This window comes from Barbus barbus (genome assembly GCF_936440315.1).
Source record: "Barbus barbus genome assembly, chromosome: 17".
NCBI classification, from domain to species: domain Eukaryota; kingdom Metazoa; phylum Chordata; class Actinopteri; order Cypriniformes; family Cyprinidae; genus Barbus; species Barbus barbus.
Window position 1 is genome coordinate 10,932,076 of NC_136745.1, and position 72,089 is coordinate 11,004,164.

The 72,089-nt window shown below is 35.3% G+C and overlaps 1 protein-coding gene across 1 annotated transcript; it reads right to left on the minus strand.

The window, feature by feature from the left end:
* Nucleotides 1–2,748: 2,748 nt before the first annotated feature.
* LOC306883152 (gamma-aminobutyric acid receptor subunit alpha-4-like) lies at nt 2,749–40,179 on the minus strand (the record flags this gene model as incomplete). The annotated part of the gene is made up of 9 exons (XM_079438267.1): nt 2,749–3,279; nt 8,596–8,867; nt 20,288–20,440; nt 22,274–22,417; nt 28,028–28,110; nt 28,455–28,675; nt 34,023–34,090; nt 39,801–39,919; nt 40,094–40,179. 9 exons carry the CDS (start codon nt 40,177–40,179, stop codon nt 2,749–2,751), a joined length of 1,677 nt encoding a protein of 558 aa, XP_079294393.1.
* Between the last annotated feature and the right edge of the window lie 31,910 nt (nt 40,180–72,089).

A 72,089-nucleotide genomic window follows, 5' to 3' on the forward strand; every position in this document is an offset into this window, starting at 1 on the left:
TACAGTAAAACAATAATATTGTGAAATAATATTACAATTTAAAATAACTGTTTTCTATTTGAATATATTTTAACACGTAATTTATTTCTGTGATTCAAAGCTGAATTTTCAGCATCATTACTCCAGTCTTCAGTATCACAGGATCCTTTAAAAATCATTCTAATATGCTGATTTGCTGCTAAAGAAACATTTTATTGTATTATTATTAATGCTAAATACCGTTTTTGCTTCTTAATATACTTGTGTAACATTCTTTCAAAAACATAAAACATGTAATTATTCCAAACGTTTCTGTAGTAATGTAACATATACTGCATATTGCACTTAGAAATCAAAGAGAAAACAAGCTTTACTATTTTAAATAAAATAGGCAATATACAGTATATAATGAGCAATACGTAGTAAATATTATGCTTATTAAAATTAGTTTTTTTTTCTCCAGTAAATTTAAAATCCTTCTTATACATTTATGTTGGAGACAACATGAAAGAGGGAGAGAAAAGTTAAAGATTCATTAGATGAACTCATCTTCAATCTTTAACATGTGGAGTGATTGTAAAGATTCAAGTCTAATCGGTGAGACTGTCTGCATCTCCATATTAACTCGCACACAGAAATACCAGCACATCCAAGCACAGGTCTAATAATACACATGCACATTTGATCTAAGTAATCAAATAATTGTTTAATTAATTGTATGGATTCAATCAAATCAAACATATTTTTGCCATATATGCTATGCTTTATGTCGTATTTTAACAGAATGGTGGAATGGATCCATTGAAAAGCTGTCTGCCAAGATCACCCCAAATATCACAGATTCATTTCAGCAGAGTCCAGCACACCAATACTAAGCAGCAAAACACCTTGAGTCAAATAAATCAAACTTTAAAGGGACAGTTCACCCTAAAATGAACTCGCCTTCATGCTGTTCTAAACCCGTATGACTTACTTTCTTCTGTGGAACACCACAGGAGCCTTTTTTTCCGCTGTCTTTTTGTCATCTTTTTAGTAAAAAAAAAAAAAAGTGACCATCCTTTTTTGGGATCTAAGGTTCTATGAGGAACATTTAACATCCAAGGAACCTTTCCAATGCACCAAAGGGTCTTTATAGTGCAAAAAAAAATAGACTATTAAAAGCTTTGTCACACTAAGAAAATGTTTTGATAAACTTTCACTGGTTCTTTGGGGAAGCAAATATGGTTCTTCTGTGGCATTGATGAGGAACACCCTTTTTGGCACTTTTAGTTTTAAGGGCTGTCAAGCTCAAAAAGCACAAAAAAAAAAACACAATAAAAATAGTCCATATGACTATTTTCATACAGTATGCTCTATATCCAGTCTCCTAAAAGCATATAATAGCTTTATTGTGATAAACAAGCCAAAATTAAATTCTTTTTTGATGACTATCTTAAACGCATTCACATCTTTTAAAAAATGGCAATGCAAAAAAAGACAACAACTCACACTAAGCTATCATATGACTTTATTAAGTCATTCGGACTATTTTTATGGTGCTTTTTTCATCATTTTTGGACTTAAACATCAAACATTCTACTAAAAATGTTATTTTCCTGTTCCATGGAACCATTTTTGAGTGATCTATACCTTTAACACTGATTTTTTTTTTCTTTGTGGAAACTAACGACTTGTGGATAATGAAGACCTGAACCAATCACTGTTTATATCCAATTTACACATACAAAAACAGCCCTATGTGGATCGGTGGAGGTTTTCATCGTCCTCTGGCTCTTGTATGACAACATCAGTCTGTTTAACCCTCTTACTGTTCTAAATGACTCCAGAACCATCTGGCCCCTGTGCGGTTGCCACGGCACCAGGCTCCAGGGGGCCTGTTGGCACATGCTGAGTGCTTCGTATGGTGAAACTTTTTAAAGCAGAGAACATATCAGCTATAAGACTGCAATTACTGCAATAATGAAAACGAAACCCAAATCGAACTGAACTAAAAACAAGCCATTCAAATTCAAAAACAAAGAGAAAATCATCATTTGTGCTTTAACAACTTAATTTGTAACGACAAAACTTCTTATAGTTTCTTTAAAAAATAAAAGACATGCATATGTGTTTTTCACCGATCAGGACGCGCTCCGTTCCAACATTTTCTCTCGGCGAGAGAACACAGGATAGATGCCATTCATGCCTGATAGTTTACATACACCATGATGTGGTTTAAAATAGATTTCATCACAACTGAAAGAAATATGTCAGAAATACGTCTTCTTGGCAGACATCCGCAAGGTCAGTTAAGATCTGTCAGGTTTCTGAAAATTAATTTTCTCTGAATGAAGGATGTTTTCCTGAAGTATCTCTATATAAAAATAGACTAAACGACCCTGGTATTGGTTTTTCTATTCAGTAGCATTGTTCCTTCTTCAGTGTGTCCGGTGATAAATAGGACAGACTGGAAATATGGCTATTCAAACAGACAACAGATACATCTATGAATCATTCCTGTGAGATTGCTTGGATTGTTTTTTAATTGAATTATTGTGACTTATTATAATATATCCACATGCTTAATCTTGTGTGCGGCCCTTTTGATTACCAACAAAAAAAGTTTTAATATTATTTCACCCAGATAATCTCTTCTGTGCGCTTGTGCAGTTTTGTCTGCTGTAATATAATTTTGTTTCTTGGAATTGCTTGTTGACGTAATCCTTAAGAGGGCTCTTTATTTCATTTGAATTGTAGAAAAAAGGGTACAAACAACCAATCCTGTTCTTGTTAGCCTCCCTTTGCCTCCATGGTGTCTTTGGATAAGTACACCACCCAGTACACCATGTTGAACGCCCCAAAGGACACTGGGAATAAAATACGTGCATATTCGTCGATCTTGCTGGCTCCTCCGGTTGGAGGAGCGGCAGGTTGAGGTGCAGCCTTGACTTCCTTCTTTTTAATGTTCTCTAATTTAGGCCCGAGGAGATGGTGAAGAGGGGCGGAGCCTGTGGGCGCGCTGGGCGACGGTTTCTCGGGAACTGTTGGTGTAGAGGGCGGGGCCGGCGGTGTTGTCTTTGAGGCAGAGGATGCAGTGGCTGCATTTGATTGGCTGGCGGAACTGGGGCTGAGACGTGATTGGCTGGAGAAACTGTTGGTACCTTCTGAGGTGGAAGATGATTGGCTGGTCAAAGTCGGTTTGGATACAGCTGCCCCGCTTTTGCTAGATGTTTCGGTCCTTTGGGTTTTCTTGGAGTCTGGTTGAGACTGGATGTTGGAGTTCATGCGTTTTCGTAAGTTTCCGTTGGTGTCCGAGTTTTGCTGTTGGGTAAAAGGGAGACACATATAAGTATAATGCACAACAGATGTTCTCAGCTAATGCTGTTTAAGTAGCAAATTAAAAACAAAAAATATTGAAGAAGCATGTTTTTTTTTATTGTTTACAGTATATACAAAAGGAATAGTTCACCCAAAAAATTTCAATTTGCTGAAAATATATCAGTCCAATAATCTCAGTCCATCCAATTTGCATATGAGTTTTTTTCTTCATTGAACAGATTTGGAGAAGTGTAGCATTACATCACTTGCTCACCAATGGATCCTCTGCAGTAAATGGGTGCCGTCAGAATGAGAGTCAAAACTGTTGATAAAAACAACACAATAATCCACACCACTCCAGTCCATCAATTATTGCCTTGTGACGTGAAGAGCTGCATGTTTGTTATAAACAATTATTAATCATTAAAATTGTTTTAACTTTAAATTGACGCTTCTTTCCATAATCCATAATAATGCTTCCTCAAGTAATTAAGTCCATCCCCTGTTGTCCTCTCACATTAAAATCCAGCTATGTGTTTAGAACTGTTTTTGCTTGTAAATGGTGCATGATCTATGCATATTTCTCTCCTGATTAAGACGCAATGACTTTTTCACTGGAGAAAGCAAAATAATGGATAGTTTGAAGTTAAAAACATCTTAATGATGGATTTGTTTCTTACAAACACGCAGCTTTTCACTTCACAAGATGTTAGTGGGGACTGGAGTCGTGTGGATTACTTTTTATCAGCTGTTTAGACTCTCATTCTGACGGCACCCATTCATTGCAAAGGATCCATTGATGAACAATTGCTGTAATGCAAAATTTCTTCAAATCTGTTCTGATGAAGAAACAAACTCATATACATATTGGATGGCCTGAGGGTGAGTGCATTTTTAGGAAAAAAGTTAATTTAGTTGGGGACTATTCCTTTAAAATTAGCGCGTTTTAAAACATTAAAGCAAGCAGTGCTACAAAAAAACTTTGTCTTCTGTAATATGAAGCAATAGAAAACCCAGTTTTGGTATAATAATCTTTTCTAAATGTGTTGATGACACTATTGCATTGCCACATCTGAGCGGCCAAACTTGCGTTTTAATGAGAAGACACGTAAGTGTCTCGCAACAGCTTCTGTATCAAACCGGTCAAAGCAAATCCATAACCCATTTGAAGAAGCAATTTTATTGCAGCCAAAATAACAACACTTTTTATTTACATAAATAATATTTCTATACACAATATACATGATTGAAACCATTTTAAATAAGATATTAGGAACCGAATGAAATGCACCATGCAGCGATGTCTGTAATGTGCAACTGAACAGACATCACGCTTGCAGTAACGTTCACGGCTGTAAGGAGCTTTTATGATCAGATGGTTTGCTGTTTGTGGGTGTGTGGAGGAGGAGGAGGGTGGACCTATTCTATAAACAGCTTTTTTCATATAAACAAGGACAAGAGAGATGAGTCCACTCAGTGTGTGTGTGTGTGTGTGTGTGAGAGAGAGAGAGTGTGTGAGTGTGCGCACAAGTGTAACAGATCCCAATGATATCAAGGGAGGAGATTTTACAGCAGGGGCTGATGGGAATTCATGGTTGAAAGTTTTTTGTGTTTTTCAAAACAGCATTGACAGTTCAAACATGTGAGTAACCTTCTGTCTGTCTTTATATAGTATATATATAGTTTTGTACAATAAAGACAAACTCAAAAGTATCACAAAAATCATAACTAAATCACATAACATACAAATTATTTATTTTTATTTAAAAATAAATCATTTAATTTATTTAATTCAGTCCTAAATTAAATACTGTATATTCCACAGAATTCTACAGATTCTCACCCTAAGTCAGCAAACAAAATGTGAGTAGAAAATGCAGAGGTGAATGTGTGTTTTTCTACACTGAGTGTTGTTCTGTACACGAGATAAACACGTATACTGGGATTATAGTGAAGAGAGATCTTTCTTTTTCTCACTGGACCTGATAGCCCAGTTTCACCCTGATATTTTTCACAATTTCCTCTGAGAAATGAACAGTTGGCAAAGTGTAATTGGTGTCTCGTGGTGTGTGGAAAATATGTTAGCGCAAGCTGTGAGGAGAGACAGAGAGAGACTTAATGCACAGCTCCGAGAGACGTAAACTGTGTCCGAATTCCTGTACCTACATTCTATATATTACATTTGATGAGGACCTTCTTGTTTGTTGATATACATTCTGTAGGTATGAATGAATGCAATATAAATACAATTTAGACCCACAAGAAACAATGACACTTTTCTCAGAGCAAAATCTGTGGTGTTGTTAAATAAGAACTTCCTTTTTAACTAAACAACTTCCCTGGTATCTACAGCCATTACACTTAAAAATAACGTCCTGATTCACAATCCTCTATATTTTACAACTAGATCCTCTGCTCTGATGGCCTCATGGGATAACAGAGTGTTACAAAGTTCAAATCTCAGCAGATGTAGTACTCGGACACAGGGATTGAAAAGGATTGCTGGGATCAAACCCATAATGCTGAGTTCAAGTCATTTCCCTGATAGTTTGCATACTATACTATATAGAACATTTTCTCTTCCGTTCTTTATTCCGGAACAGAAAAACCTATTAAAGGCGGCTCATTAATCCGTGGCCGTGCTGTGGTCAGCGTGTACGTACACAGACTGAAATTGCTCCATATTGGGATTTTCTCTTAATGTTCCTTAATGGGTTCAGATCAAGCATATAAAAACCCAAGAGGGAATTTGATTAGAGTGGATTGAGCTCGCTGATAGTGCTGTTTATTTGCAAGCACCGTCATAAAAAAAATAAAACACAATCCCCCAATAAGATGCAACACATATAAATACTTCATACATTGAAAAAAACATCCATTAAAACTTCCACAACAGTTAAAATTTTGGAATATATATATTTTTTAATTATTTATATATTTTTTTTAAAGGAGGCTCTTATTCTCACCAAGGCTGTATTTCTTGGATCAAAAATAAAGTGAAAACAGTAATATTGTAAAACATTATTATAATTTAAAATAGCAGTTTTCTATTTGAATATATTTTAAAATCAAATATATTCCCCTGTTGGCAAGGCCGAATTTTCAGCAGAAAATTGGTGCTCAATTACTAATAATCGCTCTTATTATCAATAAAAATGTTCAGAACAGTTCTGCTCCATATTTTCTATGAAAACTTTAATTCCTTCTTGTCAGGATTCCTTTCATGAATAGCAAGTTCAAAAGAACAGAATTTATTTGAAATATTATTTTTTTCATATTTTAAAATGTCTTTACTGTCACATTTGAGCAATTTACTGCATACTTGCTGAATAAAAATGTTAATTAATTAATTAATTAATTGTTAATCTTACTGACCCCAGACACAACTGTTTTTAATATTATAATAATAATAAAAATAAAATGTCTTATGAGCAGCAAATCAGCATGAATGAATTTCCAGAAATTGGAGAATAATGCTTGGTGAGCATAAGAAATTATCAGACACATTTCACACTTTTAACTGTTAGTGTAGTTAATGAAACTCTAGCAGCACTGAACATTTGGGATGTGAGTACTGAAAAATGTTGTGAATTCCCAGGTTGGATTATTTGTAATGTGTATGAAGTCGAATGTACAGTAGTTCCTGCTGCGCTGTGCTCACTGACTGAGTCATACGAGCTCCGTTAACCTGCATCTGCTGAGACTTTCACCGTAAAGATCCCCATCCTTCAACTCGGCAAATAGAAATGTGTGTTATGATGAGCAGAAAACAGAGAGGGAGAAAAGGGGGAAGAGAAATAGTGGTGATTTGAAAGACTTACAGAGAGCCACCATTAGATAAGGAACATTAACATCTTTAACAGCCTGTAGAAATGAGCGGCATAAAAAAAAAACCAGACCCGCGATACATCACATCAACAGTCTGACACACTCTCACTAAGTCTCACAGCTGTCAGCATGTGCCACTTCTAATCCGCCATCTCAGTTTACGCATGATGTCCCAGCAAAAGACCAAATCCACAGCTCACATGCACACTCTCAATGTGCTGTCCCATCAGCTGTAAACTAACAAACGATTTGTGAAGTTTCCGATGCAAAACTCCAAACAAATGACTTAACTTGGTGTTATTCCTTCTTTTTTTTTTTTTTTTGCATATTGCTTTTGCACATCATACTTTGTTTAATCAATACAAATAAAGCTAACTGAATAAAAGTTAATTGCAATTATAAGATAAAACCAGAGGCCTTTTTTGGGCTGAATCTCATGAAAACCTTTTATGAACAGGTCCAGTTCAAAATTCATCCCCAAATCAGAAGAAAACATAAATATGTAATCACATTTTGCATTAAGAAAAACAAGCCTATTTAAAGACTATTAACACTGTTTGAGCTGAGACAATATTTTTTATGACATTTTTCCATAAATTAGCATTAAAGTAATGTGGAAAAAAAAATAATAATGATACATTTTTTTAAAAAGTTTGAAGTATTTATACATCATATTATATTTGATATAGTGCCTTTGATTTATGGGGATTTTTACAAAATACATTTAAATAAAATATATTTGATTTAAATAACAAATTACTATTGTGCATCACTGTAATTACTGTAAAAAGTTAAATAAGTAATAATACTGTAAAAAGTAATAATAATAAAAATATAGTTGAAATCACCACTGAAAATAATATTACTAAAAAAAGTTGCATTACATTATGCATTACGTTAATGATAATTTGGATAGAAAATTGTGCTTAATTGTCATGTCAGTAAGGCAAACAAAAACATGAATGGCTTATGAAATAGATTTCATTTTCTTTATGCAAAATGAAAAATATTGATTTTATTTTATTTATACTTATTTTAACAAATACAATTAATTTTGTGTGCTGCTGATAAAAAAATAGCGATTAGCGTGCCATAAAATGCTAAACATGTCGGCCGTAATACACTGACAGACTTGGGTGAGCAAACAACACTTCCATCAGTCTTATTTGGCAGAATAATAAAGCATCAATTACAAATCTAATACACATTTTCTTGAACCAACCCTGAAAAACCTTCCTGCTTTTGTTGGTAAGTGAAAAGATGTATTTATTTTTAAAGAAATTTGCCGAAACATCCACTTTTTCTACTGAAGTACAGGCAAGTAGGAACCTCTCAAGAGGACTTGAAGGCAGCATGAAAACTGTGCAATGTGGTGCATTCATAATTGAATTGCTGTACAACGTAACAGCTCATCGCATCAAATTTTAAAGCCAGAGCTATGTGTTTTATAATGTATATGTAGTCTCTGTAATGTGTGTAACATCATCTCACCTGTAGAACCTCCTCTGTGTCTTTAGCTTTGCCTGACGGTGTGGAGCTCTTGGCAGTGGCTGCGGCGGTAGTGGCTTTGTCCTGTTTTCTCTTGGCTCTCTCTGCCTGAACGTTTGTGAGGTAGTTCACAGCTGCAAACTCGATGAGAGCAGAGAAGACAAAAGCGAAACACACGGCGATAAACCAATCCATGGCAGTGGCGTACGAGACCTTGGGCAGAGAGTGACGAGCGCTGATGCTGAGGGTCGTCATCGTGAGAACAGTGGTGATTCCTGTGAGAAACGCACATTAAAAATAAGGACAATGATAAGTAACAACAAAGTTACTAGTGGGTGTTTACGGGTGTGTATTATAAAAAAAGTGTATGAATGTATGTATTCACATGACCTGTGAACCACTTTATTTGATGTGCTTTTGATTATTAAGTTGGTCTGTGATGAGCATACTGCTTTTTAATAGTAATTTATGATAGTACGTAATGTGTGTTTCAAAATCTTTATTGCTTATAATCAGGTAAAAATGCTTCACCTCTGAATGAAAATCATAAATGTAAACAAATTCTTTGAGTATCACTCCAATTGTCCATAATTGTTCATTAATGATTATGCTCTTATTCTCTTTATTCCCTCGGGAGTGCTTTAAACTGACTACCGAACAAGAGTGTAATTTACTGAGAGTTTAATATCAAGGAAATTTTATAAGCAAAACTATTAGCACCCCATCAGTTTACCACAAAAGTCCATAACATTAGGCTAACAGAAGCAAACGGTTACTAAGACACAATAAGGCACAATGAAACAATAATTTGAAGAAAGCCACTCTATAGAAGTGATCTTCCACTTAAAGGTAAACAATACATTAGAACAAGGTACTTTAGTTTGTTAAAATGTTCTTTACATCAATGGCGTTTCAAGTCAGCCCCGAACCCATGTGCAAAAAAACTTGTACTGGCCTTAACAAACATTATGGTTAAAGTGAGCTCCAACTCGGTTAACTTAACTAATTGTTGATTTTTCTGAGGAAAATAACGTTACATGACTATTCTCAAGCTGTTTTATTTACGGTATAAATGCTTGGAAATAACACTGAGCGTTTTCAAGTCCATTCATTATTTGTAGCAGGCCAGCCACCCAATAACTGCAATAAGCTTTGTTCTTTGCTACTTTTATTATAACACAATTTTATGATAAAATACAAACAATAAATGTGCTTTTACACTCTTTAATTTGTTGTGAGATAACTGCATTCGCATCTGTTCAAGCAGCATGTGAATCAATAATATTAATCAATAATATAACAGAATTTTATTATCGTAATTTTGACTTTATTCTAAAAATATCATGACGTTAATCTTATTAATGTATTTATTTTTTAAACGTGGCACTAAAACATGGCAGTGTTTTTACTGCATGCAAACACAATCTTGGCACAGCGGCCCCAAAACAAACAAACAAACAAACAAAACTACTCACTCATTTTATTTGCATCCTCTGGGCCTTTCTTTTGGTAAATTCATCCACAATGTCCTAGGTGTTTAAATGCAGGCTTTGCGTTTCTCAATGGAAAAAAAAAAAGGCTATAGTTTTGATAGTCTGTTCTGCGCAATGGTGGTCTGCACATACTTTTTTATTAGCTTAAGTTTTGAAAATTAGTGCTCCGCTGAAGCCACAGTAACAAAAGAGAATCAAAATGAAAGAAAGAGAATTGAAATGGTGCAGGTGTTGCTGAAGCTAGATGTGATACTGTCTTTTCCGCTAGCTGCCAACCTTTTTATTAATTATCATTATTTTATTGTTTTATTCGACAATGCAGAGCTTGCACGTAGTTAAAAAAACAAAAAAACAAAAAAAAAACAAAGACGCAGTTCTACGTCAGCAATATAATGAATGCACACAAGATTTACGGAGCCCTGCACATGACATGCAGATATTTATCCTGGCCACAAATTAAGAATTTGTTCCCTTGTTTTAATTGAAAGCTCTGCTTCTGCGAGCCCCCAATCTGCATGGGCCCATATGCACCTGCATACCCAAACGCTATGCCCCTGCTTCACATAAAGAAAAAAAAGTTTCTTCTATGACATTGCTGCGAAAATCCCCCTTTGAAACCTTTGTTAAAGAGTGAACGGATGTCTTGATTTTATCCATGCAAGAATTAATTTTTGATGTCTGTCAAAATAAGAGTTATTTCAGCAGTTATTTTGGCATTTTGCTTGGAATAATGTGCGCTGTTGCTCACAACAAAATGCAAGGGAAGCATTTTCCTCGTAATTTTAATTTTATTATTTACATTTGCAATTTTAACAGAAAAAACAGTGCTCTGTGTGCTAGTGCTCATTTTCTAGGTTTATTTGGTTTATTTAGTCATCCTGTGGGCCTGACATAAATGTTAAAGGTCAGAGGCAAAACAAGGTAGATTTCTCATGCAGTAACACTTTGAACCACCAGGGGGAGTCAGGAATTCATTCTTAACCTCAATGTCTTGAGTTGGAAGCGTTTCTCTCTCTGTGAAACTAAACCCTGCCACAGAGCAGTGAATATGCCAGACGTGAGTCACACATATACACCAACACACAAATACACACAATCACGGAGGCAGCCAGTATCCCTTCTCCTCCCACACACACACACACACACAGAATCTCTCTCGACTCACATACACCCACACGCACACGCGAATAAAACATAAGAAAACACACACAAACCTATAGTACATCAAGCCAACCCCGCACACAAGACAAACACGCTCTCCTACATATTCTCTCTGTATTCTTGAGTTTGCAAGATGTTAGAAATAAACATGGACATAAAAAGGCGCTTTCACACTATTAATTTGTTGGTTGTTGATTGGCATGACAGCTGTTTTGTGTCCACTTGAAATGAAACCTGTCAAGAATGTGTCTGGGCCAGATTTCAACTCAAAATCAAAACAAATAAAACCATGACCATTTATATTGTTTGCATTATCATTATTTTCATGACAATTAAGCACATTTGGCCGCAATTCTCATTATCGTAATGCAAACAAAATCTCATTCTCATTACTGTAATATGTAAATAAATTATACATGATGGTAATATTTGTTCTGCTGCTTTTATGCAGATTTTCATGAAAATACTGCATTACAGTACGTTTTATATTATAAAACAGTAAAAATACAACACAACAGTAGCAATGAAAATCACATGGGGGGAGGGGGTGGTCATTAGCCTACAATAATGAGAATTTGTGGGGAGAGTGTTTAATTGTCATAAAAATATTGAAATATAAAAACAACCTAATGGTCCAAAAACATCTCAGGTTATGTATGTAACCATGGTTCCCTGAAGGGAACGAGACGCTGCGTCCGGAGACGCTTTGGGAATACCTTCAGCGTGACCATGCTCTGAATATCAGGTGTGATCAGTCCGAAGGTGGCCCGCCGAATTGAATGCGATAGCCATTCTCTACCGTCTGCAGGACCCAAAGAGACACATTTGGCAGTCGCTGCCAGGCTGTCAAACGATCTACTAAGGGAATCAGTCTCTCGAGACTGACCTCTGGTGTAAGAGAAGCGGCCAGACCGCTGTCTCCATGCGGCGCACCGGAAGGAGACGCGTGATCTAGCGGCTGAGGCGAGTTTCTCGGCTCCGCTGTGCTTACATGCGGAAAGACCTGAGATGAACACTCGCTGGGACCAGCTGCGCCCTGGAACAACGGCAGGGTTGGCAGACAAGACCGGGGAGATGGTCACCGTGTACCGCGGTGTAAGCCGCTCCACCCCAGTAGGGGTCGCCCTCCACGGTCCTGGGGCTCGCCTGTCAGGACCTTTTGCGCTTCCCTGCGAGAGGAGCTGGTATGCGGAGGATGCTGCGCCCGCCCAGCAGCCCCCTGCCGCATACCCTCTGCCCACTTAAAAAAGTTGTTGTACGCAGAGGCTTAGTGGGCAGCGCAGGAGCCTTCAAAGACAATGCCGTCGATGGAGACAGATAGCTCGCAAGCGTCTGCTCGACCGGCGGCATCGCCCTGTACCCGTGCTCATTCAATTCCCTAACGCTGCCATAATAATCAGCGGAGGGAATGAATGGTCGGAACGAAAAAGGTTTCACCCACGATCTCGACACCTCGGTGTGGAGATCGGGGAAAACGGAAGGCTCCTGTGTAGAGGTGGCGGCCGCGAGCGCCGAAAACGCTTATCCAAACAGCTAGTCTGCAGCTCAGATGCTCTCTTGAGGGACCAGCTGATGTCAAGCTTGGCCACTGCCCGAGTAACCACCTTTAAAAGCTCCTCATATTGGTGAAAGAGGCAGCGAAACCTTGTTCCGTGAACGCTCGTCACATCAACCTCCTCAGGGGAAGAAAGACGCAGCGCCAAGCCCTCGTCTCGGGGGGAAGAGACCGCTTCCAAACGAGAGACGGGGCGCCAGATCTGGCAGATACGGGAGGAGATAAGGACATACCCGTCTCACTCTCACCAGCCAGATCAGCCTGCGAGCCCCACGAGTGCAGCCGCCGCTCTGCCTCGGCAGAAGCGGGACCGACACTGCGTGGAGAGCTTGTGAAGGCTCCCTCCTCGAAGAGAGCCCTCCGGGTGCGGAGTGTAAGCAGCGACAGCCGCTCGCAATGAGGGCAATCAGCTCCCTCGAGAGCCGATGCCGCATGCTCCGCACCCAGGCAGATCACGCACAGATCGTGTGTGTCCCCACTCGTAATATAGCGAGGGCAGGGACGAACACACAACCTGAAACGCGATCTGGAATCGCCCTTGCATTTGGGTATCTTTTTATTTTTTGAAAGACAGACAACACCAAATAAGACTGACACACACAGAGCGCTTTGCTGAATGACAAAAAGCTGACACTGGTTCCGCCGCACGTGCTTTTATGCTTCCTGGTCGTGACGTCACCCCGTCCGTGACGCCTCGCCCTCTTTCGGACTGATAACACCTGATATTCAGAGCATGGTCACGCTGAAGGCGTTCCCAAAGCGTCTCCGGACGCAGCTCGAAGTTCCTGGACGGGAACAGGCTTTAACTATTAAATAATTTAATATAGTATTTAATGTATTATTTAAATTAAATATATGTAAAATAAAATCCATTATAATAAATAAATAAACATTAGATTTAGTATACATATGTGGGAAAGTGTTTAATTTTCTTTTTAAAAATGTTGAAAAACTTTTTCAAATTGTATTTAAATAAACTATATATATTTAAATTAAAAAGTAAAAATAAAAATTAGTTTATATTATTAGTATATATTTTGGGGGGAATATGTTTAATTTTCATAAATATTGTGAAATAATAACAACCTAAATAGGCTTAATTTTCCTAATATTTAATATTTTAAATGATTTGATTTTTTTTCTTCAAATTTTATATAAAAAAAATAATAATTTAATCAAATTTAATTTGATTTATTATTACATTAATTTTTTAATTATTTAATTATTTATTTATTTTAAGTATTTATTTGTTTAGTTAAATTAAAGCAAAAAAAATTAAATGTAGACAGACAGACAGACAGACAGACAGACAGACAGATAGATAGATAGATAGATAGATAGATAGATAGATAGATAGATAGATAGATAGATAGATAGATAGATAGATAGATAGATAGATAGATGTCTTAAAGCTGCTCGTCTCTGCAGAAAATGCCTCTGCTAAGCAGTATTGTTCGCATCTCTTTCCTCACACCTGTGGTAGACAAACACAAGTGTTGGTCCATGTATGTTAATTTATGTTAGTAACAGCAAAAGGACAAAACCATGAATAAAACAGTGAAGTTAGCATCTCCACCTGAGTTACCTAGCTATAGCGCTCACGGTGGCCCTCAGACCTGCGGGGGCAGGCCGAGGGATTTGCATCCAACTCGGGTTCAAACCAAATCAAACCCATGGTAAAACTGCCTATAAGATGAGGTCACAGCTCTGGAGAATAATCCACACTCTCTGGAAAACTTCACACGATCACAGCACACTCACAAACACCCACGTGCAGACCAATCTGGAACGATCAATAGGTACATCACAGGCTACATTTAGACAGGGGTGCTGGATGTGTTTTGCACTGCCAAATCCACAGTACTGTGAGAGCTATGCTTTAGTGCTCTTGTGTGACTGGCGGAGAAGAATGAGAGAGGTCTGTCACCAAAATGAGCAAAGATGGATAATGGAACAAACAGAAGGGGTTACAAAGCAGGACACGACCTGCAATCAGCGGCTAATTAATAGAGAGACAAATTTAAAGTAAAAGTTTACCTTAAAAGACAATTCTGCCAATATTTACTAACCCTTATGTCAACCTGCTTTTTGTTTTTTTCTTTTTTTCTATGGTATTCTGTGAACTTTGCATGCACCATGACAGGTTTGATGTTCATGAAACCAAACGACATTGGTTCTCGGGTTTAGAAAGTGATCGCCATGTATAAATATACAAAAGCACGAATGAGATTTGAGAGCTACTGCAGATGGCAAGATTTTCAGCCCATTATCATTTAAATTTGATCTGTTCCACACAAAAAGCTCCCTTAATGACTACTTTTATAGTGTTTTTGTCATTTTATGAGACTGACAGCACCTTTTCACCATACAATAAATGTTTTCATTATATTATTAAATTTAATATGTTTTCCACAGAAGAATGAAAGTCAAATGAGTTTGGAACAACTTGAAGGTAGTAAATTATGAGTAAATAATGACAGCATTTACATTTCTAGGTGAACTCTGCCATATTATAAAAAAAATTAAATTATTTTTTTGGCAAGAAAAAAAGTTTTTTCATTGTTCGAAAAAATTGACCTTTTTTCTTCAAATTAAACGTACCACTGTAGCTTTAAGACTAAATGTACTTGCCCTCTATGACAATTATATACATTAGGTACTGTATACAAATTCTTCAGTAGTTTTGTCTTCTTTTTTCTTGTACAAATATCGAAACATTCTTAAAGCAAGATATATTTACTAGTGCTGTCACAAAATTAATCGCATACAAAATAAAAGTTTTTGTGTATATAATATGTGTGTGTGTATTGTGTATATTTATTTTGTATATATAGATACACTCACATACTGCATATATTTTGGAAATATTTACATGCATATACATTTATATATTTATATTCTTATATTTTATATTATATATACATATATTTTATATATATAAACATTACTTATTTTTCTTGAATATATACATGCATGTGTTTGTATTTACATATACATAATAAATATACACAGCAGACAAACATATATTATGCAAACAAAAACTTTTATTTTGGATGAAATTATTTGCGATTTATCGTTTGACAACACTAATATTTACTTGAGGTGCATAATGACTTAAGATATTAAAGGAATAGTTCACCCAAAAATTAAAATTATCCCAATATTTACTCACCCTCAAGCCATCCTAGTTGTATATGACTTTCTTCATTCAGAGGAATACAATCAGAATAATATTTAAAAAATGTCCCGGCTCTTCCAAGCTTTATAATGGCAGTGAATGGGTGTTAAGATTGTGAAGTCCAAACAAGTGCATCCATCCATCATAAAAAGTGCTCTACATGGCTCATGGGGGTTAATAAAGACCTTCTGAAGCCAGCTGATGCATTTGTGTACAAAAAATATCCATGTTTAGAACTTTATAAACCATAATCTCTAACTTCAGCTAACTGCCATACGCACGTTGACGAGAGAGTGCCGTTCCAGTGGATGAAGTAGGTGTAGCATAAGCTCCGGTGAGAATATGCTAGTCTCACAAGAACCAAGTTTTGTTTCAAGCAAAGGAAAACTGGGACTGGTTTATATTAAAATCTGCGTACAACAGTTTGCAGAAGCTAGAGATTACGGTTCATAAAGTTTTAAATATGGATATTTTTTGCACACAAATGCATCGATTCACTTCAGAAGGCCTTTTTAACTCCTGGAGCCACGTGGAGTACTTTTTATGATGGTTGGATGGACTTTTTTGGGCTTCAAAATCACTGCCATTAGAAAGCTTGGAAGAGCCAGGACATTGTTTAATATAACTTCAATTGTATTTGTCTTAAAGAAGAAAGTCATATACACCTATATCTTGAGGATGAGTAAATCATGAGGTATTTTTTTGGGTGAACTGTCCCTTTAGACCTTGTTTTCTTTGTTAAGCTTAAAACAAGAAAAATGGGGTAAGAAAAAATAAAAACTTAATTCAAAGGGAAAACAAGATATACTTTTCGTACCCCACTTGCTGATATTTGGTGATGTTTTAAGCATAAATACTTAATTGTTTTTTTTTTTTTTCAGAAAACATAATGTCTCAGGCAATTTACATTTCCAAGTAAACACATCTTGATTTAAGAATGTTTATATATTTGTACTGAATAACAAGACCAAAATACTGTTAGAGTTTTTTGTTTGTTTGTTTGGTTTGCAGTTTATGGTATGGATTGTTGGTCTTCATATGCTAATGTAATAACTTTGACTATTTCTGATCCTGACCCATTTTTATATCTTAGTCTGGGTAGACAAAAAAACCCCCAAAAAACAAACAAAGCAAATCCTTTTATTAAACACTCCCAAACTAATTTCAAACTACATTGTGCTGACAAAAGTAGTAAAAAAAAAATCAGTAACGGAGCCATTTGGAAGCCAGCATCCTTCCAAAATACACTAGAGCCATGTGTAGAGAAAGCAAAATATGGAAGCCATCCCAGAACAGATAAACAACAGATCATTGTGGTCTCCTGCTGTGTCCATTCTGAACATGCACCGGCCATCAAAAACCCACTCTGTCATTACCCAGAAACCCCTTCACTAAGCACACTTCCATCTAGGACATGAAAATCCGCTCCTCTGGCCTGGGTCCAAGCGCACCGCTCTGTTAGTAGCCATCTGAAGGTGGGTCATTGTTACACTTTTCCAGTGGAGAATGAGAGCGTGCTATTCTCAGCATCTCTAGTGCCCCAGGTGAAGTTTGGAAGGAAACAGGAGGTGCGTGCACGAGTGTGCACGAGCATGAACGAGTGTCTGTGGATGTAGAAGTGTTTTGTCGTGTTTGCAGCCGACAGATAAGGTCACAGCACATAAGGGCTTTCAACACTGATCAGGCACATGGTGCTACAATGTCTGACTATGGAAATGAATAGGACACACACACAAAAAAGAGAGTATTAGTGTAAAACTCCAAACATGCACCACACATGAGAATGGCCTTTTTTGTGTGTTGTGCTTTTGGCTGCTCACAAAATAAGACATTCTTGTGTGTATTGTGAATGTGACAAGCTTGTTTCTAATGAAAAAAATTAAATAAAATAGTATGCAAATTCTGTTGGATTTACATTTACAAAAATACTATGGCTGAACTAATGATTAAGCAAACAATTACTGCGAAAATAATTTTCTTATCAAGTTTATATGTGGTTATAACTCTTTAACTTTTAAGAGTATGATTATTTATAACACACAATGAACACCATATTAAATCTACTTCATTTATAATGGGCTAAATCATAGCTTGACATTGTTTATTTAAGATCTGCACAGTACCTTACTACATCTTTTGAGTGCAATGTTTATATATATAAAACTAATTGTATTAGTAGACTTAGGTAGGGTAGGTAGAATGTTCACATACTTGCAAAGTATCCTATACTCAGTTTATCTGTTGAGGAACCATCAAAATAAAGTGTTAGCATACAGTATATTCAGCAGACACACTACTAATACTTTCATGACTGCTAGTTGACATGTAGCTGCAGAGTTACTTATCAACAGCTGTCTAAAGGGTGCCATCAAAATAATCAAACTGGTATTATATTTAAAAAAAATGTTAAAAGCAAATGTCATATTACAAATTCATCTGATCTGATATCTGATTTTATGGCTGTTTGAGAAAAAACAATATTGTTATTATTATTACTTATAAGTGGACTTTGTCTGCTTTAAGTAAAGGGACATAAGTAACGTGGCAAGATATGAGACTTATAATACATTATAGCTATGAGAAATATAATCCATTGTAACTTAAGCGGATGGATCGTGTTCATTGTGTGTTATAAATCATCATACTCTTAAAAGCTATAACCACAAATAAGTAACTATTATAATACATTAAAACTGTCCTTATGAATATTCATGAGATGATAAAACTTATTATAAAGTTATTTATAAAGCATTATGCATTCATTATAATACCTTAAGAATACCCTTATAATGTATTATAAATACGGGCTTCATACCAAACATATTTTATGAAACGTGTAACTCAGTTTGAAAATATAATAGGCGTACGCTTGCTTACATTTTGTGTTCATTTGATCCTGCAACACACACACACACACACACACACACACACATGTTGGTTTTTGTGGTTTATGGGGACTCTCCATAGGCGTAATGGTTTTTATACTGAACAAACTGTGTGTGCTATTGCCCTACACCAACCCTACTAAACTTAGCCCTCACAGGAGACTTTGTGCATTTTTAGATTTTCAAAAAAAACACCATTTAGTATGTTTTTTAAGCCTTTTGAATTACGGGGACATATGCAGTGTCCTCATAAACCACCTTCATATTGTAATACCTCTGTCATACCCATGTCATTATACAAATTTGTGTCCTCATAAACCACATAAACATGCACACACACACACACAAAATAACTCTCTCTCTGGTACTAGGAATCGGCAATTACCTCATAATACGATACACATGGTGACATGTTATAATTCAGTAGCTTGTGAGGCATCACAGCATCGTAACTGGATCAGGACTAAAGTCGCAACAAACTAACACTTTAACTCAAACAGAAAATTCCTTCAGATAGATAGATAATTGGTTATCTTTATGCTAGGTTTAAAAAAAGTCTCCTATGCTCATCAAGGTTGCATTTATTTGATTAAAATACAGTAAAAACAGTAATATTGTGAAATATTATTACAAATTAAAATAACTGTTTTCCATTTGAATATTTTAAAACGTAATTTATTCATGTGATGCAAAACCGAATTTCCAGCATCATTACTCCAGTCTTCAGTGTTACATGATCCTTCAGAAATCATTCTAATATACTGATTTGCTGCTCAAGAAACATTTCTTATTATTATCACCGTTGAAAACAGTTGTGCTGTTTAATATTTTTGTGAACTATTTTTCAGGATTCTCTAATGAATAGAAAGTTCAAAAACCGTCTAACCCCAAACTTTTGAATAATAGTGCACCTATTGACTTGCGAATGTGAGCATGTAATTCTGCTCTAGTTGTCATAAGATCATACTACAGAAAAATGCAAAAAAAAGAAAAAAAAAAAAAAGAAAGCAAATATCTGAAATGTTTAGCCGCTGTGCTAAAGTGTTAAAGTTTCTGTGACTGTACAAAGTGCATGAATATTTAATGATGCCAGCTTTAAGGCAGCTCTTAGTCAACTGTCATTTGCTAAACAATTTATCGATGCACTTCACGCACCACTCAAAATATCTTTAGCATTGCAAAGATGCTAACCCACTTTCAAAAGTGGTCTTTACCCGGGGTTAAAAAGATAGTAATGCAGGGTTATACATAGCGGAATAAAACAAAAAGAAAAAAGGAAGAGAAGCATAAAGAAAGAGAAACGGATAGAAGGAGGGAGGCAGATATGACAGAAGGAAGGAGCTCTTTTCTCCGTATTTGCATGAAAATGGTGTTGGCGGCTCAGAGGGGGAAACGGTGCAGAAGATTTGAGAGTAACACGTACCAAAGACAGTTCTGGCGGGCACGGATTCCTTATTTATCCAGAAAGACACTTGAGAAAGGATTACAGTCATGATGCAGGGGATGTACGTCTGAATCATGAAGTAGCCCATTTTCCGTTTCAAGTGGAAGTAGACCGTCATTACCACATATTCACCTGAAAGAGCAGAGAAAGAGAAACAGGAAGTGCCTTATTAGCCCGAAAGCGGACGAGCAAAGGAACAAGGTCAGAATGACAGTCTGTCACAACAGCAGACTTATTTTGGCTGAACAGCAAAGATTTCTGGCTGTTAAGCTGCGCTGGCAGATTCATCTTATTTTAACAGAATGAGGCTCACAGCCATATAGGGAAACAGCGCTCCAGTAATCAACACACACACTGAATGCTCAAAATCTCTTATGTAATTTTGATCAAAAAAGATGTAATAAATAAACAAATGCCATTGTTTTTTCCCCCTTCTGTTTAACTGAGTGCTCTAAAAAATCAAGCCGATCTGCAAGCACTCACGCTGACCTTTACGTTTAAGCTGACATGAGTAAAAAGGTTTTTCTTTTAATCTAGCTTACATTGCTATCAGATATTCTCCATATGCTTTGATCAGGTGACTCGGACACAGACCAGGTGTCTCTGAACACGTGCAGACTGATGAAATGGACTTAACTGTCGCGTAGCCTAAAGAGCCAGTCGGCTTGTGGTATTTGGCAGGATATACTGTTAAGACATAAATTCTGTGGCAGTTTGATGTTTAAAATGTAATTCTTCCTTTAGAATAAACAGTATAAACAATACTAGATTTGCATTGCCAGAAAGAAACAGCAGTTCTTGAGTTTTAGGTAAATTTAGGTTTTCTGTTGTTTCACATATAATCACTGTTAAAGGGATAGTTCATCCAAAAATAAAAATGATGTCGTTCATTACTCACTCTCATGTCATTCCAAACCCGTAAGACCTTCATTCATCTTCAGAACACAAATTAAGATATTTTTAATGAAATCCTAGAGCTTTAGACCCTGCATAGACAGCAACACAACTGAAATGTTCCTAGGCCCAAAAATGCAGTATAGGGTAGGGACATTGTTAAAACAGTCCATGTGACATCAGTGGTTCAACCGTAATTTTACAAAGCTATGCATGCATCGTGGTACTCTTGATAATGGCAGAGGACAGTGACACGGAGGAGAAGAATTGCTGAATAAAGTTATTTTTGTTTTCTTTGCGCACAAAAAGTATTCTCATATCTTCGTAAAGTTATGGTTGAACCACTGATGTCACATGGACTATTTTAACAATATCCTTATTACCTTTCTGGGCCTGGGAACATTTCAGTTACATTGCTGTCTATGTAGAGTCAGAAAGCTCTTGAATTTCATCAAAAATATCTTAATTTGTGTTCTGAAGATGAACGAAGGTCTTACGGGTTTGGAACGAAATGAGGGTGAGTAATTATGACAACATTTTTTGGATGAACTATACCTTTAAGACTAACACTGTGTTCTAACCAAGTGCAACATGGTAAGTCTACAGCAACAATACATTTTGTTGTACTGAAAGTGCTACATATTGTGACAATAACAACCAGTCAGAACGTTTTTTTTAATATATATATATGATTTATGGAGAGCAGGATTTTGGACTAGTGATTTACAGTAGGATGGCCCACATACATAGAAACCAAGCAATTGATACAATGTCCTGTCAAAATGTCCTGAGGAATATTAATACACTGTAAATGATGCTGAAAATTGAGTTTTTCATTACAGGAATAAATTCCAGTTTAAAATATATTTAAATAGAAAACAGTTATTTTAAATAGTAATAATATTTCACATTAGTATTACTGTTTTTACTATATTTTTAATCAAATAAATGCAGCCTTGGAGAGCATAAGAGGCTTCTTTCAAAAACCTTACAGACCCCAAACATGTGAACAGTTGTATATATTTGCAGCAAAAATCTTGGTGTCACGGTGAGAGTGTGTTATGTCTGTACCTGTGATGGACTTTACAGTCTCGCTTGACACAGTCTGTCCGATCAGGTCATATTGTACCAGGCTGGACGACTCAGGTGGGACCTCCACAGAATGCTGCGGGCCTTTAGTCCATGTGTAGATCATCTCAGTCATTGGGTAGGCATCTGACACAAAAAACAGAGCCGTCATAACAACACCTCCCATGACATATAGAATATATGTGTGACCATATCTGTGGCATTGTGTGTATCCCAGTGGAAATGAAAAAAGACTAATGAGATTAAACAGAGAGTAAATGGACACTTCTGCTGCAGTCTCCTGATGCTCATATTTTCCTCCAGAGAAAAAAAAATTGCATATTTTGGTAGCTTTAGCAAATCTGAGCACAGTTTGAGACATCGGTGAGATTGTTGTTCTATAGTTACATGTGAGATTAGAATTTCATTTCAGTTTTACACTGCAAACATTTTTATTCTCAGTATTTTGTCTTGTTTTTCAGAACAAATCTCTAAACATTCTTAAATGATAATGCATTTACAATTAAGATAGTTTATGCTTAAAACAAGAACAATTATCTGCCATTGGGGTAAGAAATGACCTTATTGACAGATTTTTGTCTTGTTTTAAGCATAAACCTTCTTCATTTTGATGCTTTTTTCAGAAAACAAGATTTAATCCCTTTAATGTATTTGATTTAAAAATATTTAGATAGTTGTACTAAAAACAAGACAAAATATTGAGAAAGAAACAAATAAAATATAAAAAAGGTCCCATTTGTGATTTTTCTTTCCAAGAACTGATGCCATTTGGCAATCAGAGGACCAAAGTCCAACATTTATGATCTAATTATACTTCTTCCATGTCAACAACTGTCTCAATTTTTCTATTTTTATTTCACCAAAGGAAATAAAGGAGTTAATATTTCAGTTAAACATATCTGAGAACTTCATTATGTCTCCTGAGCGATGAAAGAGCAATCTTTGAGCAATAAATCCTCCTCTGGGTATGCCTACGCATGGAACTGTGCGTATTAGTCCGCGAGCTCAGGGTCGAACGGTCGCCGCTAAGACACTGATCTTTCCTCACTGCTACCCACTTCCTCCACTGTGCGTGCCAATCTCAAATCTGAGCCAAGCAGAACAATCATCCTGACACAGAAATCAGATCCGCTGAGATGTTCTCCTGCTCGGAATCAGACAGATTTCATTTATGGAGGAGAAATCCATACATCAAACGGCTCACGATCTCGGAGTAGAGACTGACTGCACATCCAGGAGTCCATCGGCACGTTCCCTGTGCTCCTGTCCTCCTTTGAGATCGTCATCATCATCATCTCTATCTTCCTTAATTCTCTTTTTTTCTCTCCTCCTCACTGTCTCTTTCTCCATTTCTGTTTCTGAACCCCCGCACACTGGGAAATAGAGCAGAGGAAGGGCTTCCAAGACACCCACCAACAACCCCATGAAAACAGAAGGAGAGCGCGCAAGAGAGAAGAGAGTGGGGACAGAGAGACTAAGCGAGTTTTGATTCAAAGTCACGCTGGGCATGACAGAATCTTTTGAGGGGAACTGAACGAACCCATGCGGGAGAGAGAGATGGATCAGTAAAACATGAGTATAATTACAAACTATTTTCTGAAGACTTAAACTTGTCAGCACAAAACTTTCTGTCACGATGCTTATGTTTGGTTTCTGGTTGCCAGGCCATTGCTTAGTGGTTTCCAGGGTTTACTAAAATAAAGCAATTTTTAATTCTTGGAATAAAATTAACATTAACTGAAATAAAATCAAATGTAAAAAACAAACAAAAAACCACTACAACTTTTATTTCAGCTAGTTGCCATGGCAACATTTCACGTTCATGTTTAGTTTAACTTAAAGTACCAAAATAACTAAAACATAACCCAATAAATCCATATAAAAAAAAGCTAATAAAAAAAAAAAAAAATACAATTCTATATAAAATATTAAATTAAGTTTAAAAAAATATAATAGTATTTTATCAATGTTAGTAAAATAATACTGGTGTTTTCTAAAATGCTCAGCAAAATTGTGCAGGCAGAATCCAGTCATTTCAAAAGGAATTTATGCAATCGGATGTTTTTTGGGGTCATTTTTCCTAATAAAAATTGTGATTGTAATTTAAATTGTTTCAGGTTTGTTGTGCTTGCTTGCAGGATTGTGCAATTTAGTAATAAATAATAATAATGTACTGTAAAAATATAATTTTTATTCAGTTTATTGTTATATTTTATTACTAAGTTAAAATATTAAACAAATAGTGAAAGTGAAAGTGACGTGACATATGGCAAAGTATGGTGACCCATACTCGGAATTCGTGCTCTGCATTTAACCCATCCAAAGTGCACACACACACACAGCAGTGAACACACACACATCGTGAACACACACCCGGAGCAGTGGGCAGCCATTTATGCTGCAGCACCCGGGGAGCAGTTGGGGGTTCGGTGCCTTGCTCAAGGGCACCTCAGTCGTGGTATTGAGGGTGGAGAGAGCGATTTACATATACTTCCCCCCCACCTACAATCCCTGCCGGCCCGAGACTCGAACTCGCAACCTTTGGATTACGAAAGTGGCCTAATAGGGCCTATTAGTATTGTAATAAATAATACATTGAGTACTTAAGAAAAATATAATAAGTAATAATAATAGTAATTACAACTGTGAAATTACAATATTTATGGCTGCCTTAATCTCATTTTCAAACATTAAACCAATGAGTTTTTGTTGCGGTGGAAAGTAAGAACGCAGAAGAAAGGAAGTAAAGAAGTGCAGTATACAGCAAAACTGTTTACACTAAAACCAGTGTGTTTATAATTGTGACAACACATTAAACTAGTACGGTAAAGACCAGTTTGCAATATCAAGCAGCATAACAAGCTGTTTAAGGCTAAAAATAACTGGAAGTGGATGACACAGAAAGCCTTGCACATTAAAGTTACAAACAGCTGCACCACTCTTCCATTAAAAATAAGGTGGATAAGTGCTTCTTATTACAAGTTTAGGAAGATGGATGGCATATAGTTGCGTTCATAAATGTACATTACGTATAAGCATGGTACAACATTCACCCGTCAAGCTACAACACTGAAAACACCTGAATATAAACTGTGCGTGTAATTGAACACAGTCCTGCGCTTCACTCTGAAACACGCAATATTTATTTTATTAAATTGCAGCCTCTGTGATTTCATAATCATTCTGCACTTTTATTTCAATTAATTGTGCAGCCTTATACAGTGCAGAATGAATTACACAGTAAGATTTAGTATCGTTCAAATCACTAACCCCCTGAGTGAGTGTGACCCAAGTAATACATGAATACAGAAGAAAGAGAATGCATGACACGAGAGAGGAGCAGAAAACTGTAAAGAGTGCAAAGGAAAGAGCGCAAAATAAAAACAAGATCTGTTATAGGTCTGCGCTGTCCCGGGGCAGGAGGGAAAGCTGTGGTGACCTTCTCGGCTCTACAGGGGACGAACAGCTCTCTTTCTAGATGCTACCCCTCCGGCCCAAAGAAAGGACAGGAAGATATATAAGACAAAGAAGAGAGAGCGAGATATCCGTCAGCACATTAGCCACCACTAAAAAAACAAAACATTGAGATCGTCCTCCATCACAATGTCACAATGCGCTGATTTTATCTCCAAATCTTCCAGCAGTCTCCATAAAAGAGCCCTACCCACCTGCCACATATTCCCATTTGAGATTACGCCTTCTTTTCAGATTTCTCTTTCTGTTCCTGACTTTTTTCACGTTTTCGTTTTCATTTTTGCTGACCGACTGACGTGAACAGTCCTGCTGATATAGAGATTCTTTGTTCAGTTTTTAGAATATGAACTAACTCTGTATTTACACACTCGGAGGAAAAAGTAATTTCTCCTTGTGGAGAAGAGCTGTTTTTCAGACCTCTAAGGTATTTGCTCTTAAATTAAACTTGTAGCTTATATACTGTGTATATATTTATATATGCATTTGTTTTTCTCTTTCTCCCAAAGAAAAGAATGAATGTCATGAGTTTACATTTGCTTGGCCAACTATGAAAAAGTAATTCTAGATGAAGGACTATTCAGTGTTTAAACTAGCAGCCAGGGCAACAATATTGTGTTATGTTTAAATAATTTTTTGTACCATGAATTACATTTACATTTATTCATTTAGCTGATGCTTTTATCCAAAGCGACTTACAATTGCTATATATGTCAGAGGTCGCACGCCTCTGGAGCAACTAGGAGTTAAGTGTCTTGCTCAGGGACACATTGGTGTCTCACAGTGGATTCGAACCCGGGTCTCTCACACCAAAGGCATGTGTCTTATCCACTGAGCCACCACCACCATATTCTCTTTGAATTCTCAAAGATCCTATGTTAAGAATGCAATACTAGCCTATTGCTTACTGCATACTACACAGTGTACATTAAATACTGCCTGCTATTTAAATTTAAATAAATACATCTATTTATTTATTTGTTTGCTTGTTAAATATTTCAAAAAATATTTTTAACTTGTAACATTCATTGAAAAGTGATCTAAAGTTAAAGTAAAGTTGAGTGCATTGCATTGTGGGATGCAATATCCCATGCAGTATGCTCTGCTGAACACTACACATTTTGGCAAATATTGTAAAAAATGTTTGCTATTCCACACATAAAATGTATATACCACTTACAGTATACACTATCGTTCAAAAGTTTGGGATCGGTAAATAAACTAATACATTTATTCAGACACATTCAATTGGCCAAGAGTGACAGTAAAGATATTTATAATGTTTCAAATAAATGCTGCTCTTTTGAACTCTTTTCAAAATTGCTAATAGTAAAAAAAAAAATGTTTCTTGAGAAAAAATTCAGCGTTGCATCACAGCAAAAATCATATTCTAAAATATATTAAAATACAAAATTGTTATTTTAAATTATAATAATTACAGTTTTACTGTATTTGGTCAAATAAATGTAGCCTTGGTGAGCATAAGAGACTTGATAGTCCCTTTTGAACTTTCTGTTGACACTAAGTAATGTTGCAACTACATGTCAACAAACTCTCATTAGAGTATTAGTAGATTGTCTGCTTCATATTCAGTAGTGTGTATGCTATGCAGCAGTAATAGTATGTGCAGTGTACTGTTCTGAATATAGCCATGTTTTGACAAACACAGTCTCAATTTAGAAGAGCATACTAGCATACTACCCTCACTATTTCAGCAATATAAAGGCATGGCAGAAAAAGTAAGTGTATTATGGTAGTATGTTATTCTGAATCAGCCACCTTTCCAATGTATGTGTTTTGTGTGTTATAAGCTGAAGTGACATTTGCATTTGATTGGAAAAAAACAAATGTAATGAAATACAAACAAGTCATTACTAGTTTTGGTCTTTTTCTGCTAGAGAAAGCATGTTAATTTTAAATTTGTATGCTAGACGTGAATTTTGTCAGCTTTTAGGAGCATACTAGCTTACAGATGAACTGCAATTCTGAATTTGTTGGGTCTCTACACATAAAAGAAACCCTTAAATAATCAATTCTGTTTCTCGTTTGAATTGTTTAGTCATCTGACAGTGAAGAAATAATTTTTTTTTAAAGAAGGGATTATTTCTGTGCTCTTCAAGAAACGCTTCATGAGTAATATTCTTCTCCTCACTCCAAGCACGTCATTTAAGCTGCCATGTTCCTTTACTCTGAAAAACAGGCTCAAATCATGCTTTAGTGTTCTGTGGGATGAAAAAATCAACATATATAAAGTGTAATCCTCACAGCTGCCGAACTTCAGAGGGCAGGAGTGGCCATCCATGGGGAAATCAACGAGTTTCATTGGACATTCTGCAATTATTGTCAACCTGTCAAAAAAACACAGATAAAATGGTTAAAATATCGAGGATATGATGTCCACCAATGTCTTCAAAGTACTTTACACCAAGTAGGACATGTTCCTGGATCAACATCCATTTCTATCAACATGCTAGTATTGTAGTGTTAACCTTAGGGCGGTGTTTTAGGCTTCAACAACATTCATATCAACCTGCCATTTTCCATTGAACACAAATGTTGTTGCAGGACCAACAAAAGATGATCCAGGAACACATCCTACTTGGCAAAACAATGGTCACCCACGAGCAAACATAGCCTGCCAAAGTCTTTTCAGCATAAATCGGACTCAGGACTGGACGGATGCGTGCTGTACCTCATAGTGTACAGGATGGTGCCGTTCTTCATGATTCGGAAGAGTCTGTTGGGTGCCGTCATGTTGTGAGCCACAGATCTTTTGCCGTTCCTGAAAAACGTGTCAGGGGTCCAGACTTTGGTCACCATAAGGTTATTTAGCCGGAGGATCTCCACCGGGCCGTCATACTTCAACCGCTTATCCACCCACGTCTGGCGGAAGAACACGTCCATGGTGTACTCCTGGAAAAAAATAAATAAATAAAATAATAAAAAAACAAAACAAAGATAGAGAGCAGTCAAAACTGCATGCAAATCAATCTGACTTACTCCTGACAGAACGCTTCATTAGAGTGGTTCTGTAATAACCAACTTCTCAAATCAAAAAAAAATAAAAATAAAAAAAATCCACCATAATTTTGCAAAAAAAATCTGTCTAGGCATTTAAACAAACACTTCTTCTCATGCTGACAAACTGTGCCCCTGCCAAATTCCCCTGTAACCCTTAAAAACAACATAAAATCAAAATGAACCCTATTTACTTTTGTATCTTGATATGAATTTATGGATTTCTCATCAAATTCTTCCAAAAAAGAAATCCTATGTAACCCTTAACTCCTTAAAAACAACATAAATGAACCCTATTTGCTTAACAAAAAAAAAAAAAAAAACTTAAACTTAAACTGTCTTAAACTGCAGATTCACCAAAAAAACCAAAGTATGCATCTCACGAACTCTAGCATTTTCCATCAAATTCCTCCCAAGAAGAATTTCCTTGTATAAAAATCCCCTGTAACTCTTACACTGAAAACCCTAATAAGTTTACTGAACTAAATTGATTGAGTAAACTCGTTGCCTCAATTCAATTGAGTAATGGAGTCTCCCAAAACTTGCATATTAAAGTTTATTTAACTTGGCGGTTTTGTAGACTATACTTAAATTGTTCAGTTCACCAAATTTGGTGCTTATTTAATGTACTTACACGATTACGTTCACTTAACTTGGTATTAATTTTAAGTGTACTTATACATTTAAGTTAACTCAACATGGAAATGTAACAAACTGTTGAATGATGTTCTTATTTTTTACTGCAAGCTCTGTGCACACCGAATTTAAATAAAACAAATGAACAGCATATTTAATCTTTGACTTTTTATTGACAAAATGTCACAATATTAAAGTACAGTAAACACTATACTGTAATGGATATGGGTCATAGCTACACTGTAAAGGTTGTAACAAAATTAACTAGTGCAGTACATCAATTGTACAACTCTACGCATATATACTTCACTCAAGTATCACAATTATGTTAATGTAAACATAGCTATTACTTTTGACTGTTTGAGCTTTGTGCAAACATGGCGAACTAAAAACATACTCAGTGTCTCTCACCAAAATTTCACAGTATTACAATACAAACTATACTGTAGTTGAAATTTACTGGGTCACAACCACACTGTAAAAGTGGTAACAACAGTAAAAATGTCCAACATAAGTGCACTTACATCAATTGCACAACTCTGTGCACTTAATAATTACACTTTTTACTCCTCACAATTGTTAATGTACTAAACATGTATGCTAAGTATAATAATTACTTTCTTACTACATTTCAATGTTTAAGCTTTGTGCAAAGACTGCAAACTAAAATAAAACATACTGAACATGTTCAGTGCCTTTGGCCCAAATGTCACAATATCACAGTCCAAACTATACTGTAATGAAAATATTACTGGGTCACAACCACACTACAGAGGTGTAACAATGGTAACAAGTAACTACTGTAACGAGTTACCCAAAGTAACTACTGCACATCAGTTGTAGAACTCTGCATTTAACAATTTAAACATACTTTTTATTCTTCATAAATGGATAATGGAGATAACTGGATAATTAGATTAATGGATAACTTTGTTTAAAACCCCAAACAAAGAGTGGTGTTAAAGTATCTGTGGCGTTTCTTAAGCAAATAGCTGGTTTGCCAGAGACTGCACTCTAGGCTTGAGAGCATTCTGTCCCATTGACATTAGTACACGCTGGATGAAATCAAACGTGTTGGCCAGTGATTTTGGGTAATTCAGGTCTAGTGCGTAAATCAGACCAAAGAGAAGACAGATTGCCTGTGGGAGGTCCTGCATTTTGTCCATCACCACTTGGCCTTCAAGAATTATTCCAATCGAAGAAGTCAAATGCAAGGAGTTGGGGGGCTGAAGATCAGTGTCCTCGAATAAGATCCCCACTGGCACATCAAGGATAGTGTTGCGATTATCAGTCACCAAGTGAAAAAACAGGTATAAACATAGTATTGTGATCAGGAATCAAAGGTTTATCATCAATGCATGTTTATCAGAATGTGCATTAAGTTTCAAATCACTAACCCTAATCCAACATTATACTGACATGTATACACTTGAATTTATGCAAATGTAGATGCTTCCTGCAAAGAATTTGGTATACACTTTTTAAAGTATGCATTATAAATGATATTTAATAAAAAAAAAAGTTGGCCACATTTGTATATTAAAGGAATACTTCACCCAAAATTAAAATATACTCACACTCAGGCCTTTCAATAAAGTAAAATATCCAGCTTCCGGTGGACCATATTCAATTTACAATAAAAGTGCAAGTAATGTGATGTATGATGTAGGATGTACCTTAAGTGTTTTGAACTACGAGAGGTGTTACTGTTACAGTTTCACTTTATATAGTTTTAAATATGGATATTTTCTTACACAAACACATTGATTCATTTCACAACGCATTTATTAACCCCCTGAAGCCATGTGGAGCGGTTTTATGATGGATGGATGGAATTTTTTGAGCTTCAAAATCTCATCCCCCATTCACTCCCATTATAAAGCTTGGAACAGCCAGGATATATTTTATTATAACTCTGATTGGGTGGCTTGAGGGTCAGTAAACCATGGTGTAATCATTTGTGGGTGAACTATTCCTTTTAAGAACATATGTACTTACTAAACATGACTTGAAGAAAGAAGAGTCATCATCTCCAAGCATGATAGGCAGTCCTCGAAGAACAAGGGTTTGGACCTCAGTTGGCTGTGCTGACTTTAGAGGAAAACATGAAATTCTATTAATGCCAGAAAAACTCACTATCAATCTATTTTAGGCATTGTAATGAGAATATATGATTTAAATTAAATATTGGATTATCTATTATACATAACAGATTACTGATATGAAAATAAGAAATAAATTACATGTTGACAAAATTTAAAACGTTGTCGTTTCAATACAATTTTAAAATCACAAAATCATTAAGAAAATGTCGTTAACTAATGGCAAGGTTGGAAAATTTGAACGGGGGGAACAACGTTAATTTATCTCAGAAGTGGCTGCCAAGTTCTTTCCCACAGAAATACACGTTTACACTACGATTAAGTGTATAACTAATATGGTTCAGTATTACAAATCAAATAAACAACAATCTGATATCTCAGTTATCATACCATCACAGATCCATATCGTTACTTGATGGCTACTCTGGCAAAGTTTGACCGGGAAATATTGTAATTATGGCTGCGTTGTCTTTTATTATAGAAACATACCACAAGGATTTAAACAAGCATATTTCACTTAAAATAACTATATCTATATAATTTTACTTACCGAACATAGAAGAAAACTTCGTCTTGAAACGTGGTGTCAAAAAGGGCAAAAGGACCAATTTTGAAATCCACCAATCATTGCATTAGTTCTCTTGTTGCTAGGCAGAACTCATTGCATGGCCAATCACAAGGAAGAATAGCGTAAGCATGATATGTGAGCGTCAGAACGTAAGCGCGGGCGCTTATGTAGACAACATCAGAAGAAGAAGAAGAAGAAAAAAAGCACTTCTGCTAATACTAGTTGTATTGTGATTCCGTAGTTTTGCGTTTACTGTGTAGATTTTACTGGCTAGTTTACTATAGGGACCACAGAAAGACTGTTTAGTGTAGTAATTTTGGATACATTGTGTAGTTGTTTGGAGTTGTCAGTGTGACCATCAAATATACTGTTTTTACTGTTTTTAAAGAACTTCTTTCTCCTTATATATGCACACACACAAACACACAATTGAAATATCAAAATGCAGTTTATTTAGATTTTTTTTTTTGTCCCCCATTGAAAATGATACGGTTTAGTAATGCTATGTAAATAATCGTCAATTTGTCACTTTTTCAAAACTGATTGAACAAATGGAAAACATTCTGAATAGGGGTGTCAAACAATTAATTGCATCCAAAATAAATAGTTAAATTTTATATATCAGTGTCACAAAAACACTTGTATATATACTGAAGTTCATTTGTCAACTTTTTTCCTAAATAAAAATAAATAGTCTAAATGTATTCCCATTATGGTCAATAATTGTAATTGAAGCCATTTGTTTTCTGATAAAAAATAGAAAAGACCTTGCACTTAAAGGATACACACGGTATTAGAATTGTACAGTCAAGAAAACTACATTTGTGAAAATGACAATGACCTATTAATCGTGATTTTGAGCTCACAATACTTGAAATCTTAAGTTTATGCATTTTGAAGGTAAATAAGTTAAATTAACTCATATTTTTAAGCAACAGGTTCAAAATTCAAAATTTTAAGTAATGTTTAGTCAACATTACTTGATTGTTTAAGTAAAGACAATATTAGGGTTTACAGTGTAAAACATAAAATCAAAATGAAGTATACTTACTTTTTAAAGACATCCTTGTATTACCTTGTAAAACATTCCCCTGTAACTCTAAAAAAAAGATTGTAAAACCATTTTTTTTTTCCTATTGACTTTTTAAACAAATTTCCGTTACAGTATTCTACACCATTAACAATTATTTTCATAATCTTGCAGCAAAGATTGAACTTTCTACACATCTGAAACAACCTTTTCTTTTCTTCTAATGTAATCAAGGTTGTGTGGGCAGGGAAAAATGACAGTAACCAATAATATATATATTTTTTTTCTTCAAGAGCCAATCAAATCTGCGGGAAAAAAACAAAATTCTAAGTCATAAATAAGACAAAGTTTGCTGGAGTACGTTTTACAAGAAAATACATTGAATTTTTTCTACTTCAAAACTTCACATTTAATTAAATATTTTACTCACCGTTTCTTTGTAATTATTTGTAACAATGTCTGAGTTTAAAAGTGTTTCTACACAGCTGAATATTCAGCTTCACACCTGGAAATATATGAATTCATGGAAGTTCAATGCATTAAGAATGCCATTTTGTGATTATTTTTACTACAGCCTGGACCAATCTGAGCTAAACACTGTAAATTTGGTCATATTTAGTGCTGTTGTACTCTTGTGCGAAGTGCTGAACCTCATATTGTTCTCTGGGGAAAATACCTGCTGAAATTGTTGACTCAATCACTTTTTTCTTACTTGATTCACACTGACTGAGCAGATAACTGCACCATGCATTGATCTAAATGGCAAGCTGGCTGAATTATTTATTTTAATCTTATCTCCGAGGACGGAATATGACACCTTATATAACAGCTGCTCGTGAACACATACATGTACACACACAAATCCAACCTGTTCACACATAATCATAAACATCTCAGATCGCTCACCATCTCTACGTCGGAAACTGGGCCAAAACTTGTGACATAAATATCGGTCTTCACTTCCGTCACTGGACCTGGTCAGACACAGGAATCAGAATCACATTAAAACCTCTTATGACTTGAAATAGATCTGAAATAAATGCACAGAACTGATGTGACCTAAGAATGTGACTCAAACCAGGTATTATGAATGAAATAAATGGATTAACACACGATTGCTTTTTTTTTTTTTTTTTGGCTGTCAAAGTCAACATGAATCCACATTCTTGACTCATTCGACTTCCATATAAAAAATATTGGACAGGATTCAATTTGATCAATCAGGAATTTATTTCAGGAATCCGTGAGTCACAGTGGAGTGGAAAATTTGTAATTATTTGCTAATATTGTGTAACCTTTATGAGAATTTTACGCAGCATTAGATAACTACTCTTAAGATTTTAGAAAGGCTGCATGACCTACAGTATTAAAGTAAGTCTAAAACAATACATAAACAGCTATTCGGCTGTTGGTTAAAATCAAAGGAAAAGTTCACCCAAAAATGTTGAAATTTCACCATCAGGCCACCCAAAATGTAGATATGTTTGTTTCTTCAGAACAGATTTGGAGAAATGTTGCATTACATCACTTGCTCACCAATGGATCCTCTGCAGTGAATGGGTGCCGTCAGAATGAGAGTCCAAACAGCTAACAAAAACATCACAGTAATCATTATCACATGTACAATTAATGTTGTATCACTGTTTACAAAATTGTAACATCACATCACAGTAACGTCACATCACAGTAAAACACCACAGTAATCATTATCACATGTAATATTAATGTTGTATCACTGTTTACAAAATTGTAACATCACATCACAGTAAAACACCACAGTAATCATTATCACATGTAATATTAATGTTGTATCACTGTTTACAAAATTGTAAACAGTGCTTGATCTGTGCATCTTTCTCTTTAGATTCAGACAAGATGACTTTTTCACTGGATGAAGCTATTTTATGGATAGAGGACTCGTATTTTACCCACAAGCTAACATTGTAATGATGGGTTTGTTTCCTACAAACATGCAGCTTTTCACTTTCACTTGATGGACTCATCGTGTAGATTACTTGTGGATTATTACAATATTTTTATTAGCTGTATGGACTCTCATTCTGACGGCACCCATTCACTGCAGAGCATCCATTGGCGAGCAAGCGATATAATGGTAAATTTCTCCAAATGTGTTCTGATGAAGACTCTATCTACATCTTGGATGTGATGTCAGCCAAAAGGAATTATGCAGATTTTTTCTTAAAAACATACGCTGTCAAATACTGCACAATATGACCATGATTATGTATTAGGAAAGACAATGGGCACAATTTGGATTTCGCTTTTCTCTGACTGAAGCCATTTATCATTTATTTATCTACTTTTACCAAATTCTTGTGGAGGGAAAAATGAAAACACAAAAACAAATAAAGACCAAACGTGTAACTGAAAACAGACTCGGGCACTCAAAGCTCTAAATCACATGATTAATCACTGATCCATTTCATATTATTCATTTATTTATTTAGTCATCTAGCAGACGCTTCTATCCAAAGCGACTTACAAATGAGGACATTAGAAGCAATCAAAACCAACAAAAGAGCAACAACATGCAAGTGCTATTACAAGTCTTGATTAGCCTAACGCAGTACACAACACACTTTTTTTTTTTAAGAAAACAAGTAGATAGAATATAGAAAAAAGAAACCTAGTGTTTTTTTTGTTTTTTTTTTATAAGAAACAAGTAGATAGAATAGAAAACAATAAAGCTAAGGTTAATTTAACAAGAAAAGCTAGCAGTTAGACAATAAATATGCAATTGATAGAAGGTCAAATGTGTGTTTTTTGTTTTAAATAAAAAGAAGACAGATGGATAAAATAAAATTAGAATAGAGAGTGCTAGATTTAGAGGGTCAAATAAAGATGGAAGAGATGAGGTTTTAGCTGTTTCTTGAAGATGGGTAAAGATTTAGCTGCTCGGATTGAGTTGGGCAGGTCATTCCACCAAATGGGAATAGTTAATGAAAAAGTCCATGAAAGTGTTTTTGTGTGTCTTTGGTATGGCACAATAATGCATCGTTCACTTGCAGAACGCAAGCTTCTAGAGGGCAAATAAGTCTGAAGTAATGAATTTAGGTAAAGGGGTGCAGAGCCAGTGGTGGTTCTGTAGGCAAACATTAATGCCTTGAATTTAATGCGAGCAGTTATTGGTAGCCAGTGCAAATTGATGAACAGAGGCAAGACGTGCGTTCTTTTCGGCTCACTAAAGATTAATCTTGCAGCTGCATTTTGGATTAATTGTAGAGGTTTGATGGAATTTGCTGGAAGACCTGCCAAGAGAGCATTGCAATAGTCAAGTCTGGACAGAACAAGAGCCTGAACAAGGAGTTGCGTTGCATGTTCTGAGAGAAAGGGCCTGATCTTCTTAATATTGTATAATGCAAATCTGCAGGACAGTAGAAAATAGTACAAATCGGCAGTTTTAGCAATGTGGTCTGAGAAAGTCAGCTTATCATCAATCAGAACCCCTTGGTTTCTGGCTGTTTTTGAAGGAGTTATGGTTGATGAACCTAACTGGAAGGTTAAACTGTGATGAAGTGATGGGTTAGCTGAAACTACAAGCAGTTCTGTCTTAGCTAGGTTGAGTTGAAGGTGATGGTCCTTCATCCAGCAAGAAATGTCTTTTAGACATGCTGAGATGTGAGCAGCTATCGTTGGATCATCAGGATGGAATGAGAGGTACAGTTGAGTGTCATCAGCATAGCAGTGATATGAAAAGCCATGTTTCTGAATGACAGAACCTAGTGATGCCATGTAGACAGAAAAGAGAAGTGGTCCAAGAACTGAGCCCTGAGGCACCCCAGTAGCTAGATGTTGCGACTTGGATCTGTGAGCTAAGACTCAAACCACTGGAGTGCGGTTCCTGAGATGCCCTTTCTCAATAGGGTTGACAAGAGGATCTGGTGGTTGACCGTATCAAAAGCAGCAGACAAATCTAGCAAGATGAGTAATGAAGACTTGGAAGCCGCTCTTGCAAGTCTTAGGGCTTCAACAACAGAGAGCAAGGCAGTTTTGGTCGAATGTCCACTTCTGAAGCCAGATTGGTTACTGTCCAGGAGGTTGTTCTATGTGAGAAAGGCAGAGACTTGGTTGAACACAACTCATTCAAGTGTTTTTGCAATGAAAGGTAGAAGGGAACGCGGTCAATAGTTCCCTAAAAGAGTTGGGCGAAGAGTGGGTTTTTGTTTTTTTCATGGGTTGAACTTGTGAGCGTTGAACTCCTAATGTTCTAGAGGCTCTCTGATAGATGCTTGAGTAAATCACTTGAGAGAGAAGTGCCTTTAGTCAAACACAAGAAAATGGATTATCTGCCATTAAACAGACACTCTGAGCATCTCTCACAGTTGACAACCATGAATCCTACAGAAATATGAAAGACAGGAACAATCTCACAAACTCAGTCCACTGCACACAAAAAATCTAAAGAGATCTTTTTAATATCTCAAATCTTTCTTCTATACAAATTAGATTAAACCGAGAATAAATGGAGGTTTCTCAGGTCTCCTGCTTTCAGATGCATCTCCTCTAGAGATTCAAAAGATATCTCAACAGTGCCTCAAACTCCACAGATTTGCCAAAGTATGCAATGAAAGTCAAAGGTCTCAATTTGAACTCAAACATTTCTCATCAAATTCTTTGAATACCAAGCTGCTGTTCACATTCACTTTATAGCTCTATACTCTTACTGCATGACAATTATCTCATTTGTTTCTATTGTTATTTATTTAGATTTAAAATTTAAATAAAAAATAACAGAGAACTTCAGAGAGCAATTTTTCTTTTCTCAAAAATGTCATTCCAAAGCAAGCATTTTTTCTTCAGTTCACAGAGCTTTTTCTATATAAAAACAGTTCATGCAGTGTATTTTTTTTCAAAGTTGTAAACAAAACAACGATTATTGGAGCACATTTTGCAGAAATTACAATGTCAGTCTTTCTACGTACAACATTCACATTTGATTCTGTGTTACCTGCTGTTTCTTTGTTTTTTTTTTTTGCAAAAATTACTAGCTATTCTTGAAAATTGTGAGAATCATTTGTGAGAAAATAGTTTCAAAGTAAATCCTACTTCATTATTTCAGTAGAGTCATTAGTCAAGCTCTAGAAAGTGCCAAAAAACCCTTTTAAGTATCATAAAATGACTCATGCTCTATATGTTCCAAGCCATCTGAAGCCATAATACAGCTTGTATGAGAAACAGAAACTCAAAATTTAGCTCGTCATTTAAAAAAAAAAAAAAAAAAAAAATTCTCTTGAGCCACTGATTTCAGAAAACTTATAGTGGACAATTTGTATGGACTACTTTTATGGTGCTTTTTTGTCACATGCATCATTAATCAAATTTGCAATTTTTATGTGCCACAGAAAGAATAACAGATTCAAAACATCATTAGAGTGAATTTTCATTTTTGGGTGAACAATTACATAATACACCGCATTTTAAAAAGTGCATTTCTTCAAATCCAAGTCCTCATGGCACAACAATCAGATGACGACAACAAGAAGGCCAGTGATAAGAGACGCGCCCGAGCCCTGATATCTATCATCTCTGAAGCACTGCATTCTTTGGCAGGGGCAACTCATGCGATCCTACTAGAACTGTGAACCCACACCATCTAGATGAGAGCTGATCAAGCCCCTCCAGCCTGATCCAGCTCCGCTCGAGAGCTCTTGTCATGTGAAGGTGGGTGTGCTGCTCTGTTTGGAGAGATGTGCTCTCTGCCTCTTCACTAAAGTTACATAAAAAAACCAGAGCTTCATTCCCTGAGCTCCAATCACATCCTGGCATTACGCATAGAGATCCACAAGCTTTGATTTGATTATTTATTTCTTGACTTAAAAAAATTAAATGAGGAAAAGGGGAGAGAGGAAACTGTGACGTGTGCAGCAATTCTTGATGTTTTTCGTTATATAGTAACTTTCATCAATAGGCTAAGCCATTAATCAATATTATATAATGATTAATACATCACTAGCTCGTGTGTATAAGCTGAACATATTTAATTCCATTTCTAACAATTTGCATGCAGACTAACTAATGATCTCTGAAGCAAATTCTTTTAATGACGATATAAATAGCTAGATTTTAATAAATACACACGCGAAGTTTAATATCTATTTTTAAATCTTTCAAGCACACTCCAAGGGGTTACTTCTGAAGTTTCAAGCACTATGAGCACAGTTAAATTGTTCGTGCTATTGTACTCAAAACTAGTGCTACAATAAAATTAGTCGCTGCTGACCAACAATTATACAGCAGCAAACCATTAGGCGTCGCAAAACAGGTTAAAACGCTGATGTGCGCTGTTAAAAGACAAAAGAGCGTGGGGAATGTGAGCGGTTTACGCACACAAAGCGAACATCTGTACTCTTCCTACTTAAAATATGCATTAAGCGGCTTTCTCGGCGCGATTACAACAAAACTCGCTTAAACAACCAAACGGCACCAATAACAGATACACCGAGAGCAGAGAAAGAAAGTGGGCAGCAAAAGGACATTTGTAGCTGGCATACACCTCCATCTCCCCTCAGAGGACACCAACCCTCACCAAACAAACAACACTTGGTAAATAGCATGCGACCTACGTAAAAACACTACATTTGGAGAGCTCGCTTTGCGCGAGAAGCTTTAAAAGCAACGTGCTCTTTATTTTTGGCCAAATGTTGGGATGATTTTGACACGTACCCCCAAATCCAGGCCGGAGTCTGTTATCGTATCCATCCAGAAGTCGGTCCAGAATGCGCGTGAAATTTTCCGGGTATAATTTCTCATCCTTTCTGATCTGTCCAGATATTCTCTTTATGCTAAAAACAACACAGAGCAAACTGAAGCATTTTAACATTGCGCACACATGAAATAAACGCCTATTTTTCGTATCAATCAACTGCACAAACAGTTCAAAAACGCCCGGGTTTGTCGTTTGTAACCTCGAGGCGTAAAGATGCCATGCGTAACGCTCAAATCCAGTTGGAACTCACCAAGCCGCCACACACAGAAAGTAGAGGAGAGTGGAAATAGAAGTGGGGTACATCGCAGTCACCATCTCCTTCTTGGCAGAAACCATGTTTACATGCCATTCTTTAAGCCTTCTTCACATTTCCCTTCGCCAAACGTCCCGAGGAAAGATCGAGGAAACGTGCGGCAGCGCGCAAGACGCGCTTCACCATCACCCGCAAAGCCGTGCCAGCGAAGCATCCAAATCCAGAACTCGCTCTGTGCCCAATGGATCGCCTACATCCAAACCCCAAACTCAGTGGTTAAGAGAAGCATATGGTGAAGCATCCTGTGGAATCGTGCGTCTCGCTGTGAGGAGGTTAGAGGAGAGAGAGGAGGACGCGCTGGGTTCCTACACACTCACCTCAGTGCCAAAACTGGGACGTGCGTCCGACGTGCAACACACTCACGAGCGCACTTAAGAGAAGTCTGCCTGCGAACGTTTGTGCGAGATCACTTTGGTGATGTATAGTGGCGGCATTGCGCATGAACTCACTTTACGCAGCAATTCTCATGTCTGATCTTGCCCGTGGTAAACTTTGACTTTGGGGGCCGGGTGTTAATTGATCTTGGCAACTAAAAGGTGCAAATTTGAATTCTGCCATTCTTGGATTATAATTAAACCCGCTTGCATTGCAAGATTAACAGCTCCCGCTCTCTCGGAAAAGATCAAACTTATCCGGGCTTGTTAATATTACAGCACATTGAAATAGGTCAGTTGTTTGTCGCAACGTTACACACATGCTCGCGCACAAGGTACAGTCACACTGTACAGGAAGTAGGACAAATCACACGCAGCTCCTGTACACCTGGGACGGGACAAAGTCTTCGATGTAGTATGTGTGCGTGTGCGCGTGCGTGCGTGCGTGCTGTCCTGCGAAGAACATGCTTGGTTTCCCTCCTGGTCCCACACTCGACGGTAACCGTGCAAAGAAAAACTAATTAACTCTTGTCCAATTGTTCTTGATAGCAATCATACCCAGCGATCCTTATCAGCACAAGCTGACACACACTGCACATGCATAATAATTCCAGTCTGTCACTGTCACAGCTGATCTAGGATCAGCTGCTGTGTTGTATTTAGTTGGCTATAAAAAACAAAACCTTATCCTCAATCAGCACTCTCGCTCTGCTTTATAGCGTATGATCTGTGGGCAGCTGGGTGGCGTATTCACCGGCCTCATTCACAGGTTGTTCGCATGCGAGAAAAGCTTATAATAAACATAATGAGCTAGAGGAGGTGGCACTCTAGTGTAACATCACATTATGAATATGTGGTAAAATAATGAGGAACAAATAATTATATTAGCCCTCCATGTGCTTCTGAGTGAAGAAACCAGCTTGGAGTTTGCAATGTTGTCATCTTTATTATTAATTAGAGAGAAAAGTTTAAATGCGCTACATTTTATAGTTTCATGTCATAATGCTTTTTTTTTTTTATCCTATAGTGATTATAATTTGAAGAGGATGAGGCTTTGGAGGCTTGTCCTAATTTTGATTTAAAATAAGGCAGCACAACCTATTCTATTCACTTTAGCATGAAGCAAAGAGACTGTGCACAACAGAAAATCAAATAGTGAATCAGCCAAATAACTTCTGTCTAGGTAATGCATTGTTCATCAGTACACATTGTTCTGAAAGTATTATAAATGTTTTTGTAAACCTTCATTAAAATATTGCTTTCTCCACTTTTAAAATAATTTCTGTTCTGCTGATGTAACCAAGGGTGCATGTGTAGGGAAAAATAATAACAATTAATAAAATCCAATGAAAACTGAAGGAAATCATGTCCTAATTTCCCACATCATGAAACTGAAATTACAATGAATAATATTTAAATGTGAAAAAGGTCAACAAATGACAAAGAGGGGGAGTGTTCAGGAAACCTGTTTCTGTTTCACAAAAAGGTTCTTTGTGGCGAAAGAAGGTTCTTCAGATTATAAAAAGGTAAGGAAGAGATGGTTCTTTAAAGAACCTTTGACTGAATGGTTCTTTGTGGAACCAAAAATGGTTCTTCTATGGCATCTCTGTGAAGAACCATTTAACCACCTTTACTTTTAAGAATGTAGTGGTGTAATGAAAAAAAGAAACTGTATTAAGGATGTTTATGTCACAGAGTTGTGCAAACATTTTTTTTAGTGAACAAGCACTCATAAAGCACTGATTTTAGTGACTCAGTTCATTTGTTTAGATGGTTAATTAAGATTAACAGGTCACATACGATTCACAGTTTCATTTGTTCTTGATTTGTTAGCAGATTAATTTTACGTCTTTTTTGGGCTTGATACTGTGTTGAGATTCACTCACCGGCCACTTTATTATGTGCACCTGTTCAATTGCTTGGTAACACAAATTGCTAATCAGCCAATCACATGGCAGCAACTCAATGCATTTAGGCATATAGATGTGGTGAAGATGACTTGCTGAAGTTCAAACCGAGCATCAGAATGAGGAAGAAAGGGGACTTTGAATGTGGAAAGGTTGTCGGTGCCAGACGGGCTGGTCTGAATATTTCAAAAACTGCTGATCTACTGGGATTTTCATGCACAACCATCTCTAGGGTTTACAAAGAATGGTCTGAAAAAGAGAAAATATTCAGTGAGCGGCAGTTGTGTAGATGAAAATGCCTTGTGGATGTCAGAGGTCAGAGGAGAATGGGCAGACTGGTTAGAGATGACAGAAAGGCAACAGTAACTCAAATAACCACTCGTTACAACCAAGGTATGCAGAATACAATCTCTGAACGCACAACACGTCGAAACCTGAAGCAGATGGGCTACAGCAGCAGAAGAACACACCGGGTGCCGCTCCTGTCAGCTAAGAACAGGAAACGGAGGCTACAATTCACCCAGGCTCACCAAAATTGGACAACAGAAGATTGGAAAAAACGTTGCTTGGTCTGATGAGTCTTGATTTCTGCTGCGACATTCAGATGGTAGGGTCAGAATTTGGCGTAAAGAACATGAAAGCATGGATCCATCCTGCCTTGTCTCAATGGTTCGTGCTGGTGGTGGTGGTGTAATGGTGTGGAGGATATTTTCTTGGCACACATTGGGCCCCTTAGTACCAATTGAGCATCGTTTAAACGCCACAGCCTACCTGAGTATTGTTGCTGACCATGTCCATCCCTTTATGACTACAGTGTACCCATCTTCTGATGGCTACTTCCAGCAGGATAATGCACCATGTCACAAAGCTCAAATAATGTCAGACTGGTTTCTTGAACATGACAATGAGTTCACTTTACTCAAATGGCCTCCACAGTCACCAGATCTCAATCCAATAGAGCACCTTTGGGATGTGGTGGAACGGGAGATTCGCATCATGGATGTGCAGCTGACAAATCTGCAGCAACTGCGTGATGTTATCATGTTAATATGGACCAAAATCTCTGAGGAATGTTTCCAACAGCCTTGTTGAATCTATGCCACAAAGAATTAAGGCAGTTCTGAAGGCAAAAGGGGGTCCAACCCAATACTAGCAAGGTGTACCTAATAAAGTGGCCAGTGAGTGTATATACAGTATATATATATATATATATATATATATATATATATTGTGTCAAGTGGTTTGATTTGCTTCAATTTTAGCAAGCAGATAGCAGATACACTGTTAACCGATGTGCATTAACACTCAGGAACATGTAGGAACACTGGGGGAACATTTAGGGAATAGCGCGTAGAGTTGTTAGCGAGTGTGAGAGCGTAGAGAACGCCAGAGAGAGCGAGGATAGAGGGGAGAGAGAAACGAGAGCAGGAAAAAAGAGACGGAGGCCGAGAGAGGAGAGGGCCCTTTTACTGCATGTTTTCAGAGCTCTTATGGAAGGACTGGCAAATGAAACTAATGACTCAGAACTGTGACTCAAACTGTCTGGTAATCAAATCCTATCCACAGAAAAGCACTTGACATGAGCAAACATACGCATACAGACGCACACACACACACAAAACATGCCACATTTTCTTGTGATCACCATTGCCCCTGACAAATCCCTGTATTATTGCGCTGAAAAAAGCCCATCCGCTGCCCACAATCGTTCTCCCACACTACACAATCTCTTAACAGCCACACTCCAGCGTTTCACAGCTTCGCAGCTGTCCTGCTCGCGTTTCAGATATCCTATCGCAACCTCCCTTCTCATAGCATGGCATCCATCACCGTGTTATCGGTTTGTCCAGCTCGTTTTGTAAGATCCTCTGGCTGTTGGCAGATGCTTTCTATAGCCACTTTGTGTTTTAACGTGTTTTATTGCAGAGGTTCTCAACTGGTGGGTTGTGACCCAAAAACAGGCCACTGGTCTGTTATGATAAAGTCATTTAGAACAGGAAAAAAACTATGCAAAAGGCAAATCATAAAATGCAACCACATAACACAACCCTGTACCTTGATACTGCCGATTTGAAAAAAAAAAAAAGAAAAAGTACGTAATTTGATGATGGTGAGTTTAAAAATAGGAATAAAACTTTCAATCACTTAGATTTTTTGCAAAATATGAATGTGGATTTTTCAAATGACAGTATGTATGTGACCCTGGACCACAAAACCAGTGATAAGTAGCACTGGTATATTTGTAGCAATAGCCAAAAATATATTGAATGGCTCAAAATTATTAATTTTTCTTTTATGCCAAAAATCATTAGGATCTTAAGTCAAGATCATGTTCCATGAAGATATTTTGTAAATTTCCTACCATAAATATATCTTAATATTTGATTAGTAATATGCATAGCTAAGAACTTAATTTGGACAAATTTAAATGCGATTTTCTCAATGTTTAGATTTTTTTTGCACCCTCAGATTCCAGATTTTCATAGTTATATCCAAATATTGTCCTATTTTTTCAGCTTTCATATGATGTACAGAGGGCCAAATAAGTATTTGATACACTGCCGATTTTTTCAAGTTTTCCCACTTACAAAGAATGGAGAGCTCTGCAATTTTCATCATAGGTACACCTCAACTGTGAGAGACAGAATATAAACAAAAAAAAAAAATCCAGAAAATCCCATTGTATGATTTTTAAATAATTAACTTCCATTTTATTGCATGAAATAAGTATTTGATCACCTACCAACCAGCAAGAATTCTGGCTCTCACAGACCTGTTAGTTTGTCTTTAAGAAGCCCTCCTATCCTCCACTCATTACCTGTATTAAACTGCATCTGTTTGAACTTGTTACCTGTATAAAAGACACCTGTTCACACTGAATCAATCAGACTCCAAACTCTCCACTATGGGCAAGACTAAAGAGCTGTCTAAGGACAAAATTGTAGACCTGCACAAGGCTGGGATGGCTACAGGACAATAGGCAAACAGCTTGGTAAGAAGGCAACAACTGTTGGCGCAATTATTAGAAAATGGAAGAAATTCAAGATGACTGTCAATCTCCCTCGGACTGGGGCTCCATGCAAGATCTCGCCTCGTGGACTATCAATGATCCTGAGAAAGGTGAGAGATCAGTCTAGAACTACACGGGAGGACCTGGTCAATAACCTGAAGAGAGCTGGGACCACAGTCTCAACTGCTACCATTAGTAACACACTAAACCGTCATGGATTAAAATCCTGCAGCGTGCGCAAGGTCCCCCTGCTCAAGCCAGCACATGTCCAGGCCTGTCTGAAGTTTTCCAAAGACCATCTGGATGATCCAGAGGAGGCATGGGAGAAGGTCATGTGGTCAGATGAGACCAAAATAGAACCTTTTGGTATAAACTCCACTCGCCGTGTTTTGAGGAAGAAGGATGAGTACAATCCCAAGAACACCATCCCAACCGTGAAGCATGGGGGTGGAAACATCGTGCTTTTCTGCAAAGGGGACAGGACGACTGCACCGTATTGAGGGGGAGGATAGATGGGGCCATATATCGCGAGATATTGGGCAACAACCTCCTTCCCTCAGTAAGAGCATTGCAGATGGGTCGTGGCTGGGTCTTCCAGCATGACAATAACCCCAAACACACAGCAAGGGCAACTAAGGAGTGGCTCCGTAAGAAGCATTTCAATTCCTGGAGTGGCCTAGCCAGTCTCCAGACCTGAACCCAATAGAAAATCTATGGAGGGAGCTGAAACTCCGTGTTGCCCAGCGACAGCCCCAAAACCTGAAAGATCTGGAGAAGACCTGTATGGAGGAGTGGGCCAAAATCCCTGCTGCAGTGTGTGCAAACCTGGTCAAGAACTACAGGAAACATCTGACCTCTGTAATTGTAAACAAAGGTACCAATATTCTGTACCAAATATTAAGTTCTATTTTTATATTGTATCAGATACTTATTTCATGCAATAAAATGGAAGTTAATTATTCAAAAATGTGATTTTCTGGATATTTTTTTTTATATTCTGTCTCTCACAGTTGAGGTGTACCTACGAAGAAAATTACAGATCTCGTAAGTGGGAAAACTTGAAAAATCGGCAGTGTATCAAATACTTATTTGCCCCACTGTATAAATATCAAACAACTGACCCTTTTGACTGGTTTTGTGGTCCAGGGTCACACATGTGTATCAGAATCAGAAGAAGAATCAGAAAGAGCTTTATTGCCAAGTGTGTTTGCACACACAAGGAATTTGTCTTGGTGTTAGGAGCTTCCAGTACAGAAAGTACAAACATAGTGCAGACAACATATAATTAAGGTGATAAAGAACACTAATGAAGAGAATATACAATGATTAAGGATAACAATAGTAATAAAAATAAAAATATACAGAAAAGAGACATGACCATAGACAGAACTCTGAATGTGCATGTGTCCTATGTACAGATGAAGGTTTGATGAGTTATTTACAGATGTACAGTACCGGGGTGTGTTATGTATTGTTCAGGTGGGATACGGCCTGGGGGAAAAAACTGTTCTTGTGTCTGGCTGTTCTGGTGCTCAGTGATCTGTAGCGCCGGCCAGAGGGCAACAGATGCATGTAAAAGGGCAAGCTTTAATCAGCTTTACAGCTTTAATGCATGTAAAAGGGCAAAAATTCATCATTTAACTTACAATGTGGAAATCAGAATTGGGCATGTGTTCAGAATCATTCAAACGTGAAAATTGGCTGGGAATTAAACAAATAGTTGTAACCTAGGAAGATAGAAATCATGTCTTTGTGTCAGTTTTTCTGTTGATTAAGGGATAATACAATGGTAACAAATGGCTGTCGCATCAAAAGCATCATATTTCATGAGAAAGTGTGACATGCTCAAGGAAAACAGGCACTATTTTTGGAATGAGCAGCCCAAAATTAGTATGAATCAAGCACTGGATTTAATTCAGCAAATATGATGCAGAATGGTGTAACTGTGCATCTTAAATGCAGTGAGTTAAGTGCATTTAACAGTGAGTGAGTGAAGTGACATTCAGCCAAGTATGGTGACCCATACTCGGAATTCGTGCTCTGCATTTAACCCATCCAACGTGCACACACACAGCAGTGAACACACACACACACCGTGAACATACACCCGGAGCAGTGGGCAGCCATTTATGCTGCGGCGCCCGGGGAGCAGTTGGGGGTTCGGTGCCTTGCTCAAGGGCACCTCAGTCGTGGTATTGAGGGTGGACATTCACTCCCCCCACCTACAATTCCTGCCGGCCGGGGACTCGAACCCGCAACCTTTCAATTACAAGTCCAACTCTCTAACCATTAGGCCACGACTTCCCCATCCAGATAGCTGGATAAAGCTGTCCATGAGCAACACATTTATCTCAATGAAGTTGGAAATGCATGGCATCTTTGTTCATGGGTCTTCAGTTCACCAGTTTTTTTTTTTTTTTTTTTTTTTTTTTTTTTTTTTTTTGTTCAGCTATCAGCTGGAGCATAAACATGATTATTCAATCTGGAGACAACATGGATTGACTGATGGTACCATAAGAACACCAAGATCTTAACAGGAAACTCTTCTATGCTGTCAAAAACAGCAGTCAGTGAGAAATCTAAATCCTCCAAAAACAATTTAGGATCTGGTGAAGCATCTACTATAATCTATAATCAAACATTCGTCACTTGGAAGAGAATACATGGGTATTTGAATGACCATCAATGGAAAATGATGATCTTGCCAGATGGTACAGTTATGGTATCTGACAGCAGGGGCTAGCAAGGCCATGCTAACCAGTCTACTCTTATAAAAAGCCAGCCTATCAAGTTTTCAAGTTTGCCTATCAAGACAGGAGAATATTCTTCCCATATGTTTTGTTGTTGACATCAACGGCTGCACATCCAATCAAACTCTACAGTATTTTTGGCACAGATTGATCTGAGAGTTAGAAGCAGCCAAACTAGACATATGCCAACATGGATAGGTTGCATGACATGCCCTTACCCTTGAGAATCATAACTTCACAAGGTACAAAAATACAACTCAGACCGTATTAAAAATAGATTGCAGCAAGGATAAACATGGTTGTGTTGAGCACAACCTATTTTGTGTGGTGAATTACTGGCTGCCAAGCACATGAAACCATTAAAATTCAAGACACATTTAGGAACCAAAATCATCAATTGTCAATCGACTTTAAGGGTATTTGTGTCTACTTTTTTGGGGCTGTGTTGGTCTCCACATCTGGGTCCTGAAGCGAAACCTACTGAGAGCCACTGTTGTATTATGAATTTCTCCATAACATCTCAAAGGTGAGATTGTGGACACACTGCATCAACAATCTGTGATCTGGCCTCAGGCAAAGATAGAGCAGCAGGACAATATGCTCAGCTGAAACCTGTAAAACAATTCTCAGAGACCATCAAAAAAAAAAAACAAACAAACGTAGACATTGTCCTGTATGTTGTTTCGAGGGGTTTTCTGATGGGTGATGTTGCTCCATCGGGTTCAGCACCATTTTCTCGGCTCAGCAAAAGCCCCAGAAAAGTGCTGGGGCTACATCTGCTGCTGTTGGCGGGGGGTGGTGTCGCCACAGCGAACGCTGAGGAAGTGATGCTGGAGCCAACAGAGAAAAATTTTCCATGAGGATGAAGGAATGGAAAAAAGTATTTTTTCATTTCTAAAAAGGGAGGGAAATAGATGGCCACACAGGGAACAATTAAGGAAGAGACATATCCACACACTGAAGGGCATCGAAAACACCGCCCACCTGAAATAAAGCATGATATATATTAGTAACCTTCAGAGAGAGACAGACTCAAAACACAAAAGTCTTACCAACTTCTGCCTATATAACAATTAGGGCTGTTAATAGAGTAAAATAACTAATCAAAGGAATATGATTTAGTTAATTTTTACTCATTTCACATTTTAAACGGAGATGATTATTTCCACATTTAAATACTGATGTTTTAACATCTGCCACTTTTTAGAGCATAATTTGAGGACAGTATTTTTGAAGATAATATAAAAGTCAAATTAAAGCTGTCTTGGGAGCTTTTTACCATTTCATTTAATACATTTCTTTTTATTTTTCATTTTATTTTTATTGTTTTATGGTTGTTTCAGACTTCCAGTTTTAAAACATAAAATTAGTGCAAAATTAAATAGTTTATTGCAAAATTAAAATAGTTTACATTCATTGTATGAAAAATGTTAAAAAAAATAAGAACCTACTGTACGTATATGTTACGTATATATATATTATACGTAAATATATATTGTACGTATATATACTGTACACACACACACACACAATGTAAGTGAAGAAATTAAATTTTTAATGTTTGAACTTTATATTTATCAAGGAACTAATAGAAAACATTGATAATAAGAAATGTTTCTTGAGCAGCAAATCAATATTTGATTTTTGAAGGATCATGTGACACTGAAGTATGTAGTAAAGATGCTTAAAATTCAGCTTTGCTTCACAGGAATAAATTATATCTTAAAATATATTTATTTAAAAGAGTTATGTAATGCTGTAATAATATTTCACAATATTACATTTTCACTTTATTTTTGATGCAGCCTAAAGCATGAAAAAAAAAATCTTACTGACCCCAAACGTTTGAACGATAGCGTATAAATATGTATATTTAAAAGGCATTAAATAATCTAATTAAATCATGCATTACCTTCAGCAGTCCTAATAACAATCAAAAAATAAAATAAAATAAAAAATAAAAATAAAGACCCATCTTTCCGTGCCTACTTATACATACTTGCCTAAGTTTACATTTTCTCCTATACAGTGTCTCATGCCCAGTGTGTGTAATTTCACAGATTAGATGGTTCTGTGCGTGCTTGAAGTGGTTTCAGACCCAGATAGATCTTAGACGGTGAACCCTGGGGATCTAAGTGGTCTATATGCTTGTAAAAGCAACCCTACAGCATCAATTACAGTGATGAAACTCATTAGGGGTGTTGATTCTCCTCACAGGAACCTTAGGAAAAGAGCGCAGCACGTTTTTTGAGGGGTAGCGAGAGAAAAACGGCATGGAAGACATGGATATAAAACTGGGGGGAGGGGTGCTTAAATATGTCACCTAATTAAAAAGAGTTGCTCGGAAATCAAGCCGTAGAGCTGCGGTATTGTGCTGCTGGAGTGTATGGAGATTACTGGATGATTTACAACAGAACTGCAAAGCCTGCAAGACTAAATATTTAATTCTGTTTAAAAAAAGAAGAGGAGAGCATGTCAAACAAAAAGTCAAAGAGGACGAATTCTGGTCTAGAGTTGCGTTGCTTCGTTTTGTACAGTTTAAACAATTAACTCTGATCAACTGCCTCAGGACAAGGCTAGAAATGGACCCTCTTGGCACCTGTACGTCCCTGCGGACGCATTAAAGCGGTAGTGATGAAGCTACTGTCAAACAGCAGAACTTAACTCAATAACCCCAAATCAACAGGAGGCTGCTTCCCGCTATCTTCTGCTGCAATACTCAGACTCTGTTTATGAATAAACAAAAGCAGAGGGAGATAGACTGATGAAAACAAGAGAAAACAAAAAAGACAGAAAGAATCCCTACTGTACACAAGCGTAAACCCCAGACTTATATCTCTTGCCCTTTCATCCAGCAGCATCACCTCAGCCTTGTGTTCTTCCACCTCCCCATCTCTCTTTCGCTGGCCTGAGGCGAGAGAGTGTTCACGGTGTGTAAATGGCCAGTGTTCGTCGAGGCCTCTATGTTAAAGCAATAAATACCTGCCACCTACACAGCCCCTGCAACATACGCAAGATCACTCGCTGCGTTGAGCTCCCTGTGCACATCAGTCAGTCTAAATCCAGAGTAACAGCTCAACTCTGACCAGATCCAGAGACTTCACTGCACTGGGATTATATCCATCTTATTTCCCCCCTCTTACTCTACGTCCCGAAATTCAGCTGTCTGTAGAATTAGCTCTGTCCTGATGCTCGGGGTAGACAGAGAAGAGCAAAAAGAATGTGTGATTTGTGTTATGAGCAAAAATAAATAAATACATAACAGGAGATTCTCTGCTGAGTATGTGGTGTCAGACCAGACTGTAACAGACTTTGTGATATTATTGTATTACAATCAATGTTCAATCAATATTAAATGAATGCTCTGGATTAATATCACCTAATATTGAAACAGTATTCGCGACCCATTTTATATCCGAAATGTATGGAAGCCCGTTCCCGCCACCTTAAGAAAAAATATAATTCTGTAAGTCTGATAAAGAGCTGATATTGTAAAAAATGTAAAAACTGTAACTTGAATACAATGTAAGTCGCTTTGGATAAAAGCGTCTGCTAAATGCATAAATGTAAATGTAAATGTAAGTCATATTAATGAGATACTTTCTCGTAATAATGACTTAGTTTCTCGTTATATCGAGAACATTTCTCGTAATAATGAGATACTTTCTCATAATAATGAGTTAGTTTCTCGTAATAATGACTTAGTTTCTCGTAATAATGACTTACTCCTAAAAAAAAAAAAAAAAAGACTTACTCCACGCATGCGCAATGCATGAGTGGCGGCACGCTAGTAACATCTGCTGGTCAAAGACATGCAGGAACACCGCAAACATTGCTTGTTCTGTAATCTAAAACTGTATAATCTATCATCAAATAACGATTTCAGATAAATTATCTGCATGTAGTCTTGTTAATTTGTAGCACGTACCAGCAAGTTACTCTGTAGATAGTTACGGCTTCAAACATTTCAGACTAATATTTCAGTTAAGAAATACAGGCATTTTATGAAGAAATAAAGCCATTATGCATATAAACTTAATTTATAGATGTCTTTGATCTATTAGTTTTATTAGCTGGCCCTTTCATGCATCACATGCTTCATACAGTAAGCCATCTCATTTCAAAAGCACAAAGCATCATTGTTCGTTACCATGGCAACCGATTGGTCTTCAACATCCCACACCGCTTCTTGCAGGACAAACGCTTAACCTGAAAAATGCTTAACGTGGCTTGAAGTACAAAGACAGATTGAACCAAATTCAGTACATAACTTAATGATCATGCATACTGTATATGCAGGCATTCAGGTGGACCCAAAACTTGAATGCAACGCAAAACAGCAACTCTTATGCAGCATTTTCTATAGATTCAAGATTCAAGAGTTTTTATTTGTCACATACACAATTATACAGAGTATAACCAGCAGTGAAATGTAGGTAAAACTATAATGGTTTTCTAAAGGAAAACACTTAACATGCAACTTTGGGTGTTGTGTTCAAATTCTGGGTTCTTATGCTTGCCTATGCATGATCAATAACACTGTATCCTGAATTAGTCATTGTACTTTAAGCCACGTTAATTATTTTTCACGTTCACATGTCCTGCAAGAAGCGGTGTGGGATGCTGAAGACCAAGCGGTTGCCATGGTAACGAAAAATTATGCTTTGTGCTAGCGAGAGGAAATTGGTCTACTGTATAATTGGTCATTGTGGGCTTATGCATGTGATGCATGAAAGTGACAGCTAATAAAAACTAACAAATCATCGAAATGAACATCTATTTGTTAAGTTTATATGTGCAATGGCTTTCATTTCTTCATAAAATGCGTGTGATTTTTGTTGGAATATATTCCTCTATCGCTGAAGCCATGAACTTCATTGTCTGGCAGAGTAACAAAGGACTACATGCAGATAATTTATCTGAAATCGTTATTTAATGGTAGATTATACAGTTTTAGATTACAGAACAAGCAATGTTTGCGGTGTTCCTGCATTGCTTTGACCAGCAGATGTCGCTAGCGTGCCGCCACTCAAGTCTTTTTTTTTAAGTCATTATAACGAGAAAGTATCTCATTATTACGAGAAACTAAGTCATTATTATGAGAAAGTATCTCATTATTACGAGAAGTTTTCTCATTATTATAAGAAACTAAGTCATTATTATGAGAAAGTATCTCATTATTACGAGAAAATTTCTCATTATTATGAAAAACTAAGTCATTATTATGTGAAAGTATCTCATTATTATGAGAAACTAAGTCATTATTACGAGAAAGTTTCTCATTATTACGTGAAACTAAGTCGTTATTACGAGAAACTAAGTCATTATTACGAGAAAGTATCTCATTATTATCTCATTATTATGAAATTTTCTCATTATTACGAGAAAGTTTCTCATTATTACGAGAAATTTTCTCATTATTATGAGAAAGTATCTCATTATTACGAAAAAGTATCTCATTATTATGAGAAACTAAGTCATTATTATGAGAAATTTTCTCATTATCACGAGAAACTAAGTCATTATTATGAGAAAGTATCTCATTATTACGAGAAAGTTTCTCATTATTACGAGAAATTTTCTCATTATTACGAGAAACTAAGTCATTATTACGAGAAACTAAGTAATTATTATGAGAAAGTATCTCATTATTACGAGAAATTTTCTCATAATTACGAGAAACTAAGTCATTATTGTGAGAAAGTATCTCATTATTACGAGAAATCTTCTCATTATTATGAGAAACTAAGTCATTATTATGAGAAAGTATCTCATTATTACGAGAAATTTTCTCATTATTTCGAGAAACTAAGTCATTATTGTGAGAAAGTATCTCATTATTACGAGAAATCTTCTCATTATTATGAGAAACTAAGTCATTATTATGAGAAAGTTTCTCATTATTACGAGAAATTTTCTCATTATTACAAGAAAGTTTCTCATTATTACGAGAAATTTTCTCATTATTACGAGAAACTAAGTCATTATTACGAGAAACTAAGTCATTATTATGAGAAAGTATCTCATTATTACGAGACATTTTCTCATTATTACGAGAAACTAAGTCATTATTGTGAGAAAGTATCTCATTATTACGAGAAATCTTCTCATTATTATGAGAAACTAAGTCATTATTATGAGAAAGTATCTCATTATTACGAGAAATTTTCTCATTATTACGAGAAACTAAGTCATTATTGTGAGAAAGTATCTCATTATTACGAGAAATCTTCTCATTATTATGAGAAACTAAGTCATTATTATGAGAAAGTATCTCATTATTACGAGAAATTTTCTCATTATTACGAGAAACTAAGTCATTATTGTGAGAAAGTATCTCATTATTACGAGAAATCTTCTCATTATTATGAGAAACTAAGTCATTATTATGAGAAAGTTTCTCATTATTACGAGAAATTTTCTCATTATTACAAGAAAGTTTCTCATTATTACGAGAAATTTTCTCATTATTACGAGAAACTAAGTCATTATTACGAGAAACTAAGTCATTATTATGAGAAAGTATCTCATTATTACGAGACATTTTCTCATTATTACGAGAAACTAAGTCATTATTGTGAGAAAGTAAGTCATTATTACGAGAAAGTTTCTCATTATTATGAGAAATTTTCTCATTATTACAAGAAAGTTTCTCATTATTACGAGAAACTAAGTGATTATTGTGAGAAAGTATCTCATTATTACGAGAAATTTTCTCATTATTATTAGAAACTAAGTCATTATTACGAGAAATGTTCTCATTATTATGAGAAAGTTTCTCATTATTATGAGAAAGTTTCTCATTATTATGAGAAATTTTCTCATTATTACCAGAAACTAAGTCATTATTACGAGAAATTTTCTCATTATTATGAGAAACTAAGTCATTATTACGAGAAAGTTTCTCATTATTACAAGAAATTTTCTCATTATTACAAGAAAGATTCTCATTATTACGAGAAATTTTCTCATTATTTCGAGAAAGTTTCTCATTATTATGAGAAACTAAGTCATTATTACGAGAAAGTATCTCATTATTACCGAGAAATTTTCTCATTATTATGAGAAAGTTTCTCATTATTACGAGAAATTTTCTCATTATTAGCAGAAACTAAGTCATTATTACGAGAAACTAAGTCATTATTACGAGAAAGTTTCTCATTATTATGAGAAATTTTCTCATTATTACGAGAAATTTTCTCATTATTACGAGAAATTTTCTCATTATTACGAGAAACTAAGTCATTATTGTGAGAAAGTATCTCATTATTACGAGAAATCTTCTCATTATTATGAGAAACTAAGTCATTATTACGAGAAAATTTCTCATTATTATGAGAAATTATCTCATTATTACGAGAAACTAAGTGATTATTGTGAGAAAGTATCTCATTATTACGAGAAATTTTCTCATTATTATGAGAAACTAAGTCATTATTACGAGAAATTTTCTCATTATTATGAGAAAGTATCTCATTATTACGAGAAACTAAGTCATTATTACGAGAAACTAAGTCATTATTACGAGAAAGTTTCTCATTATTATGAGAAATTTTCTCATTATTACAAGAAAGTTTATCATTATTACGAGAAACTAAGTGATTATTGTGAGAAAGTATCTCATTATTACGAGAAATTTTCTCATTATTATGAGAAACTAAGTCATTATTACGATAAATTTTCTCATTATTATGAAAAAGTTTCTCATTATTACGAGAAATTTTCTCATTATTATGAGAAACTAAGTCATTATTACGAGAAAGTTTCTCATTATTACAAGAAATTTTCTCATTATTACAAGAAAGTTTCTCATTATTACGAGAAATTTTCTCATTATTTCGAGAAAGTTTCTCATTATTATGAGAAAGTTTCTCATTATTACGAGAAACTAAGTCATTATTGTGAGAAAGTATCTCATTATTACGAGAAATCTTCTCATTATTATGAGAAACTAAGTCATTATTATGAGAAAGTATCTCATTATTATGAGAAATTTTCTCATTATTACCAGAAACTAAGTCATTATTACGAGCAATTTTCTCATTATTATGAGAAACTAAGTCATTATTACGAGAAAGTTTCTCATTATTACAAGAAATTTTCTCATTATTACAAGAAAGATTCTCATTATTACGAGAAATTTTCTCATTATTTCGAGAAAGTTTCTCATTATTATGAGAAACTAAGTCATTATTACGAGAAAGTATCTCATTATTACCGAGAAATTTTCTCATTATTATGAGAAAGTTTCTCATTATTACGAGAAATTTTCTCATTATTTCGAGAAAGTTTCTCATTATTATGAGAAAGTTTCTCATTATTACGAGAAACTAAGTCATTATTGTGAGAAAGTATCTCATTATTACGAGAAATCTTCTCATTATTATGAGAAACTAAGTCATTATTATGAGAAAGTATCTCATTATTATGAGAAATTTTCTCATTATTACCAGAAACTAAGTCATTATTACGAGCAATTTTCTCATTATTATGAGAAACTAAGTCATTATTACGAGAAAGTTTCTCATTATTACAAGAAATTTTCTCATTATTACAAGAAAGATTCTCATTATTACGAGAAATTTTCTCATTATTTCGAGAAAGTTTCTCATTATTATGAGAAACTAAGTCATTATTACGAGAAAGTATCTCATTATTACCGAGAAATTTTCTCATTATTATGAGAAAGTTTCTCATTATTACGAGAAATTTTCTCATTATTAGCAGAAACTAAGTCATTATTACGAGAAACTAAGTCATTATTACGAGAAAGTTTCTCATTATTACGAGAAATTTTCTCATTATTACGAGAAATTTTCTCATTATTACGAGAAATTTTCTCATTATTACGAGAAACTAAGGCATTATTACGAGAAACTAAGTCAGTATTATGAGAAAGTATCTCATTATTACGAGAAACTAAGTCATTATTACGAGAAAGTTTCTCATTATTATGAGAAATTTTCTCATTATTACAAGAAAGTTTTTCATTATTACAAGAAACTAAGTGATTATTGTGAGAAAGTATCTCATTATTACAAGACATTTTCTCATTATTATGAGAAACTAAGTCATTATTACGAGAAATTTTCTCATTATTATGAGAAAGTTTCTCATTATTATGAGAAATTTTCTCATTATTACCAGAAACTAAGTCATTATTACGAGAAAGTTTCTCATTATTATGAGAAACTAAGTCATTATTACGAGAAAGTATCTCATTATTACCGAGAAATTTTCTCAATATTACGAGACATTTTCTCATTATTATGAGAAAGTATCTCATTATTACGAGAAACTAAGTCATTATTACGAGAAACTAAGTCAGTATTATGAGAAAGTCTCATTATTATGAGAAACTAAGTCATTATTGTGAGAAAGTATCTCGTTATTACGAGAAATCTTCTCATTATTATGAGAAACTAAGTCATTATAACGAGAAACTAAGTCAGTATTATGAGAAAGTATCTCATTATTACGAGAAACTAAGTCATTATTGTGAGAAAGTATCTCGTTATTACGAGAAATCTTCTCATTATTATGAGAAACTAAGTCATTATTACGAGAAATGTTCTCATTATTATGATAAATCATCTCATTATTACGAGAAACTAAGTGATTATTGTGAGAAAGTATCTCATTATTACGAGAAATTTTCTCATTATTATGAGAAACTAAGTCATTATTACGAGAAATTTTCTCATTATTATGAGAAAGTTTCTCATTATTATGAGAAATTTTCTCATTATTACCAGAAACTAAGTCATTATTACGAGAAACTAAGTCATTATTACGAGAAAGTTTCTCATTATTACGAGAAATTTTCTCATTATTACGAGAAATTTTCTCATTATTATGAGAAACTAAGTCATTATTACGAGAAACTAAGTCATTATTACGAGAAAGTTTCTCATTATTACGAGAAATTTTCTCATTATTACAAGAAAGTTTCTCATTATTATGAGAAATTTTCTCATTATTACGAGATTTAAGTCATTATTACGAGAAACTAAGTCAGTATTATGAGACAGTATCTCATTATTACGAGAAACCAAGTCATTATTACGAGAAACTAAGTCAGTATTATGAGAAAGTATCTCATTATTACGAGAAACCAAGTCATTATTACGAGAAATTTTCTCATTATTACGAGAAACTAAGTCATTATTATGAGAAACTAAGTCATTATTACGAGAAATTTTCTCATTATTATGAGAAAGTTTCTCATTATTATGAGAAATTTTCTCATTATTACCAGAAACTAAGTCATTATTACGAGAAATTTTCTCATTATTATGAGAAACTAAGTCATTATTACGAGAACGTTTCTCATTATTACAAGAAATTTTCTCATTATTACAAGAAAGTTACTCATTATTACGAGAAATTTTCTCATTATTTCGAGAAAGTTTCTCATTATTATGAGAAAGTTTCTCATTATTACGAGAAACTAAGTCATTATTGTGAGAAAGTATCTCATTATTACGAGAAATCTTCTCATTATTATGAGAAACTAAGTCATTATTATGAGAAAGTATCTCATTATTACGAGAAATCTTCTCATTATTATGAGAAACTAAGTCATTATTATGAGAAACTAAGTCATTATTACGAGAAAATTTCTCATTATTATGAGAAATTATCTAATTATTACGAGAAACTAAGTGATTATTGTGAGAAAGTATCTCATTATTACGAGAAATTTTCTCATTATTATGAGAAACTCATTATTACGAGAAATATTCTCATTATTATGAGAAAGTATCTCATTATTACGAGAAACTAAGTCATTATTACGAGAAACTAAGTCATTATTACGAGAAAGTTTCTCATTATTATGAGAAATTTTCTCATTATTACAAGAAAGTTTCTCATTATTACGAGAAACTAAGTGATTATTGTGAGAAAGTATCTCATTATTACGAGAAATTTTCTCATTATTATGAGAAACTAAGTCATTATTACGAGAAATGTTCTCATTATTATGAGAAAGTTTCTCATTATTATGAGAAATTTTCTCATTATTACCAGAAACTAAGTCATTATTACGAGAAATTTTCTCATTATTATGAGAAACTAAGTCATTATTACGAGAAAGTTTCTCATTATTACAAGAAATTTTCTCATTATTACAAGAAAGATTCTCATTATTACGAGAAATTTTCTCATTATTTCGAGAAAGTTTCTCATTATTATGAGAAACTAAGTCATTATTACGAGAAAGTATCTCATTATTACCGAGAAATTTTCTCATTATTATGAGAAAGTTTCTCATTATTATGAGAAATTTTCTCATTATTAGCAGAAACTAAGTCATTATTACGAGAAACTAAGTCATTATTACGAGAAAGTTTCTCATTATTATGAGAAATTTTCTCATTATTACGAGAAATTTTCTCATTATTACGAGAAATGTTCTCATTATTACGAGAAACTAAGGCATTATTACGAGAAACTAAGTCAGTATTATGAGAAAGTATCTCATTATTACGAGAAACTAAGTCATTATTACGAGAAAGTTTCTCATTATTACAAGAAAGTTTCTCATTATTACAAGAAACTAAGTGATTATTGTGAGAAAGTATCTCATTATTACAAGAAATTTTCTCATTATTATGAGAAACTAAGTCATTATTACGAGAAATTTTCTCATTATTATGAGAAAGTTTCTCATTATTATGAGAAATTTTCTCATTATTACCAGAAACTAAGTCATTATTACGAGAAAGTTTCTCATTATTATGAGAAACTAAGTCATTATTACGAGAAAGTATCTCATTATTACCGAGAAATTTTCTCATTATTACGAGACATTTTCTCATTATTATGAGAAATTTTCTCATTATTACGAGAAACTAAGTCATTATTACGAGAAACTAAGTCAGTATTATGAGAAAGTATCTCATTATCACGAGAAACTAAGTCATTATTACGAGAAACTAAGTCAGTATTATGAGAAAGTATCTCATTATTACGAGAAACTAAGTCATTATTACGAGAAACTAAGTCAGTATTATGAGAAAGTCTCATTATTATGAGAAACTAAGTCATTATTGTGAGAAAGTATCTCGTTATTACGAGAAATCTTCTCATTATTATGAGAAACTAAGTCAGTATTATGAGAAAGTATCTCATTATTACGAGAAACTAAGTCATTATTGTGAGAAAGTATCTCGTTATTACGAGAAATCTTCTCATTATTATGAGAAACTAAGTCATTATTACGAGAAATTTTCTCATTATTATGAGAAATTATCTCATTATTACGAGAAACTAAGTGATTATTGTGAGAAAGTATCTCATTATTACGAGAAATTTTCTCATTATTATGAGAAACTAAGTCATTATTACGAGAAATTTTCTCATTATTATGAGAAAGTTTCTCATTATTACCAGAAATTAAGTCATTATTACGAGAAACTAAGTCATTATTACGAGAAAGTTTCTCATTATTACGAGAAATTTTCTCATTATTATGAGAAACTAAGTCATTATTACGAGAAACTAAGTCATTATTACGAGAAAGTTTCTCATTATTACGAGAAATTTTCTCATTATTACAAGAAAGTTTCTCATTATTATGAGAAATTTTCTCATTATTACGAGATTTAAGTCATTATTACGAGAAACTAAGTCAGTATTATGAGAAAGTATCTCATTATTACGAGAAACCAAGTCATTATTACGAGAAATTTTCTCATTATTACGAGAAACTAAGTCATTATTATGAGAAACTAAGTCAATATTACGAGAAACTAAGTCAGTATTATGAGAAAGTATCTCATTATTACGAGAAACTAAGTAATTATTACGAGAAAGTTTCTCATTATTACGAGAAAGTTTCTCATTATTACGAGAAATTTCCTCATTATTACGAGAAACTAAATCATTATTACGAGAAAGTATCTCATTATTACGAGAAATTTTCTCATTATTACGAGAAAGTTTCTCATTATTACGAGAAATTTTCTCATTATTATGAGAAACTAAGTCATTATTGTGAGAAAGTATCTCATTATTACGAGAAATTTTAACATTATTACGAGAAATTTTCTTATTATTACGAGAATCTAAGTCATTATTGTGAGAAATTATCTGATTATTACGAGAAATTTTCTCATTATTATGAGAAACTAAGTCATTATTACAAGAACTTTTCTCATTATTATGAGAAATTATCTCATTATTACGAGAAATTTTCTCATTATTATGAGAAAGTTTCTCATTATTACGAGAAATGTTCTCATTATTACGAGAAACTAAGTCATTATTGTGAGAAAGTGTCTCATTATTACAGGAAATGTTCTCATTATTATGAGAAACTAAGTCAGTATTATGAGAAAGTATCTCATTATTACGAGAAACTAAGTCATTATTACGAGAAATTTTCTCATTATTATGAGAAACTAAGTCAATATTACGAGAAACTAAGTCAGTATTATGAGAAAGTATCTCATTATTACGAGAAACTAAGTCGTTATTACGAGAAATTTTCTCATTATTACGAGAAACTAAGTCATTATTATGAGAAACTAAGTCATTATTATGAGAAACTAAGTCAATATTACGAGAAACTAAGTCAGTATTATGAGAAAGTATCTCATTATTACGAGAAACTAAGTCGTTATTATGAGAAAGTATCTCATAATTACGAGAAACTAAGTAATTATTACGAGAAAGTTTCTCATTATTACGAGAAAGTTTCTCTTTATTACGAGAAATTTCCTCATTATTACGAGAAACTAAATCATTATTACGAGAAAGTATCTCATTATTACGAGAAATTTTCTCATTATTACGAGAAAGTTTCTCATTATTACGAGAAATGTCCTCATTATTACGAGAAACTAAATCATTATTACGAGAAAGTATCTCATTATTACGAGAAATTTTCTCATTATCACGAGAAAGTTTCTCATTATTACGAGAAATTTTCTCATTATTATGAGAAACTAAGTCATTATTGTGAGAAAGTATCTCATTATTACGAGAAATTTTCTCATTATTACGAGAAACTAAGTCATTATTGTGAGAAAGTATCTCATTATTACGAGAAATTTTCTCATTATTATGAGAAACAGTCATTATTACGAGAAATTTTCTCATTATTACGAGAAATTTTCTCATTATTACGAGAAACTAAGTCATTATTGTGAGAAAGTATCTCATTATTACGAGAAATTTTCTCATTATTACGAGAAACTAAGTCATTATTGTGAGAAAGTATCTCATTATTACGAGAAATTTTCTCATTATTATGAGAAACTAAGTCATTATTGTGAGAAAGTATCTCATTATTACGAGAAATTTTCTCATTATTACGAGAAACTAAGTCATTATTACGAGAAAGGTTCTCATTATTACGAGAAATTTTCTCATTATTATGAGAAACTAAGTCATTATTGTGAGAAAGTATCTCATTATTACGAGAAATTTTCTCATTATTACGAGAAACTAAGTCATTATTGTGAGAAAGTATCTCATTATTACGAGAAATTTTCTCATTATTATGAGAAACTAAGTCATTATTACGAGAAATTTTCTCATTATTACGAGAAATTTTCTCATTATTACGAGAAACTAAGTCATTATTGTGAGAAAGTATCTCATTATTACGAGAAATTTTCTCATTATTATGAGAAAGTAAGTCATTATTACGAGAACTTTTCTCATTATTATGAGAAATTATCTCATTATTACGAGAAATTTTCTCATTATTATGAGAAATTTTCTCATTATTACGAGAAACTAAGTCATTATTGTGAGAAAGTATCTCATTATTACGAGAAATTTTCTCATTATTACGAGAAAGGTTCTCATTATTACGAGAAATTTTCTCATTATTATGAGAAACTAAGTCATTATTGTGAGAAAGTATCTCATTATTACGAGAAATTTTCTCATTATTACGAGAAACTAAGTCATTATTGTGAGAAAGTATCTCATTATTACGAGAAATTTTCTCATTATTATGAGAAACTAAGTCATTATTACGATAAATTTTCTCATTATTACGAGAAATTTTCTCATTATTACGAGAAACTAAGTCATTATTGTGAGAAAGTATCTCATTATTACGAGAAATTTTCTCATTATTATGTGAAACTAAGTCATTATTACGAGAACTTTTCTCATTATTATGAGAAATTATCTCATTATTACGAGAAATTTTCTCATTATTATGAGAAAGTTTCTCATTATTACGAGACATTTTCTCATTATTACGAGAAACTAAGTCATTATTACGAGAAAGTATCTCATTATTACGAGAAAGTTTCTCATTATTACGAGAAAATAAGTCATTATTATGAGAAAGTATCGCATTATTACGAGAAATTTTCTCATTATTACGAGAAACTAAGTCATTATTACGAGAAAGTATCTCATTATTATGAGAAATTTTCTCATTATTATGAGAAACTAAGTCATTATTACGAGAACTTTTCTCATTATTATGAGAAATTATCTCATTATTACGAGAAATGTTCTCATTATTACGAGAAAGTTTCAATATAACGAGATACTAAGTCATAATTATGAGAAAGTATCTCATTATTATGACTTACAGAATTATATTTTTTCTTAAGGTGGCGGGAACTGGCTTCCATAGGGAAATGTGAGTGAAACTGAATATTCAATGAGAAAAAATGTAGGGCGGGATTTGATTAGACTTTGAGGGGATGTTCCATATCATAACAGAGACATGCGAGTTTGCAGAAATGCCTGTTTGTCTATTGTTTGACCATTTTACAGAATTGGTCTGAATAATTTGTTCACAAATCAGTCAATGATCTGATTGCAGCAGTTTTATTTTAGTAATATTTACATACTATTATAACAGTGTTTTGAATATAAATTTATTTTCATTTTTAATTTTAGCTTAATTTTTTTACGTGATTTTATCATTTTTATTAGTTCTTGCTTTTAAACATTTTTATTTAGCTTTAGTTTTATTTTAATTATAGTTAGTTTAGTACTTTATCTTAAACTTATTTTATTACCGTTAGTTTACAAGACAACATTTTAAATGTTTGCTTACATTTAAGTTTATGTTTTAAGCTAATATTTATATTTCAGCTTTATTTCACTTAATGACAATAATTTTTTACAGTTTTTGTTTGTTAACAAATAACAACACTGTGTTGCTGTGGTTAAAGGAATAACTTACCTAAACAAAATAAATTTCCTCAAAATGTACTCACTTTCAAACCATCCAAGATGTATATGTGTTTTTTTGGAGAAATTTAGCATTACATCACTTGCTCATAAATGCATCCTCTGCATTGAATGGGTGCCGTCAGAATGAGATTCCAAACAGCTGATAAAAATAAGAACAGCTTTTTATTTCACAAGGCATTAATTGATGGACTTGAGTCGTGTGGATTACTTGTGGATTATTGTGATGTTTTTATCAGCTGTTTGGACTCTAACTCTGACGGCACCCATTCACTGCAGAGGATCCATTGGTGAGCAAGTGATGTAATGCTACATTTCTCAAAATCTGTTCCAATGAAGAAACAGTATGTACATTTTCATCCAATTTTCATTTTTGTGTGAACTATTCCTTTAACAGCTCACTGGAGAAAGATTTTCATAAAATAAAATAATTTTCTGATCCACATGCAAAGCTATTGTAAGACTTCAGAGGACTTAAAATAGAGCACACGAGTCATACTGCCTACATTAAAGATACTTTAATGGTTGCAAGTCTTTTTTGCAAGCCTCTGTTCACTGTAATTGCATGGAAAAGTCAGATAAGTACATTATTTTCTTGCTTGTTTTCCATGGAAAAAAGAAAGTCACATGGGTTTGGAATGACATAATAATGACAGAATTTGTAATATTCCTTTAATGTTATAACACACATCTAAATGTACACTTTAATGCATGGGTTTAACTAAATGTGCTTGTGTGTGTGTGTGTGTGTGTGTGTGTGTGGTAACTCTCTCACTTGATATAATATCCACAGAGGCCAGACGTTTGTATTAAGGTCAAACCCACTGTGCGTACTGTAAATCACTAAATCACACAGCAAATGAAAATCCATCATAGAGTCACCAGGCCAGACATGCGACGGCATAACCTGCACTAAAGTTAACAGACATATTTAAAACAGCTTTCAGTGTCGGTTTGGATTTATCTGAACAATTTGAGTAACTGTAGATTTGCTTTTTCTTTTCTCTATCAGAAATTCAAACTGAAATTGTATTGTGCTCAATACGCAGATCCACAAACAGCTGCACGTAATTGTAAAAATTTGTTTTTTCAATGCTCTGTTTCCTTTATTGCTTGCTGATTTGTGGGGCAATTTTCAATGCAGTAGATTTGAGTGTTGACACACATGATGTATGAGGAAGTGCAATGTTGCTCCGCTCTGCGCTGCTAAAAAGATGCTTTAGTCTCTGTGGAAAAAGGGGGAAATGAAAATAGGAAACGTGTTAGTAACTACATTATCAGGAGGCTCGGAAATCAACACTCATTCATCAGTGTCCCTATGGAAACAAAGTGTCATACATTGTAAAACATGATAGGAAGGGATTGTAAATTTATAATAAAAAGTGCACAAGTACTGTAGCTGAAATACAAACGTTGAGTTTATGAATAATGAAAACTATAGATCATAAAGTGAGGTTCAAGGGTTCACACTGAAAATATGGAACGGCAAATCTCATTTAAAGCTGGTAAAAAGCACAAGAGGCTCTTTAAAACATTCTCAAATCATGCTGGAAAACATGTTCTTCAAGCTTTGTTCACATCAGCTTGAGTGCTGCTGTCATTTAAGCAAAAGGGGGACAAAAGGAAAATCTTCCGTTTCAATAATTGTGTTCATCAATTGTTATGCTGTATTTATCTGTATTTGAACGTCTACTGTTAGTGTTTTAAATGTTAACTGTATGCACCAAGGGTTTGAGAGTAACGCAATTTCAATTCTCTGTATGTATGTGCCGTACATGTGGAAGAATTGACAATAAAGCAGACTTGACTTGACTTGACATGGAACAGTGGTGAACCTTCCCAGGACTGGCCGGCCGACCAAAATTACCCCAAGAGCGCAGCGACAACTCATCCAAGAGGTCACAAAAGACCCCACAACAACATCTAAAGAACTGCAGGCCTCACTTGCCTCAGTTAAGGTCAGTGTTCATGTCTCTACCACAAGAAAGAGATTGGGCAAAAATGGCCTGCATGGCAGAGTTCCAAGATGAAAACCGCTGCTGAGCAAAAATAACATAAAGGCTTGTCTCAGTTTTGCCAGAAAACATCTTGATGATCCCCAAGACTTTTGGGAAAATACTCTGTGGACTGACGAGACAAAAGTTTAACTTTTTGGAAGGTGTGTGTCCCATTACATCTGGCGTAAAAGTAACACAGCATTTCAGAAAAAGAACATCATACCAACAGTAAAATATGTTGGTGGTAGTGTGATGGTCTGGGGCTGTTTTGCTGCTTCAGGACCTGGAAGACTTGCTGTGATAAATGGAACCATGAATTCAGCTGTCTACCAAAAAATCCTGAAGGACAATGTCCGGCCATCTGTTCGTGACCTCAAGCTAAAGCGAACTTGGGTTCTGCAGCAGAACAATGATCCAAAACACAACAGCAAATCCACCTCTGAATGGCTGAAGAAAAACAAAATGAAGACTTTGGAGTGGCCTAGTCAAAGTCCTGACCTGAATCCTACTGAGATGCTGTGGCATGACCTTAAAAAGGCGGTTCATGCTCGAAAACCCTCCAATGTGGCTGAATTACAACAATTCTGCCAAGATGAGTGGGCCAAAATTCCTCCACAGCACTGTAACAGACTCATTGCAAGTTATCGCAAACGCTTGATTGCAGTTGTTGCTGCTAAGGGTGGCCCAACCAGCTATTAGGTTTAGGGGGCAAGCACTTTTTCACACAGGGCCATGTGGGTTTGGATTTTGTTTTCCCTTCATAATAAAAAACTTCATTCAAAAACTGCATGTTGTGTTTACTTGTGTTATCTTTGATTAATATTTAAATTTGTTTGATGATCTGAAACATTAAAGTGTGACAAACATGCAAAAAAATCCAAAATCAGGAAGGGGGCCAACACTTTTTCACACCACTGTATATAAACAGTAAAAATGCAGGCAAATTAATTCAAAACAATGACAGGGATAGGAAACTAATTAAAGAATTAAATTAAAAAATTAAAGAAAACAATTTAAATTTTAATATTTATAACAGTTTTAAAAGCTGAATTCAAATTGTCAAAAATAAACACCTTTCTGCATCAGGTGACTTTGTCCTCACACCTGCTGAGATCTCAACACCTGTTTCTTCCTGCGTTCTGCAACTGTGGAAAATTGCTGTAGTTTCTGAGGGAGGAATAAGTGTTCATTTACAGCACTGTGCAGCCCACTGACCAAATCTCTCATTACAAAAAGCGAGCGATTAGGAAGTTCACCCGCAGGGGACTGAAGCAGAACACATTCACAGAGAGGAAGCAGTAGGCTTTCAAATGAGCCTGCAGTAGCAAACAAGAACCTGCGTTAGTTAACAACAGCACACAATATTGTACCACTGCAACTATGAATCACACAGAAAAAAAATATATGTTCATCCCTTATAAAACAAGTGCTATGATATTATCAGATGGTAAAACTATAGTATTAAATATACCATGGTATTGATTGATTACCATAAGCATATACCATGGTATTTCCATGATTTACGTATTTACTTGGACCACACAACTGATACCATTTCCATTTTTTCTTTATTTAATTTTTTTTGTCACTGAAAGAAGTTCATGAATCCCAAATTTATGTACCAGCATTTACTGTACATGATACTACAAGGAACATCAGAGAATATACAAAAAACATGGTAATGTTTTAATAGCCTATATGTGTGGTACCATATCTGAAAAACAAAACAAAACAAAGCAAAGTGAGGGAAAAATATAAGGAGAAAGCTTTGTGTAGGAAGTATAATTTTTCTTAGTCCTTTTTCTTATATTTTCTTATCTTTAAATTATTGACTTATTATTAATATTTAGAGGAACAGACTCTGCAGCAGTTAGTCTACACTGTCTTGCGGGCATCTTTTTGTAAATCGACCCTGGACCATCCCGCATTGACAATCTCGGTCATCCCCCTTTACCAGCTCCTCTTCATTCAGGATCCTGTAGTATAAATAGGAGCTCCAGAAATAAGCATCAGTTCTCGCAGAGAGCTCTCCGGAGATGGACTCATGGATAGCCACGTTCCCAACCAGCCGCTCAAATTTCCAAAAAGGCCACACACACACACACACACACACACACACACACACGGAATCTATAAAAAAGAGAGAACTAATAAGTTCAAACAAAATAAGCAATTAGATTGAACAGAGAGCAACTGGAGACTTTAGTGAAAGTCTGGTGGATAACTGTGAATCTTGGAATATTATATACAATACATTAAAATAAATGTTGAAATGTAAAATGCCTTCATGATTATAATTTTTATTAAGTAAATCTTTAAAACTTTACTGAACACGAAACACCTAAAATTCACTTATAAATAGTTTAAAAAACATACAAGATGTTTATCTGGTTCATTGTATAAAATGATGGTTGAATGTCACGGACAGAGTTTTTACCTTTTGTTTATTATTAGCAGGCTGTTTAAATTAATCCCTTCTGTGACGTAGTACCACCTAACGTGATATTTCTGAAGGCGTTCCCCTAGCGTTTTCTGACTCAGCTCGAGTTCCTGAAGGGGAATGTGAAAGTATCTTGATCCTGTGTGAACCAAGGACCTTAATCAGTGTTGTTAAAGATAAGACATGTTAACTGCAATGGCACCTACCATCAATTACTCAAAAAGTACCTTGGTCCATGTTTATGCCCCCCAACTCGAGTACCACATAACTTATTCTGTACATTAACTAATAGGTACATACACCAGTACTTACATAGTAAGTATATGGAAATAGGACTGTAAAATAAAGTCCACCATTTTACATAGACATTACACAGGAATTACCAGTTCTTCAAACTTTGTAAGCACTGTTGTGGAGAGCAATTTAACATTAACAGTCCTACACAATTGAATTGAAAAACAGTCCTTTTTATTAGATAAGGTTAGGACTTACCAAGCGCACCGTATATACCAAGAACAGTATGTGTCTTGTTTGTTACCATATAATACCACATTTTGCTTCAGGTGCTACACATTTATCATGTGCTTATCATTATGTACAGTAATGTGTCTTATTAGTTAACATATACGGATACTGTAAGAACGTGCCTGTTTGTACCCAATTGTCCATAAGTACAACATATTTACCATGTATATACATAAGTACAGTAAAGTATCTAATTATTTACCATGTACGGACACTATCTGTAAGTGACCGTTCTTACCCACACTTGTCTGTATGTACAAACTAATTACCATGCATGTACGGCTGTTAAGTACAGACCTGTTTCTTATTTGTCACCATGCACATACACTTCAGGAAAGTACCTTGTGTTACCACTCACTTGCCTCTAGGAACAAGATATTTACCATGTATGTACCAGGGAAGTACACGTACTGTAAAATAAAGTGCTACCCTCAGGTCAGTTCATCTCATAATACAATAGATTTACACCCCTTCTGGTCATCTCATCCTCTCGCTCTCTCTTTCTTTCTCCTCTTCTTCTTCTTCATCATCTTTTTTTGTTTGGCCTCCGGTTCCCAGTAGGTTGTGACATCCAGGTCTGTATCTGGTGTGGTGGAGTTGTAATACAGGTGGGTGGATGTAATGTGGGGCTTGTGTCTCCCCGCCGTCTCCCTGAGCTATTGCTTCCAGTGCCAATGGGGGGGCTTTTTGGGCCCTGTTGCCCAGCAGCATCCTTCCCTGGCACCCCCGTTGGGGCGTGACATGGACTGGGGAGTTAAGTTGTGATATGTTGTAGCCACGGCGGGATTGGAGTCCCCACCCCCCCCACAATTATTAAACATTTATTAATTTGTAATTCAATACTAATATTAGTAATATTATTATTTTTACTTGCCCTCTTCATTGTCCTTCACCCTTTCCCTGTTTTGATGAAATCATTATTATTACTATTATTATTATCATTATGATTAATATTATTATGGTTATTATTGTTGCTACTATTATTAGCAACAATACAACATTTGTTGTCGCTATTATTTTTATTGCTATTATTTGTCTTTATTTATATATATATATATATATATATATATATATATATATATATATATATTTTTTTTTTTTTACACTACTTATATCTGTTATCAATCTATTAAGATACTATTTCAGTTGTATGCCTCCTTCCCCAACCCTAGACACAATGACAAACACATACACACTCACACACGCACACTCTCTCACACACACACACACACACACACACACACACACACACACACACACACACACACACACACACACACACACACTCTCACATGCATGCTCACAGACATATGAATGCAAATACAGGAGTTAATCAGAACGGACTTGTAATGTTGGCTATCAGTATATATGTTTGTTTGTCCAAGTGATTCTACATTTTGGCACATGTAAATATTATCACTTTCTTTACCTAGTTTTTTTTTTTTTTCTTATATGTTATATGTTTGGTCCATGGGGTTCTGTATTTGGTACATGTAAACATTGGCCGTTTCTCAATATGCGTACTTGTCTGTACTTGTGTTCTTGTGGACTTGTGAAACGTCATCAGTCGCTGCCCAAGTACTGTTCCAATTCAAAGTTCACATCTAGCCAAGTCCAGTTCAAATCCCCGGATGTGTTCTTGATCCGCCCCTTTTACCGAGGATGCATCGAGAGGTGACTTGTGCGGACTTGATACAGGCCATAACCCAGAATTCAGTTCGTCCTCCCGTCCTCGAGAGTTCGTTCTTCTGAGTCGAACTTGGCAAGTCCAAACTCGAAAGGACGGAAGTCCAGACTCTGCGAACTTGGTATTGAGAAACGGCCATTGTCACTGTCAGAGAACGGCCAGGCTCTCCTCCCAACCAATTGCCACGATCCACTTCACCAGAGTTCTAATCACCCGCACCTGCACCTCATCAGCTAACAATCACCACACTCTTAAAAGCACTCTCCTCAATCACAACAGTGTCCGATCTTGTTGTAAACCACAAGGACCGACGCTCTCAAGACTCACAGCTGAGTATACTACCTAACGATACTTACCTGTTGAAACTTACCTCTTGTTCTGCTCCTCTTCATCTTCCTCATCCTCAGATCCTGACGCCATACGACGGACACTGTTGTGGACACCGGACACTGGACACGTATCACGATACCCTGAGCACTCCCTTGCACGCTGGAGGTTCCTGCTACCCACATCCCTGTCAAGAAAACATAGACTGAGTTAATCCCTGTTCACGGGTCTCCTGTATCCCATTGACGTTTACTCACCTATCAAGAAGACGAACCCCTCAGTACTTCGGGTTCGAAGATTCACTAATAAACACTTTGTGATTCCACTAACCTGCTGTGTCTGACCAGTTCATTACAGTCACATTCTTTACTTGCATAATAAAAACAAAATAATAATAATAATAAAAAAAGTTATATTGTTTTGTGAACATTGTCTTGATGGACAAAGCGTGTAAGTTTCATGAACTATGATTGAACACAGAGCTTATTTTTGGCGATAATCCAAAAGCCTATGGAAAAATCCTATTGGCTTTTTGTCGAGAGAACCAGTTTCATGCTAACAGCCTATCTGCCTAAAAAGTGACATCATAGTTCCCCCACTCTATGGCACCTAACATCCATTACTCAATAAGTACCTTGGTCCATGTTTATACACCCCAACTTGAGTACCACATAACTTATTCTGTACATTATCTAATAGGTACATACACCAGTACTTACATAGTAAGTATATGTAAATAG